Raw genomic sequence first — 72,089 nt, 5'->3', positions numbered from 1 at the left:
CATGACTTGTTATCATAATAATTATGTATAATTGTATAATATATATATACAGTATATTCTTGCTTCAAATTATGTCTGTGGAACATGGAAAGCAACACATTAACTTATTTCACACACAATCATTAAGAAGAATTTCTAAATTTTATGGACTGAACATATTCACAATAACTTGTTATATGGTGTTGTAGGAGAAACTCCCAGGCTTCAACAAATGTCAACTTTCCTGTTTGGGACATACACATACGACATGACATCCAATAAACTTAGATAATCAAAACTGATCAAAGGCAAACTAAATCAAGGAATACTAGCAGAAACATTCATGCGAGGAATCCATCTCTTACAATTATGGAGACTTTTTATTGATGCAATTTTTCACCCAACTGGTATGAAATAAATTTTATTATTATTATTATAATTATATTGTTGAGAATGCTTCCACAAGAACAATGCAACTTCTTTTTCCTGTAATATTGCAGGCAGAATTTTTTTATCTGGTCTAACAAAGCTAGAAAGATAGAAAGAAATCCAATTGCCGCCTTTGGCAAACAAATGATTTGATCGTACATGCTCTGGGACGATCGCAGACAATATTGTGTTGTGTAACACAGAACCAATAAACTCTTTCAAGTTTAACCAGAATTGTAAACGATTACATCAGTTGTAATGTACATTGCAGCCTATAGTTAGCACATGCATTGCACATTCCCAGCAATACCGCTTATTTACAATAAATTTTTTTTTTAGAAAATTGGTTAAGCGTATCAATCGGATAATCATATCACAACGTCTGACAAATAGGTGATAAGCTGAACGGATTTCGTCTGTACAGTGTACTGTAGTGACAAACTGAGATAACAAATAAAAGTGAAATGTTTCTTCCATTACAACTTTGGCTTCATGTACAGTACCAAAATTATTCCTATATAGCCTAAATTCAGACTTGCTTCATGGTTTGAGAAGTGCTGGTTTAAACTAACATTTTCACCATTCGCCCAGAATGACAAGCAACACAAACAATTAAATATGACATTAATCAAGCATTTGAGAAATTAAGTCACTTGGCAGCAGCTATTGTTAGGTAGGCTAAAAAGTAAGTAGTCCCTGAAGCACTAGTGGTGAAATCACTTAAATAAGCAATTTTCAGCACATTACACATTCACCTATGACATTTCATGATGGAACAGTTAAGGCTTTTTACCTGATGTAGTGCTTGTCATTTTGGGCGCAACATTTTTTTTACGATTCAATTTCTTTGCAGAATAGAAAAATAATAACACAATCTTATATTTGCTCACAACTATCAAAAAAATCACTAAAACTTTACATGGTGTTTGCTGGTTGACAAATTATGCATTGCTGGTTGACAGATTATGGAAGCATTCTCAACAATATAATTCTATTATTGAGCACAATATCTGTTTGACAAAACTCAAGAGCAAAAACTGGAGCTGGTATACAAGTCCCTCCCCCTTCCCTCCTTGGCAACTCATGACAAAGAGGAATTGACCAAAACATGTGGACTGAAGTGTGTGAACAGTAAAGCACCCTATATGTTTGGTCATGGGCTCCGTTAGAGGGGGGGCCGCGGGGGTGATTACCCCCCACCAATTGGAGTGGGGGGGGGTAACTAATGCAAAATTACCCCCCCATTAATGTAGAGATAAAAATTTAATTTTTAATATATTTTTTACTTTTGTGCTTTATTTTCTCGGTAACGGGGACATCACCGGATTAAAACTGGACTACTACTACTACTACTACATTTAATGCAGTCCACGACACACTTGTGCGAACATTTATTGAAAAACTGTGAATAATTGTCAATGGGAGATGAGGAAACTAAATTCAGTCAAGCGTATTCAATCACAGATTAATGTGATTTTTGCTGTTGCAGATCTTTACAAACTTTTGGAATATTTGCTTTCACAGAACTATAAGCAACTCGAAGTTGACTTTTCAATTGTTGGTCCGATAATTGGGCCTCTTTGCTTTCCTTTGCAATATTTCATTTTAAAGAAAAATTGCTCGCAGCAATGTGCTTCCAAAAAGCGAAATGGTTTTTAAGGCATGGTCGACAAGATTCTGATGCTTCCCCCTAACATAGTTTTTATGAAAGTTCACCAAATCGTTTTCAACAGTAGACTATCTATGTTGCACCAACAACTCCATCAAGTATCAACTGCGGTACTAAACAATGTCATTGCGAAATTATGTGACGCAGCATTCTTGTATCACAAAGCTCAATATTTTTGTACACAGCGTGCGAAAATTTGCATTGCTTTGATGTAAACTGCATCAAATAGTGATGGCTAGTATGAACTTTTAAGATTTTACTGAACACCACGCAGGCCGAGTGGAACAACCTGGCGGCCCGCAGGCCACTGGTTGCACATGTCTGGCCTAAACCCTAGATGCTGAAACTTTTTCTTCCATTGCGAATGTTATGGCACAGGTTATCGTTTTGTATTCATGCAATTGTAAATTAAGTTATAGAAAGCTTTGACGTTAACGCTTTTGATCTTTTAAATCTAACCATTTAGCGTCTGAAGTGCAAAATTTGGAGGACTTGAACCAAGAAAGAATACAGAGAGGGATTTTCGCGTACGTCCTCTCTTCCAGTCCAAATTGTCCAAAAACCCCAAAAAATGTGGCAAATATTAAAGAGCTTTTGCTCGCGATTTTAAATTTGTTGAAAAATTTTTTTGATTTTAAATTGTACTGAAAGGCAAACATTTTGCGCCCTCGGCGCGAAACATGCCGCCTAAGACGCTAGTAATACAAAGGAGGGTCTGGGAGCGACCTCCCAGAAGTATACGTGATGCAATAATCCAATAAGCCCCCTGTCTATGCCAAAACATCGTTCCCGCCCCTGCTTAAATTACCCCCCACTCTCAGGAAGTGTCCGGAGCCCCTGTGTTTGGTTGAGTCCTGTCTTTATCATAAGTTACCAAGGGGGGGGGGGGGGGGACTTGTATACCAGCTCCCAAAAACTTTGTTAAATAGCTCTAGTCACGACTGGGTTTATCAAACCTTTTTTACAACCAGTCAAGAATATTATTTACTTTAACTTATTAGCAGCAGGCCTTAGCGCAATTGTGCATTATGTCACTGTTGCAAACATTATCTTCAAGTAACTCAAAGGCAGCTTGGAAGCTATATTTCCTTTGTATGTTAATTACAGCCAATTTATCTGCTGTTCAATAAACTATTTTGTTACATCTGTCCCATAAGTTGTTTTAGTAAGTTTTAGTATTTAACGTGACTGGAGATCAAAATCAGTTGAACCCCTTTGGTCTACCTGAATATCTTTTTACCTGGGCCAAATTTATTTTTGCAATGAGGCTGAAATACGCGTGTATTATCTTTAAGCAATTAGTGTGACACCATTGATGGTTGGAGATAAAAAACATAAATAAATGAATTATTTACACAGAAGCATGCATATCGTTTCCACCAAAATGATTGTCAAGTAAAAGCTGATTTTTTAAAATAGGCAGTTCCAAAATGTGAAATAGGTTTTTAAAATTTCACAATTAAAAATATCATTTCATAACTAAAGACACTACATTGAAAACAAGCCTTTAATAATTTTCTAAAAACTTGCCTCTCTGGACTTACTTTGTAGACACTGTAGTAACCTCCAGAATGACTTTCTGAGGCTGCCAAGCGCCAAATCACAAAGGTAGTAGCTGAAGTTTTTGCACTAGTGGCGCTGTAAGTCATTGAAGGAAGCAGGTATAAAACATATGAAATTCAAGCATAAAAATGAGTTCCTCCACGGAAGGTCAAACACGTCCTCTGATAACTTTTTGGACTGCTCTCCATTCAGCGGCATCTAATGGATGGAATAGTTCCCCGGCAACAAGACTTCAACAATCGGAAACTTCACTCTGTCAATCTCTGTGACCAGGCCTGCGTCAGTGATTCAAAGCCTCTACAAGTATGCGAAACTGCCAGGATTAAGCTCTGCAAGAAGCTTTCCCAGTCCGAGGATAAAGATTCAATCAATCAACTTACTTAGGAAACTAACTTATTTCGAATGAGCAATTATTACGTAGGCTACCTGGTAAATAAAACAATAGACGAAATAAAAAAGTTTTCTCTCTCTTTCTGATGATTGTGAGTGTTAGTTGCGAGACCACACATGACTGCAGAAAGATGCCTTCATAGTCGCATAGATAGATGCAAAATTAATTTCCCTTTCCAACAACATAGATAGATGCAAATTTAAACCTGATTCTTGAGATTAAGTTTTCATATCAAGCCGTTAATTTTCAATGAAGGACATTTCTGTCTGATAACGGTAGCCAAACCGTGGCTTCGGACGCCACGGTTGGGCCACAACGCAGTTGAATGTCGCATAATGTTGATTTGCTGTTGAAAGTTTGCATGCATTGAATTGTATAGGCCTACAACCATCTCCAGGTGGCCATGATACAACTTTTCGAAAATTTTAAGAAAGTCAGACGAAAACCTGCAGCTTCAAGTTGCTATGAGCAACATTTTACTCAGAAATTCCTATGCTTTCCATCAGTTGACTTGAAAAACAAGTTTTTGTTTCTTTTTGGTGAACGCGTCTTAAACTCTTTTATACGACGCAAACGGATATTGTCAGAACAGCTATAACGTGCAACTATATTGTCTTTATACTTCTGAGTGATAGGTTAAACAAAATATACTGCTGAAGTCTGAAGAAGCTATCGTTGCGGCCTCGAAAGCTTGGTTACCGTACTAAATTACACAAATTGCCGAACTTGGCTGGTTGAATTTAATTAATCTATTAAATGTTTTGATTGCATTGTAGTCAATAGATCCTTGTAATTCTCCGTGACATCGAGTAACCGAAGTGAAATTGACAGACATGACCTTCCCGTTTGGTGTCTGTCTTTCATCATGTCCAGCGCAACGAGAAAGCCTTTTTCTGGATATCTACCCGATTGTGTAGAATGAGTTGGGTAATAATGTGATATCGTAAGCCTGATATAAAATTAAGGATTGACCTATATCCCCGGCCCTGTCGCTTGAAGACCTTAGTTGTTGTAGAGCGACAATAAATAAATATGAAATCATAACACTATTATTACTTACAGTAGCCTACTAGCTAGGGTACAAAGGTTGGTAAAAACTTCACACGATGGAGGGGTGTAAAGCAGTGGTTGCTAAAGTGGAAAAAAATACAATTTTTCGGGGGTTAACGAGGCACAATAACCAGGCTGATGATCATAATGAGGAACAGCATATGAACTATCACAGCGAAAAAAAACAACAAAAATGAGAACAGCACTAGCAAACAACGGCTGCCATTGATGACGGTCACCAGCTGGCCAATGTTTTTTGTGCAACTCAACAAAGGAAATCTAACTCTTCAACAGCACTATAATCTGGGACACACCTCTTCAGAATTTATTCGGAAGCTGAGACTGTGGAGCAGGAGGATCTCGAGAGAAGTTGTGGCGCTTTTCTACCTTGCGTCAGTTTGTCGACAAGAAAAGTCCAGCTTCTGGACAGGGGCGCCGAAACGATTTTTGACTGGGGGGGCAAGATTACCAAAATAGGGCACTTTTGTTTACCAAAAGGCCAATTTTTTTTCAAGTTTCAAGATAAGATATAGCGATAATGCTAATCTATCAGCTCACTATGTAGTGAGTAATGATAGCCTACAAGTGTCCGGTATACAAAGAAGGGCATCATGCTATGTTATAATGATGTAACCTACTGTCAAGCCTTAAAGCAACCTGCGGCCATGGCCGCTAAGTAATGCTTGAATGACCGCCGGTGCTACCTCCTCAATCGGCCAAGTTTGGTCGCCGGTCTCTTCTAGCCAATTATTTAATTTCGCAATAGAATGATCGTGGATTAACTGTCGAAAATATGTAGTATCAAAGAGTGACGCAAAATTACGTCAGCGCGTCATAATCGACACTGTTGCATTGTGCGGGAAGATTTTTGTTATTGATGGAAGATATCCATCTGCGATCACCAGCGCTGTAAGTCTTGTTTGTAATTCCCGACGTTTATTTTAACAAAGTTTTAATCCGAAGTGCTAATTTACATCGGCTGGTAATATTGTCGTTTTTATGTCGATTCGATGTTGTCGGACATTGAACCGTTGTTAAAAAGGAGAACTAAGTTAGTTGACATCCGAGGGGAAAACATTTTTTGGTCATATTTTGCAAAAATTATGCTTCTTTTTAGTAATGTCCTTCACATCATTGAAATACTTATTTTATTACCTTGCGGTCATCGTCAACTCATGTCGAAAGATGTTTTTCGTTGCTAAAAAGAAGTCTAGGGGAGTGGCGAACTTCTTTAAAATCAGCCACATTGGAGACACTCGTGCGAGTGTCGTTAGATGGTCCCGCAGTACTAGATTACAATCCCGATAAAGCAGTTATTGCGTGGTGTAACGATTTTATTGTAGGACGTCGCCCAGACCCAGACTTCAACAACGCTACAGTGATCATTTTAGCATTGTTGCAAGTTTAATTCTATTTACTTGTGCTATCGTTATTTTTATTTTGGCCTCCAAGCACGCAGATTTGGCCGCCGAGAAGGAGCTCCCAGTAAGCCACGATGGCTGCCGAAAAAAAAACAGTTTGAAGGCCTGTACTGTGTTGCAAAATTTTGTGCCGTAAATATTATTTTGAGGCAAAAATGAAAGATCATAATTAGGCTAAAAGGGAATAGCAGAAATTGTTATATTGCGAAATGTGCAGTAGCTTACATGACTTTAAAAGGGCACCATTGCCCCCCCTGCCCCTCCATCTGCAGAAAAATTGAAGGCAGGAGGGGCATTCGCCCCCCTGCTCCCGGCTTCCGGCGCCCCTGCTTCTGGATGACGCAAAATCGACTTGTTCATAATCTGACGTTACTTGCGGTACCAAGCTGTGTTTGTATTTTTTTTGGTAAATTACAAATGGTTCTTTGCTGTCACTTAGGGTTACTGCAAAATACGCCTTCTGTAACCTTAGTTCAAAGATGACACAAATGGATAGAATGACTTTTCTATTTGATTCCAATGTATAAAATTTGCAATTTTTTTTATTCATTTCACGACAAAGCCTCTTGATTCTCAAAAAAATAAATCGAAAATTGTATGGATAGCAGGGTGTTTTATATTTTCCCCATTTTTGATTTCAAAATACCTAGAGTATGATGTGGTAGGGAAAAACTCCATACTCAAAATTTTAGCTCATTGAGAAGTAATAAAGATGAGGCACGCTGCTGAAGCTTCAAATACAGGAATTTTAATGTATTTCGGAAACTACTTATATCATAGAGTGAGAAAATTGGTGAAAATACGAAACATCTAACGGACAGTCCAATAGTAGGTAACATAAACAAGGCAATAAATTATAAACACGCTAATTAAAAAGATTCTCTGGGAGTGCTGTCTGGTCAGGAGAGTCTGGTCACTGGTCTTCACACATCGATTTTTGAGCGCATAAGTAACAGTCGCTAAGACACTGTCAAGACAGTCTTTAGGGCGAAAAATGTCCCTTAATTCCATTGCAATCTGATGCAAAAGGTTTCTTTATACAATAGGCAATGAACAGAACTTAAACCGCACTACACAATCACTTTGATACACAAAAATCTACTTACCCACATCAGGAACATAATTGCTTTGCAATAAAGAAATAAAATCAAACATACATTTTCCTCGCCAACATTAAGAAAAACTTATCACAATCAATGAAGCACAAAACTCAGCGCCCTCACCAGGGTGTTGCAATGTTCACCAGTGCAGGTCTGTGGTACAAAATCAGCCCTATCGCGTGGACTATATGGTGCGCATACGCGACGAGAAAATTTAAAACAAAGGCATTAGAACCTCTGGATTTGTTCATAAAAAGACCAGTAGCAAACGTTCATGAAATGTGATGTTAAAGATAATATAACATTGTAAAATTTCAAAGTTCTAAAAAAAACATGGTTTAGCAGGATTGGTGGATTGCTGTGACAGTAGATAAAGTAGATGCTTTGATCTTAAACAATTTGAAAGAAGTGACAAGAAAACTAAACCTTTTGCAAAGCTCAATTACAAAATAAAGACTTTTTGTGTATTTGTGCCTAACGCCAAAACATTCTTTCCCCAAGGAGTCCAAAGATGACTTTCGTTGTCCTAGCTAGACAAAGCATCGATGCAAAAGTAAAAGTTATTCAGTTTTTAAACGCTTGGATACCAGTGATTGCTCGTCCCAGAATAAGCGCGTGTATGTCATGTGTCCCTGAACATAGAACAGATACAAATTAACGTCTCATCAAACATAATTAATTAATTATTGGAAAATGTAACTGCAAAAGCACAACTGAACGAAAAACAGCAAACAAGTTACAATGAAGCGTAGATAAATGTTGATGCAGTTTTACAGAGTTTAACTTTCAACACTTTGATGCAACCTTTTACATAACGACGTTACACCAATATCAGGCCTACGATTTGGCAGAACTTGAAACAGCGCATTTCTCTAAGTTGAAAAAATCGACCAACCTTCATAGGTGTTGACGGATTCGAGGTTCATCACGTGACGGATGATGTGGTATTCGTCACAAATCCCATTACCGCCCAATGTGTCGCGCATGTTGCGCGCTATTTCCAAAGCCTTGCCACACGAGTTTCGTTTAACAACCGAAATCATTTCTGGTGCTGCCCTGAAACGATCAAATGCAATGATTAATCTTATGGCATACCATGCAAGTGAGTGGCTGTCACAATCAATATGCGTAGCCCCGCGGCAGGCTGCATTATTGTCCGAGAATAGGTGAACTATTTTATTGTGTAATTCTTACTGAGTTGTTGTCGTCGAATTCTGTCCTAAAGTAACCTTTAATTACGTAATCTTTATTGTGAAACTTAACTCTAGAAGATTCTGCATTACGTGCGATTCTCGAATCGTTGACCAAAAGAATGAGTTCATGTGATGTAATATTAGTTACCCTAGTCTCTAGAAGCTTCTGGTTAAACAAACCTGTTATAAGTAGTTGCATGATTTGAGTATGATTAGTAGAGTTGTCAAGCTGTGTTTAGAGTCGTGTATTATGGGGATTAGAAGTTGTAACAAAGGGTATGTTGAAGACGATTGTAGAGTTCCAGCCGATATTGGAAGGATCGTGAAAGTGGAAGGTATTTCCAATTGTAAAGCAGCTGTTGCAAGTAGTAGTGTATATCTATTTTGAAATCGACGAAAACGTTTGCTGTTCAGAATTTGATTTCTTTACGTGCTGGAAGTGGTGCCCAAGTCGTCATTTCAAGAATTTCATTTATCATTTCACAAGTGAAACTATTCGACCATTTATCTGACTGTTTAACGTTTGATATCCCAATAAACTACTTCATCAATCTTTTTAAAGTCTCCGTACGTGTAACTAAGAAATAGAAAGAACTGGAATAGTGACAAAAAAGTGCAAAATTTTCTAGTAATATTCGTAGTGAATAACTAAAATACTGATTTTTCAGAGATTTGGTTCAGAAATATTCAGTTAGCACAAAGAAAAATGTTTGATTTAAAAAAAATTAACATATCTGAAGTTAAAAATTTAAGCGTTCAGCATTAGGCCTAAACTTTTTGGCATACAAAAACCCAGATAACAAAATCTACCAGTTTTGCGTCATTTCTACGTTAAAATGATGCAAAAAAAATTGCTGTTTGAAAAAACTAAAATCCTACTTCATTAAAAAATTAACATAAATCACCGGTGTTTGAGTTATGACCACTCACTTGCCCTCGTCAATCAGTCTTCCAACTCTGATGCATGCTTGCAATCCAACAGCTATTTCGGTCAACGCATCAGCAAACTTCTTTTGTATCAACTGGTTGCCAGCAAGTGGTGTCCCGAATTGTTGACGATCCAATGTATACTGCCGGGCAGCTGTGAGGCAATATTCGGCCGCTCCCAGAGCGCCCCAACTGATGCCGTACCTTGCGCTGTTTAGACAACCAAATGGCCCCTAAGCAAAGACCTAACATGAATATTTTTGGAGTTTGTGGTTCTAAATAATAAGTGAGTGTTTTAATTCTGACGCAATACAATAAAAGTATGTCGTGATCCAAAATCACAATACCGCAAACATAAATCATGTCTGTGTAAAAACGGTAATATCCACACCAACTTTACAGCAGTTTCAAGCAAAAATCAAAACGATTGAAAATCATACAAACATTTATATTGTGACGTTTGGCTTCGATCACCGCAAGCTCGCCCGAGAAACTAAATTAGTCTCAAGCTTGCCTTCAGATGATCTCACATTTTTTGTAAGTCACACGATTGATTTTTTGACTACGTGGAAAAAAATTCAAATAGTTTTAGTTTAGTTACAGAACGGTCGTTTCTTTTCCTTATCACCAGCAGTTGAGAAAAATGGAGAAATAAAACGAAGACGCGCACTATTGTTTCTTATTATTTGCATGGCGTAAAACCTAGACCTGAAAGAAAAGAAAGAGAACACGGCAGCGCGCACAATATTGATAGACAGATTTTCTATGCGAATGTAGATCACGTGCATGAAGTTTAACTGAAAAAATCAAATTCCATTTCAAACAAGTTCAATAGGAAAGAAAACAAAAGAAAGACGACTCAGCGACATTATCTTACTTGTAATCCTTCGACGTGAGGGAGCAGGTTCTCTGCGGGGACGGCAACATCTTCCATGACAATCTGACCAGTGATGGAAGCGCGGAGGGAAAATTTTCCCTCGATCTTCGGTGCGCTTAAACCAGGCATTCCTTTTTCCAGAATGAAACCTCGTATGCGTTCCTTCCCACCATCAGGACCAGAGGATTTTGCCCACACAATGAAAACATCGGCGATCGGGGAATTGGTTATCCTGTGATAAAAATAAGTTCCAACTTTCAATGCAAGTTACAATTATTATTTTTTTTATCACATCTTATCTAGTTGTTTATAATACACATCCAGTAATTCACTCTTGGTAAGGGAAAGACAATGATAAGCTAACTAAGATTTAAACTGTTATTTGAAATTGAAAGGTGGCATAATATGCCATTGGCAAAGTTCACAAATTGTGTAATTGATCAATCTCATATTAAGAAACCATAACTGGTTGGTAGTGAAAAAAGAAAAACTTATGTAACAAGTCCTTCGTCATATCACCATACCAGGATTTAGTTCCATTTAAAACATAGGTGTCGGTTTCTTTGTTGTACACGGCTCGGGTTTCCATTCCACCAGGGTCGCTGCCATGATTAGGCTCGGTCAATCCAAACGAGCCGACAAGTTCGCCTTTCGCTGTTTGTAAATAGACAATGATATTGAAGACGAGTGGTGCAAAGAAATTGTCAAAATTTTTCAAATTCGCTGCATTAGCAATGTGAAGTGAACAAGGATAAAATTTCCTTTATCCGCATGGGGACTGGAAAAAACGATATTGCTGAAATGAGATTAACAATAGAACCATTTGGTGCATAAAAGAAATGCAGAAAAAGAAGCTGCTTTAAAACCTGAAAAAAAAGATAATAAAATCGACTTGTACCGTGGTTTGCATTATTTTGTCATTATCTAATGATGTGTATTGTCACCATGTTCCAAACATAATCGTTCCAATATCACATACACAAACTAACCATCAATGGTTACATTAGGTTACATTTTCGCTAAATTCTGTCACGATCGTAAGAGGCCAAATCGTGGCTGCATTTACAAGTCATTGCATAAACACATGAGCCTCAAGTACATACTCGATGCATGTTAAAAAAGAAATGCTAGCCTATACTTCTGCATTGAGTGTGTGCTACTGTGCGTGTATGGTGTTATAGATGGTTGATCAAATTTCAACTCACAAATTACCGAGCTTTGGCAAATACTTTTCTTTTTGTTCTGTGGTTCCATATTCATTTATGGGATGCATGACCAAGGAAGACTGAACACTCATGCATGACCTGTAACTGCTGTCAACCCTTTCGCAATCTCTGCAGGTACACAAAGACAACAACCAATAAAACAAAATCACAGCATACAATTTGTTAAAAATGGTATTGCTTAAAACTTTTTCAATTGTGATATATATTATATAGCAGTACCTCGTAACAAAGATTCCTAGTTCACAATATAATAAAAATAAATATCACATTCACACCTTTTATTTGCGTTTATTGCGACAACATACAGTACACTGCCATCACAGATGCAATGCAACAGACAACAGGACACAGCAAAGGAACATAATAGTCTTTTGAGTCAGCAGCTCCCATTATTTTGGCATGCCATTAAGTGCCTTTGCGGAGACACAGCCGCGTGCTCTGGAGAGGTGTCGAACCCACGTCTTGTCGAACATCGCGCAGACGTTCTCACCATTTAGCTAAGCAGCCAACGACGTTTAAAGATGTCATTTGCAGGTTCTCTTACGACTAAAACGTCCAATGCGTGACTGGCAGGCAACAGCAGCACGCAAAGTTGTAGTGGCATATAAATAAGCATTTTTTTCAGTTGGCGTATGCGTTACTTGCACCGCCTTGTGATAGTTTTAGCTTATTTTACATCAGAAGAGTGCAACTATGGTTTTAATTTAGATGCATGATGAACAACCTCATTTAATTTTATGATTCATAATTTATTATTGTGGCAGCACACTACACAAGAAATGTAAGGTCACATGTAATTGTAAAGCAAGTCACCTTGCGATAAGTCCATATGCGACATACGAAGCACCTGCACATCCGTAACCTTTAATGGTTGCGCCAAGAACACCAAGCTCTCCCATTTCGTACATGATGTCACGATCAAATACTAGAATCAACAAGTCCATTGAAAAAAAAGAATATTATGGCTTGCACACATATATACTTAAAATCATGAATAAACTGCAATAATCTAGAATGATTTGTGATCAAAAGATTAAAAAGGAGCAAGAGAAGATAATTTAACTAGTATCACCATATCTTTTTAGCATTGTGCACGTTGATTAATTAAGCTTCACTTTAGAACAACACCTTAATTATTTTCCACTTTTAATTAAAGTTTAATAATTCCTGTTCCTTTTTACTTTTATAAATAAATTAAAATACATTTTGAAATTTTTTAAGAAGAACTGATACATTCTGACACTTGCTATAGATAACTAGATATAGTGAATTTGTGTGAAAAATTTGAGCACATCACCATGGTTGTATGCACCATTGTGTGAAGCAAATTACTTTTTAACTATATATAATTATATATACTAAGAAAATAGGCATGCAATCAAAATTATCACCTTTCGTATGTGACATCAAATTACGTTCTAATATGGTCATAACTACGTACCAACCTTCATTTCTATTTGCCATTAATATCCTGGGCATGAGCTTTTCTTGACAATAAGCATGAAATTGTTCTCGGATTAGTATTTCATCTGGAGTTAGCAATCCATACAGATTAAATGGATCGTGCCAGTCAAACTTTCCAGAAACAGTTGCCATTGATCGATGAGAAACTGATAGCATTAAAATATCATACTGTTTTATGATTAAATATACAGCTTATTTTAGAAAAAGTAAAAACAACAAAATCTTATGTAGTACGGTACTTAATAAAGTAAAAAGCATAAAATAATATTATTCTTTTTTCCTGTTAATTTTTATTGTCTCAAAGCAAAGTGAAGAAAACAACAAAACAGTAATTGCATTTTTTTTTCGTATTGTTGCAATATTATATAGTTATATATGGTTAGCGAATCGCAATTATTCGCTGTACTAGTAAGTAGCCTACTCAGCTTTGTGCTCATAGCCAGGAAGAACGCTCCCTTTTTCACAATATCAGGTCACCTGTTGGTTAGCCACTGCCTGGTGTCATCGCAAAATATGCATTGAATGCATCAGCTTGTTATAATATTTGTGGCTGCTTACATTGAAGCAGCATTTTGTATTGTTTAAAATTTTTATCAAGTACAAAACCAAAATGAAACTATGTTAAAAATGCATTGCTGTTAGAGAATAAAGATACTGAACAACTAAGTACGGTATGTAGGATTGTAGGCTATTGATCGACTGCTAGTTCAACTTATTTGATGTTGTTGTTGTTGAAATGCACATTGGCACATACACCAATATACAAAAATTTTAGTTTGAGGTATGATGATAGTAATAAAAGACCAACAGGCCAGCAACATCAGCTGACAGGTCGACAAAACATATATTCTACACACTTGGTTGAAATGTTAAGATATAAATAGGTGCAGAGACACTCACAAAACCCATCAACATTAAATACAACTATAGCGCTAAAAACATTAAAAGGCTAATCATAGTTTTTGCTTATGTAGAAAATAGTTTTCATTGAAAAAACGTTTGTACTTACCACAACTACCCTTTCCCAAAGTTGACCATGCTTTGTTGCTTCTGCATTTGCTTGAATGTGAGGATAGTCTACTCAGCATGGACTTTAACACAGTCATTTTCTTTGCAGGAGCCCTCTTAGTTATATACTATTACTGCACAATTTATATTCACCCACAAGATACTGGTTAACCAACCACAGTGAAGCAATTATATGGGGAGAAAAAACAACAACAAATGAGTATGCAAACATGCTTCAATGGACCTTTGCTGGCTGTTTGACTTTGGTAAGTTAAATTCACTATTATGGAACCAATCAAAACACACAAAATGATTATTTGTATCCTTCATAACATTAAATTTTGGGAAGAGGAACGAAGAAGCATCAAGATCAAGCCGCGCTGGTTCGACTCTCGGGGTGTGCGCTTGAGCAACGCACATTAAGGACTGCTCTCTATTCAGCGGCATCTAATGAATGGAATAATTCCCCGATAACAAGACTTCAACAATCGGAAACTTCACTCTGTGAATCTCGGTGACCGGGCCTGCGTCAGTGATTCAAAGCCTCTACAAGTATGCGAAACTGCCAGGATTAAGCCCTGCAAGAAGCTTTCCCAGTCCGAGGATAAAGATTCAATCAATCAATCATGCTTCAATGACATGATACTAAAGAATCAAATAACAAAAGAAGCTTTGTACAATATTTTCAAATTTAAATATAACTGTTTTGTAAAGAATTTGTAGAATAACCACTCCATTTTGTACAATGACTGATTTTATCTAATCAAAAACTAGATTTCTGTAGAAGTTGGAACCACAAGGTTTGGTTTAAACTTAAAGTTTTAATATTTTTTTTACTCCCACAGAAAAATTTCAAAAAATGTCATTCTGGTAACTTAGGCTATTTTTTGACAAAGTTTTACTTTGCCTTGGAGATCATGAAGTCTTTCAGACAAACCTCAAATTACTATCTGCAGTGTCTCTACTTTACCATATTGTAAGTAGCCTACAATAGGCACATTTTAATTCATACGGTATCGTACCGTATAAACCCTAACCCTATTATTAGTATTAACACAGGAATAGGTTAGCCTACCTAAGTTGATTGTTGACTAGCTGGGTGAGCAATGTGGTTAGTTTGAAAAATTCCATCTTCTCAGTTTTTGATGGGCACATAAATGCAAAAACGCAATGATAAAATTTAACTAAATAACAGATTTTCTCAAGATATTGCTATAATTTTGAAATGTAAGCTTACCAAGCAACCGTGAATTTCTTAACTTTAGTAGAAAGACGTTTCTTCAGTAATCAGTTTCACAGCTCTGCCAGGGCGGTGCCAGCAGCCCAGCACTAACTACTGGGGTTGGTGAATGCGAGTCTCCTACAACTTACCGGTACGTAGCAATTGCGAAGTCAGCACTTTGCAGTTAAGCAAGGAACAACTGAGACTGAGCTAACAGCTAAGTAGCTAACAAATTGCTGAAATTGGTAAATTTCTCGTTGCTGATTGGCCATTGCAGCGGCTCAAAAGTCTTCAATGTTTTCACTTTTTTATCAAATGGCAACTCTGCTAGTCTTATATAAACATATGGTGTTGCACAATAGTCGCTTGCTATTTTTATTTTACGTTATAGCGGAATTGCTTTGAACAGCTTAAATTTTAGACTCTATTCTTATGATGAGTTGATCAATTACAGTTGCACGATTTTTTGAAGTTTTGTTATTTGCAAAATTTGGAATTAATTTGACAAATAAACATTAATTACCTTTTGAAATAAAAAAATACCTGGCAACACTATTAGTTTTTGAACTGTGCTGTAGTTTGGTTTTGATTTTTATCCTCTGGCTGACAAAGCCTTTGATAGGTTATTCATGGTAGTTTCGTATACTTGTAGAAGCTTTTGACTGAATACAGAATAAAGTTTCCGATTGTTGAAATTTGGTTACCAGAAAATTGTTTCATGCACTAGGTGCCGCCAGGGCCTCCGAGAGAAATCAGCACTGGTCGGGAAACAACACGAAAATTGGGCCCCATAATATTTTTTAGCAAATATTGCATTGCATGTTCGTGTTAAGCTGAAATTAGCATACTTTCCTCAGCATGAAAAGAACTTCGTTCAATGTAAAAATTATCAATATATAATCACTGGGTTACATTTGCAGCAAAAATGCCATTGAGGCAAACTATTTTGTCTAGAAAGCTTTGTAAACACACAATAGGCCGACAGGCAACGAAAATAGTTCAACCAAGCATTTAATTCAGGAGTGTCCAAACTTTTCCCACGCGATGCAGATTTGATAATAAGTGTTCGCGGGCCAACAGCCACAATGATTTTTCTGAAAACTGCATGTTGAATTTACATGATTTTTGTGTGTCTGCAGGCCAAAAATAACACATCGTACAACCAGAGCCACTATATACATAGTCTGGAAAGTCATGTTTTGAGGTTGTTGTTTACAGCGCCACCTAGGAGAGCTATGGTTAAATCACAGAATCTGCTTGGAAGGTATGCAAATACAGGCATATTGTCTACTATCAACAGTGAAACTGTGGATGATATTGTGGTTGCAGACTTGTTTTAAACTATTGTAGAACGTTTAGGATGTTAGTTACAGTTATTATTTAGAAAAATTCGTTTGGTTTACTTTTCTGAGGTTTAGTTAAGCATGACTACAAGTAGTTAAAAGATGATGTGACTTTTCAAATTACTAAGGAATTGATTAGTTTATAGTTTGAAGTAGTGGTCTTTAAAGTTCATAAGTTTCAATGTACAAAGTATATACAGCAGCTTACTAATGGAAGGGTTTAATTAGTAAATATTTGTGGAACCTTTAAGCTGAAGTAGGCTTGAAATTAGTACCGTAATTGGCAGATGCTACTTAGCCAGCATCATTTCCAAAAACATTGATTGATCAACTAATTCAGTTGACAGTTATTTAAAAAAGGTCTATAAAGATACAACAAAAAGTTGATAGGTTTCAATCTGTGACACTCAAAATAGCCACTCCCAAAAATAATTTGTAAACAAAGAGCATTAGCAAGACAATTTTGAGTAGGCTACTGTATCGGTAACTATGCAGGTTCAGTAATTTAAAGCAACAATGTCACAAAGGTTACAAGTCCTGAGATTTAACTTAAAACTAGTTAGGCTGAGGGAAGATACAGCAGAATCCGATACCGTAACGTGTTCCATATTTGAAGAACCTGGTTTGCGACGTATATAGCATCTTAATTGATTACGTACAAACTGGAAATTTGATTGAATGGACCAGTTAAGGCAGTTATGCTGACAAAGGTTATGTTTTGTTTATTTCCTTTGTGTTGTAATTTCCTATTATCTTAAGCATGCCGTTCTTTGAAGATCAATTAGTCTACTTTGAGACTACTAGCAGACACTAATGCATTAACCGGTTAACCACTACCTTTGTTAGCAATTATCTTTTGTTGTTATTAGCATTACAGTTATAATCAAATGCTGTACTCTATGTAGGGTTGTGAATTATCTTAGTTATGATTATTTAGTTTGATAATGTCCCAAGTTACGCGTAAATGGAGTGGAATAAACTGCTGTTTACCACAATGTAACAACACTACAACTATGGGATTTTGTTACTTGTACAAAGTTCCAAGTGATGAAAAGAAAAGGTTTTCAGTTTCAACAGCACAGTGGGAAAAACAGTTTCATCAGGTAAGATCAGCACAATAAAATAGTATAATTTTATGCTGTATGTCATGATGGTTGACATTAGTAAAAATTAAGAGCTTATGCCTAGTGAATCACATATATATATATTATGTTTTTTTTTAAATTTAAGCAATAAGCATATGGTGCTCACTGCTACTTTACTCGTATATTGAGAAGATTCACTAATCTAGCATCCCTGTGTAGTGTGTATAGTTGATTAGTGATGAACACGTGTGCTAATTGTAACATACATTGCTAAATGTTATTTATGATAGGTCATTGATTTTCAGATTTAGTTGGGGATGTCAATAGAGAGAATATGCTACTAAGTAAAGCTTCAGATGCTCTTCTTGTATCGTCCTTACCAGCAATAATTCGAGAAACGTCTGCTACTGGCGCAGATTATGTACGGTACCATACTTGCAAGAATAAAGCAGGATCCTCTTGAACACTACTTCGGTCGACAGCATCAAAGAGTTGCATGTGATACCGCGCCTGCAGTTCGAATGTTTAGCAGTACCGCCAAAACTTTAGATATTGTAAAGCACTCTGCAGTGAAGGGATCTAATGTCTAGAGTGAACATTAGACTAACCACCCCGGCATACTGCGCTTTACTCGAGACTGCATAAAACAGTGATTGAAATTGGCACTTTGAGAATCTGTACCTACATTGAAGGAACTCCGTATCTACAATGCATGCTGTATATTCCGGTACAGTAAACCTCACATAAGTTATAACATACAGTATGGGTATATAAACGAGAATTTTAATCCGCATGGTTTCTTATACTTTTTAGTTCATTCGAATGAATGGGGATTATAAAAGTGGTTTACTGTACTTTCACTGCAACTACATCATTGCCGCATTGGCACCCTTCTGTGTACTTTTTACAGTATTTAAGTTACGGTATTAATAGAAAGCCTATTTTATTCTTTATTAAAGGAATGTGCTGTGAAATCAGCTTGAAAAGCATGCTACGATGTTTATTGTACAAATCAAAAACGGATAACAAAATACAACAGGAATCCCCCTTCAATGTTTGCTTTTAGAATTGTTTATACTTTTCGGAGTGCTAGGCCTACGAAGTGCACTGTTCGGCTTATGCGATTGTTTAGCTGTTTTGTTTCTACCATGTAAGAAGTCTTGTAGTGGTAAGTAAAAATATGACTCCTCATACGCATACAGCACTTTTTTTTATAAGTTTAGTTTTTTTTTTATTTCTGACCATCACAGTGAAAACAATACATGTCAACATAGCAAGGGTCTAGAAAAGTTCTTCAAAAGCGCCATCGTAGAGGTTCCAGTTAATGGATTGCTGTATACCTTCCACAGTCCAAGTCCGGCAATAAGCTTTCTTTACAATACTCATGATATGCATTAGGCAGATTAAGGTTGTTGATTTCATTGAGCAATATGTCAGTGTAATACGCCACTTTTCGAAGAAAATTCCCCTTTCATAGGCGAATTTCCACCATCCAAATCTTCATTCAACTGTAAAATACAAATAAATTCAGTAATGCACCATCTTCATCAAGTGCCATTAATCTCTCCGAACTAAGGTGACCATGTGATGCCATTGTTCTTTAGCATACCAGTAATGTAAAGTAAGTCACGTTCAATTGCTATATATAGTATGCAAAAAAATGGCACCAAAGAAGAACGTTCATTACTGGTACCTCAAAATGTAAATATAGCTCGGAATTATTGAATTAATGCACTTCTAAAGTAGCACCAGTATAATCGTGTATATTGCATATTATGCTTTTGAAAGCTAACTTTTTCGACCTGAAGGCCCTGAAGCAGTTAAGTATTTCATTGGTTAGATTTCCAAATTTCATATTGATAATGTTATTATTACAAATTATTTGCACCACACCAATAAGTCCATATTAATTACCATACATGCAAAAAGACAAAAAAAAAATACAAGAATAATCACAATATAATAGCCCGGTTAACAGACAATGCTGTTGCGGAGAATTGTTAACCAGTAAGCTTTAGGTTTAGATAGTAATAACTATATTTGATTGAATAGTATTTTGCATGTAAACAAGTCAAGCTCAACATACCTCATCGAAAAATATAAGATGTTCTTCACTCATGTCTTGAAGAGCTTCCAAGCATTGTGACAACATTTTAATGACTTTTAAGAATTGTATAATTGTAAACCTTTTTGTACACTTATTGCTGCATTGTAAGAAATATATAATATATATATTATATACTGTATTTATGAACATTCTCTATTTGTATTAAGCATATAATTGTTTTCATAAGCATAAATTGTTTTCAAAATCAGGAATGACAGGCCCACAAGTAACATGCTAAAATGTAACATATCCGAAATATTCAAATTGTCAAAATCAACAACTTGGCAGTTCATTTTAAATATGTGAATTAGTTAAGAAATTGGGATGCAACCTCATGCCAAGTTGTTGATTTTGACACGTTATGATAGCCTATAGGTATTTTGTAACATATGTCAAGCAGATCACAAGCAATTAGTAATGGTAGCCACTTCAACAAGAAAAACTTCAGCCATGCCACTGAAACCTCAAGCAGTCATAAGCTATGTTTTCTGTGATGTGAAAAAGGGCGAAAAGAAGATGATACAAAGCAAAGTAGTGGTTAACCGGTTACTGCATTAAACCAGTGTTTGCTAGTAGTCTCAAAGTAGACTGATGACCTACAAAAAAACGGCATGCTAATAAAAAATAGGAAATTACAACACAAAGGAAATAAACAAAACATAACCTTTGTCAGCATAACTGCCTTAACTGGTCCATTCAATCAAATTTCCAGTCTGTACATAACCAATTAATTTAAGATGCTATATATGTCGCAAACCAGGTTCCCCAAATATGGAACAAGTTACGGTAAGTATCTGATTCTGCTGTATCTTCCTTCAGCCTAACTAGTTTTAAGTTAAATCTCAGGACTTTTAATATTTGTGACATTGTTGCATTAAATTACTGAACCTACATACTTACCGGTACTCAAATTTGTCTTGCTAATGCTCTTTGTTTATAAATTATTTTTGGGAGTGGCTATTTTGAGTATCACAGATTGAAACCTATCACCGTTTTGTTGTATCACTAAATAAAACAACTTTATAGACCTTTTTAAAATAACTGTCAACTGAATTAATCGATCAATCAATATTTTTGGAAATGATGCTGGCTAAGTAGCATCTGCCAATTACGGTACTAATTTCAAGCCTACTTTAGCTTAAAGCTTCCACAAATATTTAGTAATTAATCCCTTCAATTAGTAAGCTGATGTATATACTTTGTACATTGAAACTTATTAACTTTAAAGACCACTACTTCAAACTATAAACTAATCAATTCCTTAGTAATTTGAAAAGTCACATCATCTTTTAACTACTTGTAGTCATGCTAACCTAAGCCTCAGAAAAGTAGACCAAACGAATTTTTCTAGATAATAACTGTAACTAACATCCTAAACATTCTGCAATAGTTAAAACAAGTCTGCAACCACAATATCATGCACAGTTTCACCGTTGATAGTAGACAATATGCCTGTATTTGCATACCTTCCAAGCAGATTCTGTGATTTAACCATAGCTCTCCTAGGTGGCGCTGTAAACAACAACCTCAGGCAGATTTGCCATTGACTTTCCAGACTATGTATATAGTGACTCTGGTACAACAACAGGTACGGGCCATACAAAACGTCTCGTGGATCGGAGTTGGCCCGCGCGCCGGACTTTGGACATCTCTGATTTAATTCAAACTTACTTTGGACATCCCTGATTTAATTCAACCTTTTCTGGACTTTTTGCAATGCAAAGCTACGGATCATAGCATCAAATGATAAAATTTTGCGACGTCTGAATTGATGCACAACATGTAGCCTATAGTTAGGCTTTTCAATCGGTTTTGAGTCATAGGCCAACTGGAACGCAAACAATTCTTTACAAATTTCAGTAATTGCTAAAACCACGTTCTCAAAGCACAGCCGTTGGAGGTAGCTACCGGAATACAAAACAAAATCATAACAAAACTATTTGGAAAAATCTTTCGAAAGTTGCAATCAATGATTCCTTGTGTAGAGATTATGGGGTGGTTCGTTCTAGTTTTCAGCTGAAGTTTGCTGTGTGACTTTCTGTCAAAAGTACCAACTCATCCAAAATGTCTTGAAAAATGTCATTGTTGTAGCCTACAAATGGTTTAAATTTGTCCCACATCCCCGCACCTGCACAACAGACATACGATGAAATTGTCATGGAACTTCAAACTCATCGTCGATATGTTTAAGTTTGTTCATACATTTGTCAATTCCAACAACTATCGAATCCTTTGCAATGTACGATAGAATACATTTCCTTCGAATGATTCAGCTAGTTAAGTGGAGTTATAAAAGCGTTCTATCCTCAGGAAAACAAAGTCATTTTTTTTTAAATTTACAATTGTCACTGCAACTTTAGCTTGCGAGTAGTAGCCTACTCTTCTCAGCTTTCTCTTACTTAGATTACATCTTCCTTTAATTGCATTAAATTCATCAGTGAATCTTGTTTAGGACCGTAATCCACATAATACAAAGCAGTCACAAATTTAAAACTGCTAGTTGTAGGCTACTTTAGCATTGACTCAGCTTCCGATCAAGCTCTTGTTGGTTCCAACTTGATGCATTTAAGAAACGTCTTTAGAGCTTCAATTGCAGAAGGGTGATGTAAAGCATTGGGTTTGACTGCACCACGCCTTGATTACCCTCTCGAAGTCAATTTTCTTTGCAAGATGATAGGACAGCTTTCTTTAGATTTTTTAAAATTTTTCCTCTGACTGGGCTATAACTTTAAAGATGCCCCAAGCTTACAGATAATCAATTACACCAAAAATGATAAGACATTTGAACAACGCTGTCTGTAGGCAACATTAGGCTATGAATTCCAACTAGATTCAAGCAACAACATCCATAAACAAAAAACTCAAATAAAGAAAAAAACTCACTACCTTCCAAAATCACATCATGAGAAGCATGACCAACAAAAGGCTACTTGACCACACGAAAACAGAAGATCTTTTAACTATGACAAAATTACATCCAATTGCAGCAATAAGTTAATAAAATCAAAAGTTTTAAAACTGTTTGGCCACACTAAAAGATCACAATTCGGAATCAGCAAAGTTTGCACAGAAGGCAAAGTAGAAGGAAAAAGAAAACGGGGCAGACAACCAAAACGATGGCAAGACAACATCCAATCATGGACCGGACTCAACTTGGCGACACTGGGCGAGCTGGCTTAAAATCGCCACTCTTGGAAGCAAATAACTCATGTTGATGCGCAATCTGCTGCAGGCGGACATAATGACTGATGATGATCCATAAACAAAAAATATACAGGATTTACTTTCTTTAATCGTGCTTGGAATGATACCTTTAACTTTCCCAGATAACTTATGTTGGATACAACATCCTATGCCTGGCCAACGCAGATTTTGAAGTTAAGGTTCAATTGTCAAGCAAAAATAGTTCCCGCTTAGCTAAAACAGCGCCAATTTTCAAGTTGAAACTATCAATACAATCGAAACCGTTCAGTGATACAGAAATCATTTTAGCTTCAGATTTTACGTTTTGAAGCTGTTCAACATCGCCTACCTTAACACGAAAATGATTTGTTTTTGATGAGAAGCATCGAGAGTGACATTTACAATGAATGAGAAATACTTGGAACTACGCACTTCATTTAAGAATTTGTTGATTATTTAGTTGGTACATTTTTACTTTAGTACTAAAAATGGGCCCCCCTCAAAAGTGCAAAAACAAAAAACTACTCGTTTTTCCTTTACAATGTTTTGCTAGGGGGGAAACTGGCCCGACTTCCCTCCCCTCTCGGAGCCACTGGGTGCCGCTAAATGGAAAGCGGTCCTGAAATGCGTTGCACAAGCGCACACCCCAAGAGTCGAACCAGCTGTTCCAGACGGTTGTTCGCCTGGTCAAACGTCATGTAGAAACCGTTCGGGTCTACTGAATATTACGTCATGGAAATTCCTAAAACATGAGCCAAAATTGCACCATCGTCCGTAAGACCTGTGTCAAACCGGTTTAAACCTGTTTCAGTTTGAAACCTGTTTGGACATGAAATGTTGCGTCGCGCTACTGCTGGCGTGCCTTTGAGTTATCACAAATTTTTCTGATTCATTCTCGAAGTTGTTTGTTGGAAGTCGGTCGCACATTTAACTGGTTTATTTGGTGCTTGCTAGCTGGACAAATTCTCCGTCTTTTATCCAAGTAATCTGTATCGTAGTGACAGTTTTAGAGGTGTATCGCGTTGCACCCCATTTCGATAGCTGCGGGCTAATTTTACAGAAATACACTGTTTGAAAAGAAGTTCAAGTGTGTGTTTCTTCGGTCATTATATACAGACGAACGGATTCGGGAACTTTATGTTAAAATTTTCCCACGAAGAGATTAGGCTATGGTTTACCGCTGTGACCATAAAAAATAAAAGACGAGTTCTTGTCAGTTGGTAGGTCAAGAAGAAATTAAAGCAAAAATAAAAGACGAGTTCTTGTTAGCTGGTGGGCCAAGAAGCACTTGAAGGCATAAAAATAAACGACGTGTTTGTTGTCAGCTAGTGCAGAAGAACTAATTGGAAGTACAAGAAATAATAAAAGAAGATTTGTTGGTTGGTAGTCTACACTCTTACAGAAGCAAAGAAAAGTAAAGACATTTCTTCTCAGTTTGGTACTGAAGAAAAATAACTTTGACATTCATTGGCAAGAAAGAAGATTAAAGACAATCCATCTGTGCTTGTAGATTCAAGTGGAAGAATCCAAGCAAGTTTGTGGACTTTAGGACTTCATACTCGTACAGCTACGGTATCGTGCATTTAAATTCTTTTTTGTATTTTTACTGTCTTTGCAGTTAAGTTTTTTATAACTACTGTAGCCTAATAAATTTGTGTGTTTGTGTAACTTAATTTTTTTAATTGTTAAATTTAGCCCCAACATTTAATATGTCTACACTCGGTGGCGACAAGGACTCGACCGCCGTAGACTCGACTGAGTTTAAGCCTGATGATGTTCTTTGCGGTCGGGCAGGCCATTCTGGGGAGGGACCCATTAACGATGAGGCTAAGTCAGTTCGAGAGGCCCGGCATCTTAGACGGGATATTTTGACTCAAATTGGGAAACTTTCTGTAGCCCTAGGTTCTTTGAGTGATAAGCAGGAACTGTTAATTTTTAGATCTAAGTTATCTACTTTAGAAGAGGAATTACGGCATTTCCATGCTCTTTTGACTAAAATCTTTAACTCTGCGATCTTGGCAGAACTTCGTGATAGGGTAGACCCCGAATTTAACTCGTTAAAAAATAACTTTGAACAAAAAGAAAGTGAGTTCTCAGATATGTTGGATGCTGACATACATCCTGAGGATAGCGCATCAAATGTAAGCACTAGGATGTCTATGACTTCGTCTCGGATAGTGGCACAAATTAACCTGCAGCTAAGACGAGAGGAGCTCCAGATACAAGCTGAGGCCGAAGCGAGAGCTGCTGAGGCTGCCGCGAGAGCTGAGGCCATTCGAGCTGAGGCCATTCGAGCTGAGGCTGCCGCGAGAGCTGCTGAGGCCATTCGAGCTGAGGCTGCCGCGAGAGCTGAGGCCGAAGCGAGAGCTGCTGAGGCCATTCGAGCTGAGGCTGCCGCGAGAGCTGAGGCCGAAGCGAGAGCAGCTGAGGCCGCCGCGAGAGCCGAAGCGAGAGCTGCTGAGTTCGCACTCAAAGACGCTCAGTTGAGGGCTGAACAACGTAAAGAGGTAGTTTTAGCTGAATGTCGATCAGAGGTGGGCTCTCGGCGTAGCTCTAAGAAGGGCTCTTCTAGGCATTCCAGAAATGAACATCAATCGCAGTTTAATTTACATAACCTTTTCCAAACGCCCGTTCAACCTGTGAGTGGACCAGGGCAATCCACACGTTTTCCAGCTGTTTCAGGAGGTCTCGGGGCCGCGGCTAAGGGTCTTCCGAATGCTGTAGAGCCAAGGTCTGCGAATTACAACCGAACTCCTCCCCCAGAGCGTACAGGTCACGGGGCCGCCATTAGTAGTAATGCTTTGCCCCCTTCACAGTTTTCTGCGCCGCTAGGTTTTGATCGCCCAGCTACACGTAATTTGGGTGGTTGTGAGAGGCGTATCGCGTCTCCTGATTTTAACGTGTGTGAGGATCGTGATCGGGCTGTGCACGTGACTGAGCCCACTCAGCCCCTTAAGGGATATAGCTTGTCTTCTCCCGCTAAATCGAGTTCTCAACAGCAGGATTGCTTTTTTGAATACCAAAATAGTAGGACGTTTTTCGATAAGGCGGCCTTGATTGGTTACGATGGGAATAATATGCCATTTATCTTCTTTAAAAATCGTGTTACGGCCTTAATGGCAGCTTCGCCCTTTAAGGGGACTCGTTTAACTTTGTTACAAGCAGCTTGTGTTAGGACAGCTGCGCAAACGATTGCTAATTTGGTTTCTGACACCCCTGGCTTGTCAGAGGAAGACAGGATAGAAATGTCGTTAGCTCGCTTGTCCCAGCGTTTTGGGGTTCGTGGAGGTCTTTTTGCAGAACCGGAAATTAGAAAGTATCGCTATGGTAGCAAATTGACTTCGACCTCTTTCAGTGATCTGAAAGAGTTTAAAGATGAATTATCGCAGTGTTTGCTTTACGCGCAAGCTTATGGTCAGCGTGACAAATTGGAAGGACGTTTTGTTTTGGATTTGGCTAAGCGACTCCCGTTTGACGCTAAGCAGCGTTATCTTGACTTTTTAGGTGATCAGTATGGTGGCACTGATGAGCCTACTTTTCAGAGTTTGTTCGATTTTGTTGTACGAGAGGAAACGCGTAAGTCGACTGATTTTAGCATTATGCTAATGGGCGATTCTGGTGAGTCGCAGCATTTTAAAAAGTTTGGCAAAGGAAAATTGCCTTCATGTCCGGTTAGGCAGACGTCCGTAAAACCCCACGATGATGTGATGTCAGGAAGTTCGCAGTACTCGACTGTTGTTGGCGCACCGCGCGGTGGTGAAGCCAGACGTAAAAACCTACCGGCATGCATTTGTTGTTCGTCACGTGGTCAAGTTGAATATCATTTTTTGTCTAATTGTAAAGAATTTTTGCGCTTGACACCTAAAGATCGGAGAGATGTCATTGGGAAAGCTGGCAAATGCTTGAATTGTTTGCGCCAGCATATGGTTAGGGATTGCGTTCATGCAAATAACTGTCGTAAGTGTGGGCCTAACAACGATAGGAAACACTATTTTCTTCTGCATGATTTTTATGTGACGTCACGTGATTCTCTGGATTCTGTTGGGAAAGATGATGCTCGTGCCAGAGTTCCTGTGCGTAATGTTAAGATTGGAAATGTTAAAGCAGCCTTTAACCGCGTTACTGCTGCTCGTGTTTTGAATCCAATGACTGGCAAATCGAAGTTGGTGTATTGTCAGCATGATCCTGGTTCGCAGTTGACGTTTGTTTCGAGTGACTTGGTGTGCGAACTTGATCTTAAACCGTACGATAAAGCGTCGTTTAAAATGAATACCCTGGCTGGTCAGAAAGCTACTTGTGCTGACCTTGTCAAACTCAACATCCAGTCGTTAGAGACAGATGAACTGTTTTGTGATTTAACTTCGGTGGTTAACCCAGCTTGGGCTGATGATGTTAAAACTTTACCGCATAAACAAGATTTAAATGGTTTCCGTCATTTTCATGACGTGAATATGTTTCATTTGAATGATTGTAGTACTGTAGATGTACTGATTGGCAACGACAACGCTTATTTGATGTGGGCAAAAGAAGAACGTGTTGGTGAAAATCGTAGTGAACCGCATGCTTTACTCACTCCTCTCGGTTGGTTGGCTTGTGGTGGTAAGTCACCCTTAGAGGAAAGCGTTGCTAACGTGTGCAGAGTGCAGACGTCTTCAGAGTCGGATGTCATCTCTGGCTTTCAGCGTAAAATTGAGTCTCGTGATATGGAAATAGCAGACCTGAATAAAGTCATTCAGGATTTGACGTTGCAAAATGAAACCTGTGAATTGTCTCGCAATGATAAGTTGGCTAGAGAACTTGTTGAACCGAATATTGAGTTGAAAGATGGTCGATTTGAGATACCTGTTCCGTTGAAGGAAGATATTGATCTACCTAACAATTTTGTGTTGGCGTCAGATAGAGTTGCTGCTTTAAGGAAGAAAGCTTTAAAACAACCTGAACTTCGTGATTTCCTTACTGACACCATGAAAGATCTTAAATCAAATGGCTATATTGAGCGTACTGGTGAAGCAGGAAATGTCAAGGGATTTGAATGGTATTTACCGTACTTTGTTACGTCACAATTAAAAAAGCGCATTGTTTACGATGGCAAGTCTGAATTCCGAGGAACTTGTGTTAATGATGTAATGTTTTCGGGTCCTGACTTGTTAAACCCTCTGGTAGATGTCTTGGCTAGATTTCGGCTTGGTAGATTTGGTCTCATGGCTGATGTGACTAAATGCTTCTTTCAAATAAAGTTACCTGAGTCGCAAAGGGATTTGTTGCGTATATTGGGAATTTATACCTCCGTATGCTCCGGCGCAAGGTGGCGCCTGGGAGGCAATGGTTAAACAATTTAAAATCGCATTTTTTCACATTTTGGACTCTTCAAGTCGTAAGCCCAATTTTATTGAACTGCTTACGTACACCAGTAGTGCCGTTCGGATCGTGAACGAACGCCCTTTGGTACCTTTGAGTGACGACCCTAGGGATTTTACTGTCATCACCCCTGCCTCACTTTTGACCCCATACTTAGACCCATACTGTGCTGTTGGGCAACCACATGATCGTGACCAATTAAGAAGGGATTATCGGTTCAATTTGTCACTTTCTCAGCAGTTTTGGAGTAAATGGATCGATTTTTACTTGCCAGGTCTTCAGGGCCGGAAAAAATGGCTAAAAATGGCCGAGAATTTGGAGCCTGGTCAACTTGTAGTGGTAGGTTCTCTCCAGGACATTGGTAAACGTGGGAAGTATCAACTTGGGAGGGTGCATGAGGTAGTTCCACAAATTAGGAAAGGGAAGCCTGTGGTTCGTAGAGCTAAAGTTGCCGTCTGCAACTATGATGAGAGTACGGGGAAAGTAAAAGTAGACTATGGGTTGAGGGATATTTCGTGCCTCGCCCCCGTAAAGAACACCTAAGTGTTAGGGTTTGAGCCTGGTTTTGTCTGCGGTGGCCGACACTTGTCTGAGCCCAGAACAGTCGGTTATTATCGCAATCATTGTATATAGCATCATTTTTTGCGTGTACCTACTACCTATGGTACCAATTTCATGTATCGTCGTGTTTTTATTGCTGTTCATTCTTTGCATGCCCTTTGTATTTGCGTATTAACTTAAACGTGAGTGATTCAAACAATTTGTGTATCATGTGTTTTTATTCATTGGCTCACAATTGTCGTCAATTCTTTTTTAGTTATGCCATGTCAGACTGTCATAACTAGGGGCCGCTATGTTCCAGACGGTTGTTCGCCTGGTCAAACGTCATGTAGAAACCGTTCGGGTCTACTGAATATTACGTCATGAAAATTCCTAAAACATGAGCCAAAATTGCACCATCGTCCGTAAGACCTGTCAAACCTGTTGAAACCGGTTTAAACATGAAATGTTGCGTCGCCTTTGAGTTATCACAAATTTTTCTGATTCATTCTCGAAGTTGTTTGTTGGAAGTCGGTCGCACATTTAACTGGTTTATTTGGTGCTTGCTAGCTGGACAAATTCTCCGTCTTTTATCCAAGTAATCTGTATCGTAGTGACAGTTTTGAGGTGTAAGGCGTTGCACCAGTCATTTCGATAGCCGCGGGCTAATTTTACAGAAATACACTGTTTGAAAAGAAGTTCAAGTGTGTGTTTCTTCGGTCATTATATACAGACGAACGGATTCGGGAACTTTATGTTAAAATTTTCCCACGAAGAGATTATGGTTTACCGCTGTGACCAAACTCAGACACTACATCCTTCATCGGCACTACCAAAGAATCTCTACCTCTCATTAGCGATACCAAAAACACTCCATCCCTCATTGACGCTATAAAAGATGATTTAACTCTTATTAGAAATACCAAACACACGCTGCTATATCATCATGCTTCTTATGCTCTTACATGCGCAGGAAATTAGTTTAAAAAACAAAGCTTTTTTAACTATTTTATCTTGATAATGAGCTGCCATATTATGTATTTGTTCTGCAATATATAGGCTACTTAACATCGTTGCTGCGAACATTTTATTTCTGTATGAAATCTGTAAATAGTCCTTGTTTTGATAGTCCGTTACGTAATTTCAATATGTGTGTGTAACTGTGTATATTAGTTTGTTTTTGTGATGTTGGGTTCAGTCGTGTTCTCATTGCTTTAAGAATTGGCGCTCCAGTTGTTCCAGGAACGAGGAGGCGACTGATTCTTAACTAATTCATCAACTTATTTTAAAGTATCAGGTTTGGTGGCCGTGCTTAACTATATTTATTGATGCGTATACCGCAATATTAGATCCTTTCATGCACGTCTTAAACCATTAAGGTTTTGCCACCTTTTCCTTTTGTTAGTTTTGTTACTGTATTTCTTTTTCACAATATCATTTTTTTTTGCATTCTGACAAAGAAAAATAAATTGAATTGAATTGAATTAAAGTGATATCCATGCAGAAGTCCAAATCAAGTAGTGAAAAAAAGCTCAAATTCAAGTTGATCCAAATCCGAGTTAAATGTTTGGGTGGCAGCTGACTTTGGTGACCTTTTGGTCTTTCGCTGCCATCCTGGTTGTGCAAATTATTTGTGTTTATTGTGTTTTTGCTTTTTGTGTCTTTCTTTTTCGCCAACAAAACAAAAAATAAACTGAACTGAACAATCGCTAAATTTAAATCCAGCAGTTCAATATATTTTGTTCTGTTAGCAAACAAAACAAAATATACAAAAACACAAATAATTTGCACAACAAGGATAGTAGCGAAAGACCAAGATGTCACCATAGTCAGCTTCCACCCAAACATCTGAACAAAACACCAAAAAGTCTAAATCAATGTTCATTTCGCCAGACACGACCTTGTTTCTTACCTTTGATTTAAAAATGATGGAAACTCTGCTGTTGCAAATGCCGCCTTTTAGGTGTGCGCTGCCGGCAGCGCTTCCACTTTGGTGGTAATTACCACAATTGTGGAATTTTCATCATGCTTGTGGAAAAATTGTGGTAATGAAAAATTAAATTTGTGGTAAAAATGTGGTAATATGGAAATTTTGTGTGGAAATGTTGCCAAAATGTGGAAATTATAAATTTTGAAAATTTGAAATAAAATGCTATCAATAAATAAGAGCATTTGAACTGTTGTCTTCCAAAATCGAACAGATACCGGTATGCAAAAAACTACTTATAATAGTATGCGACTAGCATGTTCCGCTGTTTTTAGTTTGATTTTGGAATGCGTCCTGACTTTTGACTTTAAACATAGGGTGACCATGTGATCATATTCATAGTCAAGATGTCTGTCAGATTCTAGCTGCGGTGTCAAGTACAGTACTTTGCTTTCTTATTTCCGACGTTTTAATGACTGTTAATAAACTGAGTAGTTGTTTTAGACCTTATTTTAAACCATATAGTGCTGTGTGTCACAATCAATATGCAAGACGTCGCGTCGGGCTGCTTTGCGTCTTGACAGAATGTGCTGTTTTCATTATGGAATTTTGAGCGATATGTTATTATCGGTTATGACCTGAAGTAACCTTGGATTGCAAATCTGTATTATGTAACGCATTTCCAGAATCGTCTGTAAGCATGCAAATCTGGAATGTTCTGTTGTTTTTCATAATTTCTGAGCGTCGTTTGTCATGATGTCATAAGGGTGTTTACCAGTAGATGTCCGATTGCGAAATATTTATTATGTAAGAATCTTCTACTCCTACGTGACATTCTTTATACTTCTTTGGGCTTCTGTTTGTTTACATTAATGCAACTTGACAGAACAATGTGACATTACGTAACCTTCTCAAACTTACTAGACCGAAACAACCTTCTATAAATAGTGGTGTAATTTGTGTAATCTTTTTATTATTATGGGAGTTGTATTATGATGAGTTGGTTATGAGAAATCATTGCTGTAATAGTAGCAGTTGGTAATAGAAGCAAAGATTATTGTTGATCAAAAGTTGAAGTATTGCATACGAGTAAAGCAAGTTGATGCTAATATAATTTCTGATTGAAATTAGAATCGTATGAGAAGCTGCGAGTGGATTACGTTAAACTTGATCAATAGTCGCAAGCATTGGAATCTGTTTTTGTTTACTGTTACTTTGATTAATTGTTGGAAGTGGTGAGCCATTCGTTGGAGTCCTTCAAGCGTTTTTATATATCATCTCACCAGTAGAACTATCCGTGAATTTAATTGACTGCTTTTCGGTTATAACCCATTAAACTACGTCATTGAATCTTTCCAAGTCTTTTTTCTGGTAAGAGATAGAAAGAAATCGTGACACTGTGGTTCCCAACCTTTTTGTTGTCACGGACCCCTTTAGACAAATTATTAATTCTGCGGACCCCTACCTAAATTTTACCTGAAACTCAATTAACATACTATTGATTATTGTAATTATTATGCTACTCAACTACTGTAGCCTAACTGTGTCATGTTGCATTGCCGCTATGACTCCTGCGGCAAATATCAAGTTAAACAGTTACTAAACAGTTAAATAAGAAAATGAATGAGTTACTGTATTCAAGAAATGTCAGCAGTATTTGAATATTAAGGTGACCCAAAGTGCCATGCCGAAACGTTTTCAACATAAACAAATTTAATGAGAGAAATGAAAGTAAAAAGATCGCTTTTTTTTTCCAAAATTCATCAAGGTAATCTCGGACCCCCAAATGCTTTCTCACAGACCCCCAAGGGGTCCGCGGACCCATGCTGGGAACCACTGATATAGTGTAAATATAGCCAAATAATGGCATTGCCAAATAAGGAATTCTGTCCTAATCTGAGAAAAGTTAAAAGCAGTTAAAAACAAAAACTTGCATTTTGGAATTTTTTTTAGTTCTGGGTAAAGATAAAAACTCTAACCTTATTCCTAAGTCTAACCCTTACCTTAACCCTTACTAACCTTAATCCTAACTCTGGCAACACCTGATAGTAACTATGGCAACAAGTGGGTAAAAATAGCCACTTTGTTAATGTAAAAGTAAGTCGAAATACGGTTAAAATCGGGTAGAAAATCACAATAAAAAATGTGGTAATCTGAGGACAAATGTGGTAATACAAGTGGTAATCTAGCTTTGTAAGAGTGGAAGCACTGGCTGCCGGGCTCTTTGATGATGTAAACCTGCTTGCTATGCGTTTTTTTCAAACATTATGCATTTTCCAAAGGCATTCTTATTTAGATAATTTCTATAGATTGCTGAATGTATACCATTATATTCAGATTTGGGTCAAATGAGTTTTCAAGGTATTGGGAACGTCCACAAGTCACTTTTATGCGAAATGATTTGATCTTTAAACAAGTTTATACTGCAGGTCTAACCTGCACAAATAATTTTATTCTCTTACTTAGATAGTTGTAATTTGCATGTAAGTCCTAATTTATGATTTGAATAAATGCTTCATTTGTGTTGAACTAATCTAGGATACATTTCCACAAACCAACAATTCTCCACTTTGTTGGTATTATATATCTAGTAAAAATAGTAAACTTAGTGAAAATTTTGCCAACGTGACATGCTTTTGACAGTTCAAGTACGCTATTGGTCAAATTGTAGGCTATGTCATATATAGACTACCGTAGCATATGTACAGAAAAAGTTTTGAAACAGAAATGCAACTTGAATAATTATTTTATTTTTTTAGCATGTTTTTGGTTCAGTTTTTTGTATTGTAACAATGGATTGTATCTCTGATGATATTTTGCAGCAAATTGATGCTGTAGTGCACCAAACCAATGATCATGAAAATGTTTTAACTGCTAACATATGCAGGGTGGATAAATGGATGAATGAGTGGCTAACGAAGTTTAGTGAGCTATCCAACATTGGTTGGATATAGAACACTTGTAGTAGAGAGTCAACTTAGTTGAAACATATTGAGTTATATGATTTGCTGTTGTGTGGGTTTATTTGCTTATAGTTTGACATCTCGAATAACCCTTTCAATAGACCCTTTAAATTGGTAAATTTCAAAAAGGTAATGTCATAATTGCTAGGAGTTGTGTTCATTGTTCTGCGTTGTAGTCTCCATTCTTTACATGCATCTAGTATAGGCGACACATTATATAACTATTTTCCTGTTATTAACAAAGACCATTGATTTCAAGTTCATGTTGTAAATAAAAACATAATAGTTTATTTTTATTTTTTTAACTTAAAATCATGTTTGGTCTTGATTGTCACTTTCTGGATGTTGACAAGTGAAATCAGCCTACTTCAAATTTTTGTTAGTTAATTTGGGCTGTTGGTCAGTTTCTGAGAACAGCATGTTTTTAAACTTGAATATTTGGTCTTTAAATGTGCACTTGTGCAGAATCAACTGTACCAAATTTCACTTAGAGAAGTGTCCACTTGCTAAAATGTTACTACCTGTAATCTATTCTATCCAGTTGGTGCTTTAGAAAAAAGAGCTGCTTTGAAGAGCATTAATTGTTAAAGCACACACCTTTACAGTTGAACTGTTGAGCTTGCAATTTCTTTGCTCATAAAATCTGAGACTTATCAAACAAGTTATCAGAGAATTTTTTTTATCACACTATTGCATAATGGTTTTGGGATGGTGCAACTGAACTGTTCTGAATCAGTTGAATTTGTTCTATTTGTAATCAAGGCATTATTTGACTGTTGCAACGTTTTTGATTTGGAAGCACGTTTCTTTCCGTGCAATAAACTGATACTTGCAGAAAACCAAGGTATCATTCTCAAGGTCATCCCCACTACCGAGCTGGTACTTGGGATGTTCCTTTAGCATTTACAGTTAGATGTGGGTGGATGTTCAGACAATTCAATGTCTGCTACACTTGCATTGCTTGGTCACCGAAAAAATAAATGAACTTAGAGGCCTGCAATAAACTACGTCACCAATCTTTCTAAAGTCTTTTTATGTGTAAGAACTAAAAAGAATTTTGTGACATTTGTAAATTACAGAAATCATATCCTTTACCACTGAAAAGTCTTTGCTTTTGCAGTGCAATTTAAAACTAGATTTTTTAAGTTTATGTGCTGGGATTGCAATAAATGCCAAAATTGACTGTTCATAGCACCATCATTTTTTAATTTTAGTTGTAAAATTTGTTTCATTTGCTTTAAGTCTGAAACTGATAAAACATTGAATTTTTATTTGGTATAGAAAGAAGATCAACAAGCAGTAGCGGCGCCACGGGGGGGACTGGGGTGGACATGTCTACCCCACTTCTATTTATGGTCAATTTTGTAATTCGTCGAGATCCGATGAGAAAACTTGGGGGGTGTATGCAGGGGGTTAGGGGGGCCTAGTGACTGCGTCATAAATTAATTTCAACTTCTTACATATGCATTACTGTTGCAGCATTGACATACGAAGAAATAAAGAATCTTCATGGTTATCGCTCTATTGTATTGATTGATTGTAGTCTAATTTACCATTTTGAGGTGATGGCTTTTATCACAGCTGAGACACAAGCTTTGTAAGACCTAATAGGCAAAGGTTTTGATGGGGCCACCAACATGTCAGGCAAGGATGAAGGTGCACAGCAACACCTAATTGCAGCGGGTGCCAAACCGTCGGTATATTTTCATTGTTTTGCACACCGACTAAATCTTGCGCTTGGGCACAGTGTTGAAAACGTAGCGACAGTCAAAACAATTGGTAACATCTACAACTTTATGGACTGTTCTCCCAAGATACATTTTTTTGCATAAAGAGCGTTTTAAAAAGGATGGAATCACGTCTGGAAAAATTGCATTGCACTCGTTATCTGATAGGCTACTAGATGGTCTTATTGGTCTGCACGTTCAGATGATCTGGATGTTGTTATTAATGTAGCCTATATCCAGCACTGCTGTCAATGTTCCAACAAATGTCAAACGAAGGTAATGGTGTATCTACTGGATGTTTGTTCCGCAATGATCAAGCAAACTGAATTTGTTACTGCTAGTCTAATTCTTCATAAATGCTTTTCGTTAAGTAAACAGGCTTCAGATTATTTAAAAAGTGAAGAAATGGATCTCACCACTGGGGTTGCTGCTATCAACGACTTGACAAGAGCATGTGACTCACTGCGTTCAGAGGAAGATTTTACCAAATTGGTTTTCAACACATCGCTGTTTGCGGATAAAAATCAAATTACCAGTGAAACCACTACGCCGGCTAAGCGATGCCGCTACCCACCAAGCCATTTCCGAGATGGTCAGATATTATTGATAGGTTGCAACAGTCTTCCGCGGAGTGAATCTGAATCCATTACAGAATAGTTAAGACGAGATTTTTCTTTATCCTTTGACAGAATGCTGAATGAACTTAAAAAGCGTTAGGCTACTCGGATCAAACATGTGAATTAATGTCAAATGCAGCTGCATTTTATTACACGCACATGTCTCCATCAAATTTGCGTAAAGTTGAATATTTAGTCAAATTCAATAATTTCCATGAAAATCAGGTTGGGCAGCAATTAGGATCTTCTTTTTTGGGGTCAGCTAATTGTCACAAGTGGAAACTAGAAATTGAAAAGAACCAAAGTGGACCGTGTGGTTGTGTCTGCCTTCACTTTTGAAATTGTGTGGACAAAACGATCTTAAATCATTTGTACAGCGATTTGTTTCAAATTATTGCTACTGTTGCTACTTTGCCCATGACTGTGGCATCTTGTGAACGTATCCACAGCAAAATAAGACAATAAACTATTATCTGCGACCTGCCATCATTACAAAGACTTGAACATCTGGTACAGATCAGCAGTAAGCGAGACATTGCCGACAACACTGGTCCTCAAAAATGGTGAAAGCTTTTCAACTGACCTGCGAGCGCAAAATAAAACTTTAGTGCAGTGATTCTTAACCAGTAATGTACGCGCATACAAAAAATATTGACGCCGTCAGCGTTAACACAAACGTTTGAAAAACCATGCGCTGTATGCGTCAACGTAACTTGTAAAAAAAGTTGGCGGCGTCAGCGCATACATTAGCGTAAACTAATTTTGTTTGCTAGGTGCCAAACATTCACACGGTATAAACCACTCGAAACAAACAAGTTTTAAGAAACACAAGCATCTGACAGTGTTCATCAGGCATTTTGCTGTGTTTTGGTTCCAATATGTCTTTGCCCATTGAAAACGTTCTTTCAACTGCAGCGCTGGAAGGTATTGGCGTGTTGTAGTGAAAAAAAGACATTAAAAAGTAGCCTATGCGTTGACGCTATGCGCTAAAAAACCGCGTAAACTTTACGGCGTAGCCTCAAGCGCAAACTATCCAAAAAAATGTGGCCGCAAGCGTTAGCGTAAACAAAAAGTCTACTCCGCATACTTGCGGCGTATAAGTAGGCTACATCTCTGTTCTTAACCTATGGCAATGGGTATTATTAGGTACCGGTAATAGCCAGGTTTTTTAAAATTCTGTTTAAGGGGCCACCCAATAAATTTTTATGAGGCCGCCTATCATTGCAGCAGCTCCATGACATAAAATAACGACAAGCTTGCTAACATAAAGATCGTAGTTGGCAATTCTATGGACCGCAGAGGAAATGCATGGGAGCGTTTGGCCCCATTCTATTCTTTTGTTCATATTACCTCGAAATATTTTTGTCCACCTCACTCATTTTTGGCTGGCGCCGCCCCTGTCAACAAGTATAACTTGCGTAGGCTACTCAATAATTCACTACTGTTGATGTTGGTTTAGTTGAGCACTGCTTGCAATGACTATTAAAGGTGAAAATACACTGTTTGGAAAGGATCCTAAGGTATTTATTTATCGATGTGAAAGCAATCCTAGTAAGCTACTTTTACAGTAGCGGTACACTGCCATTATTTGTGATGTCAATTTTTGATCTGTTTTATTGGTGGATATATTAAATAGCCTATAAAGAACAAAACTTAAGGTTGCATTGGTGTAAGATGTTATTTACTATAACGTTCAATCTTCACCTCCATGGAAATAGGAATCAGTGACTACATAACTCAACAGGTTATAAACAGTCGAAATCTGTAAGTTCTCCATTTTTCAAAGTACTTGAAAACTCTATTCATCACTGGGGAGATTGTGAAATTTATTGGAATGAAGTGAACAAACTATAAGTTTGTATTAATTTCGTTTCCCAAGAAATGATTCCCAAGAATCCCAAGTTTAAACTAGTATCGATAATGATGACCATAAATATCATTAACATATCTAATCACCATATTTGATATGCTCAATGTTTCAGATTGAAGTAACCAAAAGAGTGGACACAGTTAACTGTGACATATTAGGAGAAGTGCTCTGCTATTTTCAACAAAAAATTTCAAACATTTTACTACCTTACCTAACAAACAGAATAAAATGTACACCATGAATACTTAGGTAATCTTTTTTCTTCTAAAATGTGGTATTCCACATCATTCAAAACCTTGCTCTTTCTCCTGCATGTGTGGGCCAATAACAATGGTTTTTATTTGCTTTAGGAAGAAGAAGAAGAGGAGCTGCAGGTATCTATGTCCCTAAACTACAATTGCTATGGTATTATGTTAGCTTACACTTTTACAATTGTACATTTGGGTGTGCATGATGTTATTGTGTCAAATATTATATATAATAAATATATAACGCATACTCAAATGCAACTATAGAAGAGTGGTGACATAGCTAATCATATTTTTCCTAAACATGCTTCAAATCTGGACTCAACAAGTGTTTTGTCACAAAAGTAGCAATAAGGTAATGTCTTGGATTAGCGGCTGTTGAACATTTTTACTGAGTTTCAAGAATATCACGGGAATGACAAAAACTAGCCAAAATAGTTTATATTGTTATTTTTACTAGATACGTATTTTTTTATATCAGATGTCTGCTTGATATGATATATAAACAAGAGAGTTACGGTACTTATAAAATACGTTCTTGCATTTCAGTATTCTTGACGCAATGCAGGACCAATTACTATATCAATGCGTTCATGCAAAAAAAAGTAATTTGCAAATTCTAACCTGAAGCTATAGCCTTACTTTCAATTTTGCTAAGTTAGATGAGAACCATTGCTACAAATTAATTGCTGGTAATTATTACTGGTGTTGCTATAGTATATATTATATATAGTACATAACTTACTGTAGGATCCACTGGATGAAGTGAAAGAGAACTGCAATAACTCTTCAAAATGCGCAAACTATCGTGAAGAACTTGATGCATGCACGGATCGTGTCACCAGTAGAAGTCAAACCGACGAGCATTGCACACAAGAATTGTTTGATTTTCTTCATTGCACTGACAAATGCGTAAGTTCTTATTGGGCTGATGTACATTAAAAATAGGCTTACCTTTTTTTTCGGATTAGAATATTCTATGTAGTTTTTAGGCAGCAGGTGGTGTAGGCTATTGATAAAGTAGAAGATGCTCGACCATGTGTCATCATTATCCAAATTCAGTTTTGTCCCCAGTTGTGGGGGTATCCGATTCTTTCATAATAGCGATTGTCTTCACTCCTTTTCTCTATCTCATTCTGCTCATTGTAGCTTCTTCTACCCGACCTTGGCTGCTTCATTCTTCACTGTTTATTTAAGTACGTTCCCGTTTTCTCCCCTCGTTCACCTTTAAAGTCGATGGCTTTTGAAGAAAACTTCCTCCTTGTCCTTAAGGCATGCCTATCTTATCTTCCTTCGTTTACTCTTACAAGTTGGTTTACAATCTCCCTCATCTCGAGCATGTCTATCAGTTCTGCATTATTTTTCCATCCTCGTTTTTATTTCACGCATTGCCCGTTCACTCTCTTTTGTATCCGTGTTCCTTACGGTGCAATATTGCAGACCGCACATAACTTTGATAGACTTATATTTTTAATGAATTTCTTTATTCATATAACGCATTTCCACATTTCCAGAGCTTGCCCAACGCAGTCTTATCCTTCATTTGTCACAGCTGCTTTGCATCCAACGCTTTCATATATCTGTTCAGTGTTCACCCAAATGACAGAAGCCTGTCAAGCATCAATACTTCAATTCCGTGACAGAAATCCTTATCACGATTCTCATCTAAATAGTACCCTCCTTTATCACATTTCCCACAAACAAAACACTTGGCAAGCTTGCTGTAGCTTCGTGGGCTGCAACACGTGTTGCTGAATTTTTGTTGGCGAATGCAAGACTTCTTGGTTGTCAACCATCAGTAACCATCTTAATTTTTTCTTTGTCTTGCAGACACGCTATACTTATACGAAATCTTTCGCTCGCTGCGAATAACTGTTAACGAATAACTCCCTTATATCATAGCCTAAGTATGATTACCTCATTAAATCGAGAGTGAAATTACGTCTCAAAGTGGAAAAAAATTCATAAAACAAACAAAATGCTCTGGAAAATAAAAAAAAAGTGTCGATAGCCTATAGGCAAACTCGAGTGTGCGGGAGAGGGTGACTATAGTCCTTACTCTCGTTGGTCGACGTTGCCTTACATGCTAGGGTGGGAGTTCCCGATGTTGGGTTGCTCAGTATAGTCGACCCTTGTGTTCTGTCAGAAACAACTTAGGTTTGTGGTACCGAAATTGAGCAAAATCCCGAAAGCGATTAAGCTGTTTCTTGTCACAAGTGTACCTTAAAATAGGAATGTCGCCGGAACCAACGAAAAAGTGTCGATGTAGGCGAACTGTGGATATAAACGCATGCTACTGTATTTGACTTGTAGCCTGTTGCTGAAAGGCCAAGCACTTTTCTGTTTTCTCTTGAACTAAGCTCTATGCTTTGCTGCATTTTTATAGCCATCCAATAGTAGGTGAAGTGTGATACCCATGGAACAGTTTTTGTTAAGTGATAGTTTTTCACGCGGAAAAAAAGTTAATTCAGTTAATTAAAGTCCCTGCTGCGAACGACGTAGCAAAATAAAGGGAAGACATTTTGCAAGCAGCAGCGCTAACTGGATTAAAAGACTGACCGTTCGTGGTGAAGGTGATGGCTTAAAGTGACGTTATAAACGAACAAAAGACGTCTTGGGACCAATAAAGGGTGCTGTTACATGCGAATTGACGTTATAGGCGATGCTGTTGTAGCCGAACTACAATGTACGTAAAAGATAGGAATTCTGCCGGGACCGAGCGAAATGTGACGTAATAGATGAATTGACGTTACAGTAGAATTCGCCTATAACGGCACCTCTAGGGGATTTGCTAAAACTGACGTTATAGCCGAATTGACGTTATAGACGAACTACCGCAAACTATTCCACAACTGTCTTTTGATTAAAGAAAGAGGTGTATAATCCAATCAGGTTTACTGTGTACCACCAAACTGACAAAAGGCACGCAGAAAATACAGTAAACAAAGAAATTGTTTAAAAAAAATAACCTACAGCGAAAGGTAACCTACAGGAAATTTGCGCAATACAGCTCGTGACATACAGTAGTAGAAAAGTTCATTGTTTATTAGCAAAAAAGGCATTGATCTTGAGCTGTTTCGGTTTTGACACGGATTTGACACAGCTGTGGAGCTGCTTTTTACACGTGATAGTTTTTCACGCGGGGAAAAAAAGTTAATTAGTTTATACAGTACTGCACGTAGGCTACATTGTACAACTGTTGCTTTAAGTAGTTTAAAAGTCAGCTGTAGAGCTGCTTTTTGCACGTGATAGTTTTTCACGCGGAAAAAAAGTTAATTCGTTTAAAGTCCCTGCTGAGAACGACGTAGCGAAATAAAGGGAAGACATTTTGCAAGCAGCAGCGCTAACTGGACTAAAAGATTGACCGTTCGTGGTGAAGGTGATGGCTTAAAGTGACGTTATAAACGAACAAAAGACGTCTGGGGACCAATAAAGGGTGCTGTTACATGCGAATTGACGTTATAAGCGATGCTGTTGTAGCCGAACTACAATGTATGTAAAAGATAGGAATTCTGCCGGGACCGAGCGAAATGTGACGTAATAGGCGAATTGACGTTATAAACGAAGCCGTTATAGGCGAATTCTACTGTATAAACGAAGTCGTTATAGGCGAATTCTACTGTATTTTTTATTTTAATAGTGTATAACAATAAAATTTAAACACTCTTGCAAAACATGCACTTTAGCATTTAAAATTTCTGTATTATTCGCAAAACACGTTTAGCAAACAAAACAGGAAAACCACATGCCAAGTGTTATTTTTGAGAATTTTAAATGAAAATAAAAGAAACACAAAAAACAACTAACGCACAATGCAGACTTAGGCTCATTCATGGCCACTTGGAGTTCAGGTAGCCATGGCTCATTGTATTCGAAAAACATCAGTTATAGTTTTCTGCAGTTCAGAAGATATACCTTTTTTGATTCATTTGGCTCAAAAGTAGGTATAACCTAAAAGACAAGGGTCCGATAAAACGCTTTGCACTAGTCTGTTCTACTGGTCCCATATAGACAATAAATGAAAAAAAAAATCTGATTGGGATGCCCTTCCGGATACAATGCGGTCAACTGCTTTATGCTATTCGGCTGCAGAATATGTTTGCCCAGTTTGGGAACGCTCGGCACATGCCCAAAAAATCGATGCCGTATGGAACCAAAGCTGCCCTTTGATTACAGTCTGCCTCAAACCAACATCACGTCACTACACATTCTGTCTATAATTGCTCCTCCCTGGACCCAGCATCAGAAGAAGCGTGACCATCAGAAAAGAAAGACCTTGTCAGGACATGAATTTCTGACACTATATGGCCAAAACCCTAGCACGCAGGCGATTGAAGTCAAGAAAAAGTTTTCTTGCTTCAGTTGTTCCACTAGATCAGTGGTTCTTAACCTATTTTCTTTCGTGGCCCATTTTTCTCTGCATAAAAATTCTATGGCCCATTAAGTTTTTATAAGTAAAAACTACAAAATAGGTTTATAAACAAAAAGCAGCAGAACATACTTCAAAAAAGATTATTTATTCAACTGACCAGTAGTGAGATGCTTGCGCTTGAACATTATTAGCCAACATGTCAATTTTTGGAAGGTTTGAAGATAGCGCACAACGCATACCACCTTCCACTTCCAGTTGGAATGTTGTTGGAATCTCCCTGTTGAATTCAAGCGCTGACGCTTCACACTATCTTCTTTTCGTCTTTATCATTATCACGCATCTTTATTAATTTGGAGGAAATTTTTCCAGGTGAAATTACAGTTTTGATGGCCTCAATGAATAATGACTGAGAACGTTATAACAGAATACACATTGTCCTTTTTCTTCTTTGTTATCAAAAATTGATGTAAATCCATATGTACTGAATGTAATTTTCATAAAACTTAAAGCCTCAAGTATTGTCAATTCCTCCACAAAATAAAATGCTGCACGTACTAAAAAGCGGATCTGCAAAAATTCAAGTAGGCTACCGCTTTTAAAGTGCCCCTGACGGGTTGGACCCAAGTATAGTACCGGTAACTTAAGCATAAAGCGCAGAATTATGCTTAGCGAAGTTTTTAATCTTAACCTCGAAGCTCGACTGGTTAGGGCAAAATTTACACAAAACGACAGTTCCGCAGCGCCACCACAGGCGAAACTCCATATTTCACTGCTCTGGGACGACTTTGGTGGTGTTACGTCATCGTGGGTGGGCGTCGTTAGCGACGAATAAAACTAATGCTTTCTAGATGTAATTGGTGGATCACAGTTTGGTCAGAGTTGGTACAAGCGGTTGCTTTTTTCGAAGATTTATTGTTTTTTGCAGTTTAATAAAACTGTACTGGATATGTTCCTACAATTTACAAAACCTAAAATATACTTGAAGTGAAAAATGAAGAAATCGTACGAATCATCATTCATATTTAATTCATCATCATTCATCACTATTCATAAATAAATAAAAGTTCTTTCTCTCTCATAATGTGCCTTCAGTTGGCCATTGAAATCCGGTGTAACGGCCATCTGGACTTGAAAATTGTTTCGGATTCGCCAAACGATGCATGACGGCAGCACAATCCGATTGTTGCTTCCGAGAGCACCACCTTGTAGTATCCACTCCAATACATATGCCTGTAAGCGACTAATTACCGATACTGCCTGCAAGGAAATAAAATCACTTCGTTTAGTGTGCATTCTTTAGCGTTGAGGGTATTTTTAGCCTAATGTAGCATCCTTACTCTTTTGATAGGTCTCTGTTTTCTCCTTTCGGTTTATTGCTTTTTCTCCAGTTCTTCCTGCTTCTCATAAAAAAAGTCCTCAGAACTGCAGGATGTAAGTGTGCCTAAAAATTGGTCAAATTGGGAACACAGCTAGATGCGTCTTCAAAAGTTCTTTCGTCTGTGGCACTTCATGGCAATATACACATTCATTGGGGTGGGACATAGACTCGTACTTGTGGCAAACGCACCACCTACAGTTCCCAGCACGCCACTCATTGCTGAGAAGATCCAAGTCGGGTTGGTGGTGTTAACAAAATCATCTCCATTAAAGTGAAGAGAGCATATACGACTAGTTTTGTATGGTCCATCCCACTTTCGAACGCTTGAAGAAAACTTTGACTATTTTCTTCTCAGCACCTTGTTTTGTTTGAAAGCATGAAAAGATAGCACACGTCTTTGTCACTGACTCTGTCACATAAACAGCAATTTTCAGGCATTACCTCAACCATAAATTAAGGGTACTGTCTGTGAGATACTGCTGTTACACTGCAAATGGCTATAACCAGATTAGGACAAATAAAAAATTATCCAAATTGTAGTCCTACAAGAGTTTAGAAAAACTGCAATTTCAATTGAATTGAGATGCTGTTTGATGAAAATAAACTCAATCTATTTGATCTAAACCTGATAGTAATAATAAGTTGACTTTTTCATTTCGGTAATTTTCATTTTGCACATGCTTTAGACCAATAGAGCCCCACACATTGACGTTTTGGAGCAGTCGTACCATACCTTACCAACTCACCACAGAGAAAGAATGTATCCTCTCACCCATGGTGACGTCACAGCGAGGTTGCCGTTTTTATTTTCGCAATTGAATAAGTGCCAGATTTGCCGAAAGTGAACGAAAGTTTGCAAGCGTGTAACTTAGTAGCCTGTTGATATTTTATACGATTTGTTGGTCAGCGAAGTTTGTTAGTGTCATCTCTTTGGTATCTTAGGTAAATTTAGCAAATTTATTTTTCTGTCAGAGGCACTTTAAAGATGGCTTAATTGTAACCACAAACTAGTTTATTACATCAAAAAGTGTTGTAAAAACTGAGTTGATGTAAAACTTTGGGTTGCAATAAAAAGAATGATGATTGCCACTTTGTAGCTGAAAACAGCAACATCATTCATTGCTACTAAACAAACACACAGCTGTCAAAAATGAAACAAAATGTTTCAATAAATCTTTCAATTTTTTAAATAAGTCTGTGGCCCACCTCAAAATGCTTCTATGGCCCACCAGTGAGCCATGGCCCACTGGTTGAGAACCGCTGCACTAGATCAAGAGATCGCCGCCAACTGTGGAAGGAAGAGCTGGCTGACACCGGCCAATATGGAGCTTTCTCTCACAGAAGGCCTTCTGAAAAGCATGAACCCTGGAAGTATTGGCGATGCCTCAACCGTTTAAGAACTGGTATTGGAAGATGTAGGACGTTGATGCGACACTGGGAGTATTCTTTGGGAAGCACAAGTTGTAAATGTGAACGATGCAACATCTCGAATGCCCTGTCCTAAAAGCAAGATGCTCTGCACAGGATTTAGCTGAGTTCAACGATAGCGCAAGAGCTTTCGTGATGCTCTGGGCTACGGCCGTGTATGACACGAAGAAGAATGAAAAAAAGGACATTTTGACTTGTGTTTGCTCAGCTTGGTTAATGAGTAGGCTAAACCTATCTTCACCTTCAAGCTTAATACCTATATTTGTCAATGCGCCACTACTTACGCAGGGGCGCCGGAAGCGGGGGGGCAGGGGGGGGGCGGATGCCCCCCCTGCCCTCAATTTTTCTGCAGATGGAGGGGCAGGGGGGCAATGGTGCCCTTTTAAAGTCATGTAAGCTACTGCACATTTTGCAATATAACAATTTCTGCTATTTGCTCTTAGCCTAATTATAATCTTTCATTTTTGCCTCAAAAAAATATTTACGACACAAAATTTTGCAACACAGTAGCCTACAGGCCTTAAAACTCGTTTTTTTTTCGGAAGCCATCGTGGCCTACCGGGAGCTCCTTCTCGGCGGCCAAATCTGCGTGCTTGGAGGCCAAAATACAAAATAAAAATAACGATAGCACAAGTAAATCGAATTAAACTTGCAACAATGTTAAAATGATCTCTTAGCTTTGTTGAAATCTGGGTCTGGGCGACGTCCTACAATAGAATCGTTGCATCATGCAATAAAGTTTGCCACTTCCCTAGAATGCTTTTTAGCAACGAAAAACAACGTTCGATATGTGTTGACGATGACGGCAAGGTAATAAAATAAGTATTTCAATGATGTGAAGGACATTACTAAAAGAAGCATAATTTTTGCAAAATAAGATCAAAAAATGTTTTCTCCTCGGAGGTCAACTAACCTAGTTCTCCTTTTTAACAACGATTCAATGTCCGACAACATCGAATCGACATAAAAACGACAATATTGCCAGCCGACATAAATTAGCACTTCGGATTAAGACTTTGTTAAAATAAACGTCAGGAATTACAAACAAGACTTACACTGCTGGTGATCGCAGATGGATACATTCCTTCCATCAATAACAAATATGCCCGCACAATGCAACAGTGGCGATTATGACGCGCTGACCTAATTTTGCGTCACTCTTTGATACTACATATTTTCGACAGTTAATCCACGATCATTCTATTGCGAAATTAAATAATTGGCTAGAAGAGACCGGCGGCCAAACTTGGCCGATTGAGGAGGTAGCACCGGCGGTCATTCAAACACTACTTAGCGGCTATGGTCGCAGGCTGCTTTAAGGCTTGACAGTAGGTTACATCATTATAACATAGCATGATGCCCTTCTTTGTATACCGGACACTTGTAAGCTATCATTACTCAATACATAGTGAGCTGATACATTAGCATTATCGCTATATCTTATCTTAAAACTTGAAAAAAAATTGGCCTTTTAGTAAACAAAAGTGCCCTTTTTTCGTAATCTTGCCCCCCCACTCAAAAATCGTTCCGGAGCCCCTGTACTTACGAGTAGGCCTATAGTTAACTCGGACAAAAGAAAATTCCTTACATAAGCCTACAGGGAGCAAAACAGAATGTTTTCATCTATGAAATCACACAAATGCTATTTCACTGTCAAAAAAGAGAGAAATCTTCACTATTCTGGTTTTGATTTGAAATACAGTAGAACTCGGTTAATCCGGATTCGATTTGACCGGCGATTCCATCCGGATTAGGCGAAGATCCGGATTAACCGATGACGGTTCTATCAAGCCTGACGTTACCTAGATAGAAGGGAATCGGTAAAAATCACCGAAATTGAATGCATTAGTGTGGTCATCTGCCAATTCCGAGACGCGCGATCACCATATTAGCGATAGAATTCTTTTGTAATGCAGTAGCCTATGCATGTAAAACGATTGTATTTGTAGACTCTGCGTCTAACGCAAGAACACACTGGCAAAAGTTATATCTTCAGACATGCGTGTAGGAATAATCTGTAGTCACTCAAAACTTTTGAAAACAGTTACGGAAGACGAGTTTCTTTGGAAAACTTACAAAAAATCAAACAAAGTCTTCTATTGGAAAAACATCACCGACATCTTTTCAAGTTACAGTACGAGTTTGGGCATTTGTGCAGGAATTTTGCGTTAGGAGGGATTACTGTTCATGAAAAGAAGAAATCCGCAATAATTTATTGCGTCACATTAACGGAACAATAGATAAGAAATTTCTCGCAATAAGCCACGTTACGTTTTAGCATAAAATGGCAAAACTGTCTGGAAAATCCGGATAAAGCGATAGAAAAAGCGCAACTTTTGTCCGGAATAGACGAAGATCCGGATTAAATAATCCGGATAATCCGAAGCCGTTTCTTAAGAAAAAGATTACAAATCATTTGTACTTCCAGTTTCATCCGGATTAGGCGAAGATCCGGATTAACCGAATCCGGATTAACCGAGTTCTACTGTAGTTATAGAATTGGTGTTTTCCATTCGAAAAAACAAATCTTTACATTTTACAGAACCCTAAATAATCTGATGTTCCATTGGTCCCACATCTCTCCTAGCTATTCATTAAAACTGATTGAGGGTGAAGCACCTTCACCAAAATTGCATCATGCTGTTTATTTCAGATTGCAGACAAGCTATTTCAACATTTGCAGTGACGTCATTCTGAAGCCATGCAATTGATTTGGTATCTACTGTGGTTATTTATTGAAAATAAGTTTTGCTATTAAACTATAATTGAATTTATTTTGTCTGCCTTATTTGTCCAATTGCACAATGTAGGCCATTATAGACCATGTAGCCTATGCAGTGGCGTAGCCAGGAATTCTGAAAGTTTTTTGACGATTTCAACGTGTTCGCCTAAGACGATACCCAGCGGTGGGGGGGCCTCCCCCAGAAAATTTTGAAAAAACACTGAGTTTGGTGCATACTAAAAGCATTTTCAACAAAAATGTGGGTACGGTATGAATATTCCTGTAAAATGGCGCTGTCCGGTCCGATTTAATAGCAAAAGGATAAGATCATGTTTTCTTCGGCATTTTTCGGAAACAAAGCTAAGTTTCTATGTTTTCTTGTTGCTAATTCCTGGCTAAGATGTTTGGTATTAGCAAAACTCGCTCTTTTAATGCAGTTTCGTTTAAAATTAGGCAAACTTTGTTTTAGATACATAAGGAAACTGAAAGCATTATTCTCAATATCATGACGTCACACGCGTGCCAAAGGGGGTTAAAACCTCCAAACCCCCCCCTGAATCTTTATCCTCGGACTGGGAAGCTTCTTGCAAAGCTTAATCCTGGCAGATTCGCATAGTTGTAGAGGCTTTGAATCACTGACGCAGGCCCGGCCACCGAGATTGACAAAGTGAAGTTTCCGATTGTTGAAGTCTTGTTGCCGGGGACCTATTCCATCCATTAGATGCCGCTGAATGGAGAGCAGTCCTTAATGTGTGTTGCTCAAGTGCACACCCCGAGAGTCGAACCAGCGCCGCTTGATCTTGAAGCTTCTTCGTTTCAGAAGTGACGCGCTAACCAATTGAGTTATCGGGGCGGACCCTTGGCTACTCCACTGAGCCTATCCCTGTTGAATGCATAGGTTTAGCAATAGTCTATGTTTCTGTGCGGAAAGAGGAGATTGACAAGCTTGTAACTTTGTATGTCAAATTTACCGCAGTCGCATTGAGCGGTGTCACACCATAGAACCTTTTTACTCTCGCATTAAGTTTGAGTGTGCGTTTTACAATTTGAGCACCAAGTGAGAAAGGTTAGGAAATGATGAAATATCACATGACGCCCTTACCAGATCGTTCATTAAAAGCCCTATCCACATGATTTTAGGTTAAGTGAATTTTGTAGGCCTAACCCTAATTGCCACAATCAGAAAGAAGACCTCGCCTATAGCTATCTGAGTAGTAGTCTATACAAATTACCGATAGGGAACGTTCAAATATTACGTAACGCTTTTTTTTCCGAATTTTTGACCCCCCCTCCCCCATGTAACGCTTTTTCACTACGAATTCAGCACAAAAAACTACCATTCCGTACTCGAAAGCGTTACGTAACGTTTTGCTTGAACCCCCTCCCCCCCGATGTGACGCTAACGTAACGCTTTGCATAAACCCCCCCTCCCCCTCGAAGGCGTTACGTAATATTTGAACGTTCCCATACAGATGTGTTCGCGACGCTACCAATCGATAAAAGTAGCGCGCGCGCTACGGCTACTTCTTCCGCTACGTTTATCTTAAACTAACACAGGAAGCTCTTTGTGACGTCAAAATGACCTCGAAAACGAACAATATCATTCGTTTACTGCCATTTGTACGTCATTAAAGAATACACGTTCTTGGTGAAATTTGTTGCGCGTCTTTTAAAAATACGAGCACGTCTTTTTCAACGGAGAAAAATGTCTCCACCGCAGATGTTGTATTTCAATCGGCACAAGGTAAGCTAATAAGGATTGCTTGCTTCTGCTTGAAAAAAAGACCTCCAAAATTGACTTCTTTCCGTAGCGACGTTTCATCCGATGGCACCAACACTTCAAAAAACTCATCCTCGAAGTCGTGACTGGTGTTAGTATCACTCTTATCGGGATCAACGTGGCTTGATGTTTCTTGCAATAGCCGAATGATTCTGCTTTGATTTTTTCACGCATTGTTTCATCTCTGGGTATACCTAATTAACAATCATCACAAGTCACAACGGTAAGCTCTGCAAACACTAGGCTATTTACTAGTATATAGGGGGGTGCATGTTTGGAATAAAAGAAATTTTTGTGATAGATCAATGTGATTAAACGTTTAATCGAAATTAGGCTTAAATACAATTTTGGTAAAGAGGTCACTTTCTTCAACCACAGACATAGGGAACGTTCAAATATTACGTAACGCTTTTTTTCCGAATTTTTGACCCCCCCCCCCCCCCCCCCATGTAACGCTTTTTCACTACGAATTCAGCACAAAAAACTACCATTCCGTACTCGAAAGCGTTACGTAACGTTTTGTATGAACCCCCGATGTGACGCTAACGTAAGGGAACGTTCAAATATTACGTAACGCCTTCGAGGGGGAGGGGGGGTTTATGCAAAGCGTTACGTTAGCGTCACATCGGGGGGGAGGGGGTTCAAGCAAAACGTTACGTAACGCTTTCGAGTACGGAATGGTAGTTTTTTGTGCTAAATTTGTAGTGAAAAAGCGTTACATGGGGGAGGGGGAGATTGAAAAAAGCGTTACGTTGGCGTTACATGGGGGAGGGGGGGTCAAAAATTCGAAAAAAAAGCGTTACGTAATATTTGAACGTTCCCTAACGCTTTGTATAAACCCCCCCCTCCTCCTCGAAGGCGTTACGTAATATTTGAACGTTCCCATATACAACCAAGCAACCACACGGCGTGTGGTGTGGTTGGTTTAAATGCAGTGTGGTTGCTTGGTTGTATATGTCATTAGGCTTAAACGTTGATAAAGCGGAGAAGTTTCCCTTTCACTATTTTCTAGATTGAAATGTTAACTAGGCTGGTTACAATAGAATAATGTTGGATACACAAGTGCAGAAATCACAATAGTTAAAAATAACTTACAAGAAGTTTTTAAGGTGAAATGAAAAATTTCTGTTACGGAACATCGTTTTCCACAAACCAGCTTCTGTGGTTGATTTAAGCAGTTGAAAAGCAAAATGAAGACTCAACAACCAAGCTGTATCCCTGCACCCGTTCCATTGAACCATCTCTGAAGACAGGCGTGACTGCACCTTAATGGTCTCCCACGGGCTTTTGCACTCAACCACGCACAAGCAGAAGAAAACCGATGCTGACATATCGATCAATTCCAAAAAATCAGACAATTCAATTCCAAAAACTCAGTTTTAATTTATTAATAAATGTGAAGGATAAGGCTGTTCAAAGCAATTAGACTACAGTCGGAAAAATACAGCCCTCGACAAAATAAGTTACTTTTAGGTAAAACCATCAGTTTACGTTGTTAAGTGCAGTGTTTTTAAACATTTTAATTTTTTTTTTCAAGTTGTAATCTCTTCAGCAGCGGTTCTCAACCTTTTTGGGCTTACGGCCTCTTTCAGAAGATAAAAACATTTTGTGGTATCTCGTGGCAGACCAACAATCTTCCATTGCGCATGCAGAGTGGTTGTTCGACTAAACCGTTTCATATCAAACACTTTAAAAATGATATTCATTGTTTCTCTGCTGACTTTCCGCTTAATGCAGTGTGGAGAAAAGTATGCAAGTTCGCTTGTTGTGCCCTTGGGAAAGGCAATTAATAGCCTAATAACACCTTCGGAAATCAAAGCCATAATAATAACACTTCAATTTACTTCAACATCGCATACGGTATGACAGTAACTGTTTCTAATGATGCAACAAAAACAATCGTACATGAACATTTTTATCCGCAACAATGATCCTAGCTAACAATTTGAAGACATATAAAAAGAAATATGAGAAATAGCTCGAGGCACCCCAGAGTATTGTAAATGGCACCCAGGTTAGGAACTACAACTCTACGGGGTCAATAAGTCTAAATTTAACAATATCATTACATTGATAAATCGGGGTCCAATGTCCAAATTGTCCATACTGCGTCTCGGTCGCAAGCCACGGTCTCGGTGCATTGAAAATTCACCCAAACAGCAAATCATTCGTTTTTTACATTGGTTCAACGCCTTCAAACTTTAGATCAACGTAAAAAATCTGATATTGCTGGGTGGGATACAGCATACACACAGTCTTCGAAATTAGCGTCGGCATTTGCCGACGCAGATGCATGAATGGCGCATTAGAGTCGGCAATAAAAATGTCGAGGCCACACGAGCGGTTGTAAGGTTAGAGTTAGACATTCTTCCCAATCGTTATGCCACAGCCATAGATTTGATCCTTATTCAACACCCTGATGGAGCTCTGCGAAAGAAGCGTGTGGATGGGTATCAAAGCACGAAGCCGCAAAACGTGGACGCTTCATTGCGAACGGCGAAGACTGTAGATTTACAGCTAAGCGATGAGCCTCTTGATGTTTCTGATTCCAGTGATGACACGACAAGCTCATCCTCCGATACAGCATCTGTTGATTCCGATTCTGACAGCTAGTTCTTTATCAAACAGACTTTGTGTTGCTCGCAGTATCCCAATTGTGCCGAAATTATGTTAGCGTAAACGTAAATCGAGGCAATCTTTTCGCAGGGAGCTATTAATTTGTTACCGGTACCTGGTTGAGCAATTAACGTTATTTTATGATAACTCAACGTCGCTAGATGTCGAATTAATGTAAAACAAACGTAAATTTCTTATTGGGCATTGTTGTTACACAATATAACCCGCCGGGAAAATTTAATCGATTTGTGCTGACTCGAACGTTGAATCAACCCAAAATTACCTTTCTTTCCCACCCATGAGTTATGTAACGTGAATTGCCGTAACAGCGTGCGTAATCGCGTTGCTCGCTTTATCGCTACTTTTGGTATTACAGTATTACATCACAACAAATCAAACAGTGCGGTCGTGATAGACTACTCTAGTATATTTTTCTCTTCTCGTTTTACATGTTTTGGTACAATTTTTTTGTAATAAACCTTCACAGCAATTGCCGAGGCAATTTCAACTTTTGCCGTTTGGCCTCGGCAACGTTTTTGCCGAAGTAAAAATATGCTAATTTCGAAGACTGTTCACAGGTACAGTAATAAGTTTTCCCACACACCTATTCGAATTATAATACAGTTCAGGGCATAAAATGTATTTACTATATTAGTATTGCAAGAACATTTTAATATGACAAAAAACAACACACCTAAAGCTATTAATAAATAACAATTCCTAATAAAAAATAAGACTCATATTTATTGGCTAAAAAGAGAAAACCAGCATTATACAATAATAAAAATGTAATTATGATTGTCTGTACACTGACAATCATGATCTCATCAATCTTACATTCAGAACAACTGATAATTTGGGAATCTCCCTTATTCGAGATAACATGTTGAATAGATTTTTCATGATATGTCACTCTTTGGATCTCGTTGATTAATGGAACAAACTTACTAAACAATTTGAGGACAAAACCGGTAGATGATCATTTGTAGCAAAGAATATAAAGTGCATTATATCAAGTTCATGCATTCATGTGCTATAGTTTACTCCACGTATTTAAGTGGTTGTCTTCATGTTTACTGACAGGAATATTCTTGTAGTTTTTTTTAATTTTGTTGATTGTTTCTTCTGATACTTGTGAGGTCGCTTTAATTTCTTCAAATACAGAATTTTTTTTAGTTGATGGGCGATTTCTGGCCATACCAGGTTTTACTGATACAGCATCAGATAATGTACTGTTCGTGGCAGTATTATTTTTGTTTACATTCTTGGTATGGGCAGTTCTAATTTGATGTGAGTCAACAAAGTCACTGGAAATGTACTGTTTCCATTGATTGTGAGAACGAGGCCTATTTATCTGATTCATTTTATGCTCATTGCGTACAATGTATATTATCATTCCAGTGGCCGCAAACAGTGCAAAAATATCCCGAAAGGTAAAATCAGACCAACTTGCATCAACACCACTGTCCGGTTGTTGCCCTGTATTATACTTTTGATAGTCTTGTTCATGGTCACGATTTTTCTTGTACGCTCTCCATTCAACAAAGTCATGATGAGAACGATCCATGGATTTCAAGTAAATATCATACTGCTGTCTTGTTTCTTCAACCTTTAAAACTTCGTATGCTTTTTGAACTTTCATAAATTCTTCTTGTAAGTCACTTTTTCCCCTGCTTTTGCCTTGTAACATATCTGGATGAAGTTTTTTACATTTCACATAATAGTTCTTCTTCAGAGTTTCATTATCTGCATTTTTAGATACTTCAAGAATTTCATAATATGTAGAATACAGCTTAATCCGAAAGCGCTGAATTTTCGTCATAAATATGATACTTCTTAAATTCATAGCCATCCTTGATGCACCAGTTGAGCTTCCAGTTGATGAGAAAATGAATCATTCCAAAACAAAAAAAATGTGTTATTGCATAAGACAATCGACTTGTTAGTCAAACAAAACAATTCATCTTACAATGTTTTAACAGCTAACCATAATACTTCAAAATTTATTTGATCTAAATTGTATGTTGTAAAAACAACAATGAAGTGAAACTGCACATAAAAGCATAAGTAGGAACACAACAGTGATCAAACCAATTGAAGTTCAATTAAAATTTCTTATGCAGTAATGTTTGAAGACTTCTTTTTGACCATAAAGACATATACCCTATTTGGTCAAACTAATATTAATCTTGAAGATCGTGATCTTTCAGATCACTTTTATTTTGGTGATCTTGATCTAAGATTACTTTTTTTATGTGATCTGGAAAAACAATACGATTTAAACTAAACCACAGCTATAGTTCTCAAATGCCGAAGAAAGTGATTAAACATGACGATCGACGTTAAAACTGGTGTGTCTGCCGAGATAGCTGCTCAGACCAGACACGTTTGTCTGTCGTCAACAAAAAACAATTTCGAGGCCTAGTATTCCCAGGGAATATCAAGTCTTTTCGGCAGCGTTATTTATAATCACTCACTGGGAACGACGTGGGCATTGACGCTCGAGCTGAAATCCAACAGCCGCCGCATATGAAGCTTTTTATGGCGGCGTAAATAATTACGCGTGCCAATGTATGAGGGGACGACATCGTCGCCACCCAGCCTACCTTGTAACTTATGCATGTTATCTCTCTAACGTAAAAAAATTTAACACCATGCTGCAGTGAACATGCAAAACTAATGAATAGAATTAAAAAAAAACTAGGACACTACCGGTAACTAAAGTTGATTCAACTTTGTTGTGACCTGTCCACAATCTCAGTGTTGCCACAAACACAATGGTTCGAAACTTCCTTAATCCTTCGTGTTTGGAAATGTTGCCACAAGCTGATTTAAAATTTATGTTTTTGATTGCTTTGATCTTTATCCTCGAACTGGGAAAGCTTCTTTGAGAGCATAGTTTTGGCACTTTCGCATACTTTTAGACAAATGTAGAGACTTTTTGTGTAGCCTACTGATATTACTGTACAGAGATGTACGTATACGCCGCAAATTCTACGCCGCATACTTGCGCGTAGACTTTTTGCTTGCGCTAACGCTTGCGGCCACATTTTTTTGGATAGTTTGCGTTTGAGGCTATGCGGTAAAGTTTTCGCGGTTTTTTAGCGCTTAGCGTCAACACATACTTTTTAATGTATTTTTTCGCTACAACACTCCAATACCTTCCAGCGCTGCAGTTGAAAGAATGTTTTCAATGGGCAAAGCCATATTGGAACCAAAACACAGCAAAATATCAGATGAACACTTTCAGATACTTGTGTTTCTTCGTGGATATTCAAAATAGAACTTGCTTGTTTCGAGTGGTTTATACCGTGTGAATGTTTGGCACCTAGCAAACAAAATTAGTTTACGCTAGTGTATGCGCTGACGCCGCCAACTTTTTTTACAAGTTACTTTGACGTATACGGCGTATGGTTTTTCGAACGTTTGCGTTTACGCTGACGGCGTCAACATTTTTTATATGCGCGTACATCACTGTTACAGTAGCCTGCCAACACCAGTGTTTAATTACACTGTTAGCAATAGGCATTCCAGTAGTCACTGCCTAATTGATGCATACCAATATTGCTTTAGTACAATAACAAAAAATGTTGGTATTGTTTTGTGTGTCTTTTTACCTAGTCACATTGATATTACATAGCTGTTTACTTTTGCGTGTGTAGGCTATCACTGTTGATACCTCTGTTAATCTTAATATTGTTATTAGCCTATCTTTATTAGTTGTTTACTGTACGTGATTGAAAGATGAATAAGCACTCTGCTTTACAACATCTCATATATTATTATTATTATTATTTTCCCGCTACCAAAATTGACAGACTTAAGTTTCTCATAGTTGTTGATGTGTTGTTGCCGGGGATTAGCCTATTCCATTCACTGAATGAAGAGCAGTCCTAAATGCGTTGCTCAAGCACATAGCCTACCCCGAGAGTCGAACCAGCGCCACTTGATCAACTACAATGTTTGTTAAAAAAAAAATGTTTCAAAATTTCGACATATTTTATTTCAAGCAAAATTCCTTGTCTTAATTTCGTTTCGAAATATTTTCTGAGCGAAGAATTTCCTTTTGTTTCATTTCGATATCCAAGCCATATCGTTTCGTTCTGCGTTCGAAACAAAGTATGGGAATTTAAAAAGTGCCAAAAACTCACACTTCAAAGTTCAAAGTAAATTCGCATCATGTTTTTAAAGGCTTGATTATAATAACTAAGTGAGAATATTTTTCAACATTGAGTGAGGCTGTTAATTAACCAATAGGCTAACCAGGCAGTTAATAGTTAAATAAAATTCTTAATGCCAACACTTTTGTTTACAAAAAATAATGTTTAAAATTTGCTGTTGACATCTCAAGCAATAGTCTGTTAGCTGTAAAATATTTCCTTTCGAAATTACGAGATATTTCGTTTTGCCCTAAAACTATTTTTCTTAATTTCGTTTCCTTTCGGAGCAAAGACCTATAAGAAGAATTTCATTTTGTTTCGACTTGACAAAGTTAGTTTCGAACAGCCCGGTGTCTCGCCTCATCGGTGTCTCCAATGTGTATCTTCGATAAGGATAAAATGTAAGCTATGTGTTTGATATAGCTTACTATTTTTGTTTCGGACTTTCGCCAAATATACTAGGCCTACTGTGTAGGGCGTAGGCTACCGGTGTGAAGCCACGCTGAAATAAGCTTGATTATTTTTTATGATTATTATTACCGTTAGCGGTTTGATTTTTAAAGCTTATGCTGCCACATAATGTTCTTGTTTCTCAAACTGTTATATTGTTTACGTTTTCACACAAATAGAATGATGCAAGAACGATGTAACCTAGTGTTCTGTATTTAAATAACTGAAATGAAACTATGCTACTCACGAAGATACTTATTTCACTGTGAATGTTGTCGATTTCTCGAACAACCATGTGGGCAACAGTTGCGTTGGTTAAATGCAAAATCAAAAATTGAATTATTTCAGTTTAAGAAACGTAATTAAACGGCAACTTTTGCTCAAGTTATTTCACAATTTATTTTATGTCTTAAAACCGTGTTAGAAAGCTAATGATGAAATTGGAATGGAATGAAGAAAGACCGTCTCCCATCATTTAAATCTTCTATCCCAAAATATGCTTTCCATTCTCTGACTGGGACTCGGGTAGCCTTTGTCCTTTTTTTTGGGTCAGGTTTTAACCTTTTTGGGTGTGTTCTTTTGAGGCATAGCCTACGTGATAGGAATACTGGTAGCCTACGTAATAAGTTAGCTTCAGACAGCTGCGTAGATGTGTTGTGTAGGCCCAATAGCCACAGACAGCTGTGAAGATGCTGCGCCAACTAGCAATATTTACTGTCTGAGCTTTTAAGTCAATGGGAAGAAAAAAAATTAAAGTAGGCTACTAATTGCCGTCAAGTTATATGACGTAGGTTAGCCTACAGTAGGATCAACAATAAAAAAATTAATGCTATCATTTTTCTTATGTTATGTTGCGCATTGTTTCAGAGAAACAATGGATCACGCGTCATTGAAGCGGCCACAAAACAATGGCCTGCCTGTAATTATCTAACAGGTAGCCAATCCAATGTAGAAATGAATACCGCGAGCGATCTCGTTTTTGAGAAGTAAACTTTAAATAATTGTTTATGATTTTTAAAGCAACTACCGGTACCTTGATTGGTTGCAGTTTGGATTACTTTAATGTTCCTGTTTTAGACCTTCCCTTCCCATTTACTTTTACATCTCTGCTACAATAGATTTACTAACATAGCCGAGAGAGATGGGAGTGAAAGGGAAGTTGCTAAGCTACAAAAAAACATCGCGAATTTGGGCAAAACGTTCAGTTATTCAGACAAAATTTTTTCGCACCCAAAAGTGTTTTATTTTCCTACGACAATTATTGTCTACTAGACAAATTTTATGACGTTTGATTGCCATGGAGCTACTGTTTTTGTTGTGATGGCATGCTCGAAACTCACGGGATTGTTTTCTTGCTATAATGCGCTTCCGACACCCCAAAGGGTACCATATTATGATGTTTGAACAGCCCTTCAAAATGGCCAAAAGTCATCACATGTTACCCCGTAGCAATAACATCTGTAGACGTTGAATTGATGTAAAAAGAAATTATTTGTTAGTTGAGATATGTTCATGTTTCTTTGCAACGGTAGAACCATTTACGCGTGTGTATTTCACCACTGGACAGTTATTAAATCAGTGTATACTGTATACACTAGGAAGAAATTAGGTTAGCTTTTACACGCTAAAGAAACTTCGCCATTTGCAATCCACTCCACCGGTTTGCCCATAGCTATACGGCGTGACAAAACGTTTTTGTAACCTCGGTAGAAAATCGTATTCCGCTAAAACGCTGTTGTTTTAATGAAGCTTGACAACTGTGATAGTCCCGGATGGAATTTCATAAGTATCAGAAATAACTGCAGTTTTGTTGAGGGATAAAAATAGAAGCAAAAAAATTTATTATTGAACTGAAAGTCTGTTTTTGGTCAACTGTTAAAAGAACAACTGACTCTGATGAACTTGCAACTTTGTTTTGAAAGGTCAACTTTTGAAGAAAAGAGCATATCTCTCCGCCTTGTACAATATTTTTCTTTTGTCTCGAAAGTGTTCGACTACAGACCAAAAGCTCAAACGTTGCCGGAGGCTTTTCTTTTTTGTTGTGCGATTGAATGACCATTCCCCGAGAAAGGTCACGCGATACGGTGTATTGTGATTACAGTTTTCGTCGTCGCAACCAGAGGTTAAGCATACCAACAAAAGTGGCTCTACGAGCTGCGACATGAAGCAAGCACCAAATATAATATCCAAAAGGTCACTGGGCAAGTGCCGTAGCAAAATACACGGCATTAGCTTTACTTCTTAGGGAATGTACTTCGCTGGTAAGTAGGATAATACGTTGAAAAGTTACGAGTCAAATTAATCTTTTATACAGCGCTACAAGAATCATTACCGTATGTAATACCCAAACGTCGAAAACTATTTACTGATTTCATTAAGTTTTGTCTGTTTTTGAAAATAAAGCCCAATCTGGTCCAACATACTGTATACAGCGCGTCTTGTTTCCTTCGTATACACCACAGAACTACAGCACTTTGCATTTACACTTGTAGTACCATATTAAATTTCTACTTACAAAAAATTTCAATTTTCCAATGTCAGTTTGCAAAGCTGCATACTGTAGTTTGTTTTCACAAAATAATAAACGGTAAGCTTAAAAGAATGTAACTGGATAGGCTACTGTGTGCGGTGTCCGACGTTTTCTTCGTAAACAGTTCTTCGTAAAGCAATTCTTCGTAAGCAATTTTTCGTAAAACAATTCTTCGTAAAGTTAATTTTTTGTAAAACAATTCTTCCCAAAGCATTTATTCGTGCATGCAATGGAGATTTGATGTATACGAAGAAATGCTTTACGAAAAATTCTTTTACGGATTTCATTTCACCAACAACTGTTTACGAACAATTGTTTTACGAAGAATTGCTTACGAAGAATTGCTTTACGAAGAATTGTTTACGAAGAATTCGCCTATAACCACTGTGTGCGATGCATGGTCATTTCACTATCAAAACACCAACACTTCACAAGAAGATATCCATGGCGAAGATAATGTTAAGATAGACAATGTTGGTTTGAATACCTTGAAGAGAAAACGGAAAAAGCGCTGCGTTTGACACTGGGCTGTAAAAGGTTTCTGACAGTCGTATTTACATTCAATCGAGATAAAAGCTTAACCGCCGGATCAATAACGAGACATCAAAAGTTGTCAATTTTACGTTGTCGCAAAGAAACTTGCTTTCGTTGGGTAGCGTATCTGACAGCTATACGACAATCCTCAGCCATTCAAAGTTGCCTGTTTTGGCATCGTAACGACATCACAAGACGTTAAAAAGATATAAAAAATGGAAAGTTTTGCTGATTTGGGTCAACGTCGATTTTTACGTCACATGTAACGAGACGTTCCTTGTGAAGGTGCAAACACAACATCAAGCATTTACCTTGCTTATTAAATCAAATTGCCACGCAATCGAGCTAATTAAAGTCTAAGCTTATCTCGTCAGCGGGCGTGGCAAAGCAATCGGGATCTTTCTTAAAGAAAGAGAAAAAAAGCACAATACGTGCTTACATCTCAAGTAAGCTATAATAGCTAGAAGTGGCCAAGAATAACCTTCTTGTTGGTGAAACTGAATGGTTGTTTGTGACGGTATTTCTACCAAACGTCCGTAGACGTTGAATCAATGTAAAAATGGAGGATTTTATCGTCGAGGAACCTTCTTGTTGGTGAAACTGAATGATAGTTTGTGACGGAATTTCTACCATAGCAGTAGATTAGTAGAATGAAGTGATCGCTGCTTTACTTTTGGACGAAAATGCTTCTTTTGTCAACCAGCGGAAAGTAACTGTGCTGTTCATAAAAGATGCTTGAGTGCCAGTAAAGTTATGAGACACCAAACAACACATTGTTCTGCTTACCAATGAAACATTTTTTTTATTTGAGAGAACGAGTTAAAATGGGCTCACAAGACAACAATAAAAAGTTCATTCAAGTTTTTATACAGCTGGTGAAAGTTAAACCAGAATACGTTTGCTTCTTGCTGTCAATCTTACACAGAATGGGAAATCATATAAAGATACAGCACTAACAAATCACCGTGCAAGCCAACACACGGTTGGCACTGTAGAAAAAAGTAACGCATTTCATAGTTTAACTTGAGCCCGGTATAAAAAGTCTTCAACGCAGGTTAAAAGAAAACGTAAAACAGCCATGAACACGACGAACCCAACACACACCCTAAACCAGCAACAAATCGGCCCGTTTTACATTGATTTAACGTCTGCAGATGTCACTCAATGTAAACATGGACTAATCTGCTAGCTGTGACAAGAGCAGACGCCGTAGCATGCAACAATGCTTTTAATTATGCATTGTCACGTCATGTGGGGAAAGTAACCTAACCACAATCCTGTTGTAAGGGGTTTACAACCAATATACGCGCTGCAATGCTTCGGGCATGCAGGCATAGCCAAGCTTTAGCATAACAAAAAGGCTGTTTAGAGAACGTTGTTTATCAGAAAAAACTATTACTTTAGGCACTCAATGCCGGTATTTAAGCAATTTACATATGAAAGAACTTTCCTAATGACACGACTTCAAATGTTGCAATCATAGACTGACATATCACACAAGGGAGTTAATATAGATACTGCTATCAAGTGTCGAGACGATACAAAGAAAGCCTGCGGTATGCCAGTGAAAACTTATTGATGACGTTCTAAGTCAAGTGACAGAATAAAAAACCTCACGCCTAAGCAAAGGCACAGGGTCATTCACTTTCAAACCAGTACCGTTGCAATAGCACTGTGCTATGATCAAATGGAAGGTTTAGGACAACCGAAGGAAAATTTAAAGCTTGATGCTATGACGCGAATACGGAATATACAAGCTATATTTCTCTTGAAACATATGCAGGCACAAGATAGCTTTGTGACGTAGAACCATATATCCAATACATATGAAAAGTAAATATATCATTCAGCTTCACATGACAACTGTTGGAAAAAATACTGTATGTCAACAGACATTTATGAACATCACAAATCAACAATTCGTGCTGAGCCCAAAAGTAGCAGCTCATAAAATCATCCAATCGTTTTGTATTCTCATACAAAACAGTTGAAAGCCTTACAAACAGCATTAACAATTTACGTGATAGATTGTCTTGTGGTTACAGGTCATTGTTTTTATTATTTCCGTAAATAACCTACTTAATAACCAGTAGGTTTGGATCGGCCTTTCTCCTGGTGTGCGACTTGGTGGTGGTGCGAGCCATGCTGGGTCGTGTGTTTGGTTGCGCCCGTGGGTGTCACAGTGGATGAAGTGGCAGCTGCAGCAGCTTTCTGCTTCAGCATTGTCCAGTCGAAGATATAGTCGTACTGATGGTTCAAAGTGCGGAACAAAATTCGGAACAGCTGCAACCAGAAACGTTAAAATATGTTAAACATGATCCTATTCAGTGTGAAAATTAAACGAGGCAGCTCACTGGGCATTTCATTCAATAAAAAAATAATCCGCATTGATGAATGTGATGGTCACTGGCAACACCTTCTTATGGTTTAGCTTATCTTACCCAAAGAAGAATTAGAAAACTTGAAAGTGAGGAAGCAAGAATATTGCTTGTTGTTTAAATGGCGTTTACATTGATATACACTCATTAATCGTTATTCACTCAACTCTTGTAGGCTTGATAAAAACAACTTGCAAGTGCTTTTTATGTACCGTATACAAATGCTTATGACTTATCTTGGACATCATAGAGTGATTCATAAGAAAAAAAACAGGACATAAATTAAAGAAACTGTAACAGCCTGAGAGACTACAAAATACTTTGAGTTTGAAAAATAAGAATATAAACAAAATAATGAAATACAACCTATCATCTGAACCAGTGGTTCTTAAACTGGGGGGCGCGCCCCCCTTGGGGGGCGTGTGAGGCTCACAAGGGGGGCGCAAGAAATTGAAAAACTCTGCATGAATTATGACTAAACATGTCTTCACAACTACGCTGGACAGTCGGTTGTTGAAGATGAAACTTTGTTTTACAGCAGTAACAGTGTTTGTAGAGTGTGTTGTTGTCACATCTCGCATTCTTTGTGATGTTTTAGACGTTGCTAAATATTTCTGCGACGCCTTAACTCTCGTAACATAACGGTTTTCTGACACAGCAGCCTCGAGCTCTAATTGTAATAACAATGGCAACGACTGACTGACAACTGACAGCGGCTAGAAGTGCAGCAGTATCCCCAACTCTACGACACTAGGCTACCATGGGTAAACTTTTTTTTAAATTTTAGCATTGATTTAAATAGGTTTATTGTTAATTAATCAATTCTATTGACATAAAATGAGTGGAAAAAAGAGAAAGTATGACGAAGATTGTCTGAATTTTGACTTTATAGATGCCATAGTAAATGACCAAGTTGTACTACAATGCGTCATATGTTTTCAAAATCTGAGCAACGACGCTTTGAGACCAACTCGTTCGCAGCGTCATCTTGAAAAAAAAACACCTTGATCATCAAAATAAACTTTCAGCTTTTTTCCAATGCAAGAACGACTCTTTTAAAACATAAAGATTGCAAGTAGTGAGTGCTTTCGTCAATCGTCGTCCGCGGAAGTTGTAGAAGCGTCTTTCGGAATTGCTCACATGATAGCTCGGGAGAAGAAACCGCACAGACAATTTACAAGAGGAATTCTTGGAGCTAAAATGAAGTTCTACTGAATAGGGAAGACTTTGAAGCAATGCCACTAACTGAGTTCTGGGTGAAATATGTACAAACATTTACAAGAGTGTGGGTGCTGTGGCTATACGCACACTTCTTCCATTTTCATCCACTTACTTGTGCGGAAATGTTTTTTGTACTCCTGTCAACATAAAGACAAAATCTAGACACAAACTTGACTGTGAAGCCGATCTGAGATGTGCCTTATCTGCTACTAATCATCAAATTAAACAATTGGTAACCAAAAAACAGTTACATCGTAATTTGCATTAATGCAACTTACCAGGAAACGAATTGCTGTTCTGCGTAATTTGTTTGATTTTGAAACAAGGTGGGGCGCGAATTTTGTTAAAATTGTAAAAGGGAGGCGTGTCACAAAAAGTTTAAGAACCACAAACTTCGTTGCCACACAACCGAATTATTCAGTGTTTGTTCTCAACATGACATGTGTTTTCATACTACTAATACGGGTGATATTTCTTTGTCAGCAATAGTTTACAGCTAAACGTTCAATGCAAATGAAAAAAAACCCACAAAAAACATGGTTAAAAATAAAGATTCCAGTCAAAACCTCACACAACCAACAGCGGCTTACAAACTTTTCAATCTGGTTTACTGAAGCAGTATATATTTACAATTTACATATATATGCAAATTAACTTGAGCAAGAAAGGTATGTTGATGGTAAATATTCACAACAATCTGCGTATGAAGAGTTTGAAAAACAGCTAACTGTGGTAAATGTCCAACATATATCAACCTGGGCACATCTGTCTAATTTTATTCATAAAGCAATGTAAAGTGAAAATTTAAGCAAAATAAAACAGCCTCGATTGTTGTTTTAACAATGAATTGCAATGCAATCTTAAAATGAGGGAATGCTGACTGTGATGGAACCTTGACAGCTTGTAACATGCTTTCAACTGTACTAAACCAACCAAGTAGTTGGTCCAATGAATCAGTGTCATCAAGCCTCAGTTTGTTTGGTCCAACAAATCATTCACTGGGCAGTGAATGATTTGTTGGACCAAACAAACTGAGGCTTGATGACACCCTTCATTACTATTGTTACAAGTAGTTTAGCAATGTCGCATATATGTTGATTTAATATTGTAAACTGACTTATGAGGAAGGTTGCAATTTGTTATGTTTTGCATTGTACAGTAAACTACTACAGTAACTGTTCAACAAACTTTCATTTTGAATGAGAGTTTTTACAGATATTTTGTAAATAGTTAAACCATTTTTTTTAGCTTGTGGCTCCATCACTTTCACTCAAAGGTATACAACGTTAAATAATACAAACCTGACGGAGATACATATAGTCAGGTGCCTCTTCGAATCTCAGGCCACGACAATAGTTCAAGTACATTGCAAATTCTGCAGGAAAACCTTTGCAAAGAACCTTAAAAGGTAGAATAACATAAGGTTATTAAAACATAACACAATTAAGTTTGAAGAAAAATATATTATACCTTACATTTCACAAAAAAATTGCTCTACAAAATAGTAGGTCTACCAGCACTTTTTAACATTAAGAATCATGGTTTATAAAACATGGCACAAGAACCACAAAGCATCTACTTTTCTATACCGGTATATAAGATACTGTATGGGCTAATGTTAAATGTTCCTTAGAAAAAATTATTATTTACGCATTTTATGAAAGTAAAGATATACAGTGGAACCCTAGTTGGTGACGATCTCCATGACCAAACCGCTTCGTTAATTGTTATCACAACCATTTTTTCAAGGTCCCAAGATTTTTCTATGGAAAGGTATTACATTTTGTTTCAATAACGTGACCACCCCAGTTTTTAGACAGCAATCGCTAAATACTTCATCAAAAAATGAAAATTTATTTCTACCAAAGCGACAATTTGTGATCAATAATTTACATGATTCCCGCAATAAAAGATTATGTGAGCTCGCACACACACAAATGTAGAGAATACAACTACCGGTACACAACAAATGGCGGTGTGAAGTACAGAACAGTGTAATCTGTCTTGTGTTTTTGCCACAAATTTGTGCTCGTTTATTACAGGTTTGCAATTGCTTGTTTTCTTCTCGTTTTCAAACTAATTGTTGTGTGTCAATATGTCACAACAATAAGAAAATGCTTCTAAAATTGCCACATAAAGATTTTTGCTTGAAGGCCAATGGGGTAGAAGAATTGTAATTGGGGCAGTTTTGACACATTGAAGAACACCTTCTTTTTAAAGGTCGATTTGTAACTTACCGTAAAACTACCATTTTCTATTAGGTTGTATATTTTGGATATGTTTTTCAAAAAACAACATGGCAATACAGAACTACATCTATGTAAGTTATTGTTTGTACTTAAGGGTCAATGCTTAACTGCTATGAATGCACTGTTAACATAAGCATAAATGTTAGTGCAACCGCATGATGAGATTCCATAGTATATGATATGTTACATAGCTAACTTTATTGAAAATAAATATCACTGTAAGCAATATTCTGTGGTTTTACAACATGTGCTTAAGTAAGTACTGTACCTCTACTGGTGTAGACATTTTCTTTTCACTGATTCTTTCGTACTTTTGTTTTTTGGTGGCAGCTTTCAAGCCTTGCCATGGCAATGACATCCGGTTGAAATACATAAGTACATAGCCCAATGACTCCATATCATCACGACGGCTTTGTTCAATACCTAGATGAGCATTTATTGACGCATATCTGGCAGTGCCTGTCAAGTTCTTGTCTTCGCGATAAGGTATGTGTTGTCGGGTGCGGCTATCTCTGTATTTTTTAGCAAGCCCAAAATCAATCAGAAACAACTTGTTGCAGTGACGTCCAATGCCCATGAGAAAGTTGTCTGGTTTAATATCTCTATGGATAAAGTTTTTGTTGTGGACATATTCAATACGACTTATCATTTGATCCGCAAGCATAAGAACAGTTTTCATGGTAAATCGACGAGAGCAGAAGTTGAAGAGATCTTCTAAGCTTGGCCCAAGCAAATCCATCACCAAGACATTATAATCTCGTTCTTGTCCATACCAACGGATATGGGGAATTCCAACTCCAGCTTGAAGAATCTTGTACACCTTGCTTTCATACAGAAGCTGAGGGTGTCGAGCTTTTTGAGATTCCAGTTTTACAGCAACTTCTTCTCCATTGGCTATGTTAATGCCAAGATAGATATCACCAAAGGATCCACTTCCTATTTTTCTTACCAGGCGATATTTTCCTCCCACAATAAACTCACTAGGTTTTGAACCGCTAGAGCTTGCCATTGCTTTTAGACAATTCTACGGTATAAATCTAAAATTGAACTGGTGTATTTTTTCACGTTGCAAAGTTCCACAAAGATCTATGACAAACAGCAAGTTGCATCAATGCTTATTGAGTACAACAAGCAATATAAGACTAACTTGCACAAGACAGTTATTTTTGCTATTCTTTATAATATATATTTCACCCCACCAACTGTTTGCACAACAACATACAGTTATAAACAGTTTGCATCACCTGCACCAATTAAATGAAAAGGGTTAAAAATTTTTACAATGCATAGCAATCTATCCAGTCTTCGAAATTAGCCTCGGCAATTGCCGAGGCAGATGCATGAATGGCACATTAGCCTCGGCAATAAAAATGCCGAGGCCACACGAGCGCTTGCAAGAACCACAAGATTACAAAAATAACCCTAATTTTCTTAGACCACACCAGACTAGGAGGTTGATTCAATCTTACTATTGCTTGATGTTTTTATTTGGGTTACTTTCTACTTCGCCGCCGCTTAGACATGTGCCCAGCTGGGAGAATTGAATCTTTTATAGAAATATCACCCTATTTGCATTGATTCAACGCCAGTAGACGTCAAATTATTGTAAGCATTCACTCCTTATCGTGCTTCGCCTTCCGTTATCTGTCCGGCTGTATCAGAAACGATCGCGCCGTTTTCACAACAAACCACACAACATCAACAGTCGTCGAATACATGTAAGTAATAGGTTAACCTTTAGGGTGAGCTTTGTTAATTGCGGTTTGTGATAGATGTCTGGTTGCATAACAACAACAGGTGCAATTTTATGCGCTGACAATGCTCATGTGAACTATAAAAAAAGTTTGCAACCTTATAAATACTGGCTTAATTGTTACGCAAAAGTTATTCTTTCATCGAATGCTTGTTCTTTACCAGTGTCATTGCCAATATAAATTATGGTAAAAGGAAGATACAGTTAAAAAGTGGAATTTACCTGCTATAGGTTATGAAACAAAGAGGACAGAAGGAAAAGTTAGTGTATTATTTTGCAAAATTTGTAAAGAATTTTATGACGGAAACAAATCGGAATTAGAAAAGCTACGGGGCCCAGTTAAAAAAGTAGTACAAAATTGGATAAATGGTACTTCGGCAGTAAAGAAAAGTAATGCTTCCGATCATGTGACATCGCGTGTTCATGAACGGGCAGTTTTGCGTCTTCAAGCGTCTTAAGAAATGACGTCGTCGTCATTTCTTATTGGGCATTGTTGTTGCGCAATACAACCGGTCATCATCATAATCCATCGTCGGTTTGTTCCCCACTAGTGGGGGTGGCCGATTGTTTCCGTGCAGCAATTGTCTTAATCCCTTTTCTCCATTTCACCCTGTCCCTTGCATCTTCCTCCTTCAGTCCGACTTTTTTAAACTCATCCTTCACTTGTTGTTTCCACGTTCTTCTTGGACGACCGCGTTTCCTCTTCCCATCCACCTTTAGATCTAGTGCCTTTCTAAGAAAACTTCCTTCCTCCCTCCTTATCACATGTCCATACCATCTTACTCCATTTGCCCTTGCCAGTTGGTCTATGGTCTCTCTCATCTCTAGCATATCCAACAATTCTTCAGTCCTTTTTTCCCTTCTCGTTTTCACCCCACACATTGCTCTCACCATTGACCTTTCCGTTCTTCTCAGGATTGCCAGTTCACTCTCTCTCAATACCCATGTCTCGCTACCATATAGCATTGCAGGCCGCACACAGCTCCGATATACTTTTCCTTTCATCCTTAGTGAAAATTTTCTGCCATGCAACATTTCCCCACATTCCCTGAACTTTGCCCAGCCCAATCTTGCCCTTGTTGTCACCGCTGCTTCACATCCACCACTTCCATTTATCCGATCACCCAGATAACAGAAGTCTGTCACTGTTTCGATGCCATGGAAGAACTCATCATCATGGCCTTCCACTTCATTCCTTCCTTTACTGCATTTCCCACAAACAAAACACTTCGCCAATCTTGTTGCGGCTCTCTTGACATTAGCACATCTTGCATGTACCCACTTTCCACATTCCTTGCATTGCATTGAATTTCTCATCACTCTCTTGCCACATATTCCACAGGGATCTACTTTGCTCTCAACAACTGTTCCTTCTGCTCCACTCACCATCACTTTTGTTTTTTCAAGATTCACCTTCATACCCTTGGTTTCAAATGCTTCTTTCTATTCCCTCCATTCTCCATACTATTACTTGTCAAGACCAGGTCGTCTGCATACAAAATTTCACTCAATAAGCCCTCCCTCACTCCTTCAGTTACAACGTCAACCACAATAGCAAATATCAGAGGTGACAAAACTGATCCCTGGTGTACACCAACCCATTTTTACAGTAGCTTTTGCTGCATTTAAATAATATTTTGGAGCATAGATTTTCCAGCCGGATGCCCTTCCTGACGCTAACCACAGTTATTGGCGGTGGGCCTAGCCTTTACTTAAAAAAGTATTTCCTGCAAGGCAGCAGGATTTCTAACAAGTTTTAGCCAACCAGTCGAGGTTGTTGCCCATGAGGTGGGACGTGGACCCACTTGTTAGTTTGGTGTGTGATCAAGACCAGTGTTCCCAGAGACCCATGGTGTAACAATCCATGGCGACTGCCCAGGGTTCAAAGGTGTTACTTGTACCACACACCTACCTCGTCGGGAAAATTAAATTGATTTGTGCTGACTCGAACGTTGAATCAACCCAAAATTAACATACTTCCCCCCCCCCCCCCCCCCCCCGTGAGTTATTTAACATGATTATCGTAACAGCGTGCGTATCGCGTTGCTCGCTTTATCGTTACTTTTGGTAAGACTACTGATACTCTATTATATTTTTCGCTTCTCGTTTTACATGTTGTGGTAGCCTACAATTTTTTCATAATAAACGTTCACAGCAATTGCCGAGGCAATTTCAACTTTTGCCGTTTAGCCTCGGCAACGTTTTTGCCGAAGTAAAAATATGCTAATTTCGAAGACTGTCTATCTGCATTTTAACAGAAAGTTTTTCCTAAAACCTGTTTCTTTATTATGTAGAATTCAAATTTGGCTTCAGAAATTGCCAAGATAAATGCTAAAGTAATTGAACAAAACAATGAAGTAGGCCGGCAATAAAGCTTTGATGCAAATTCAAACACACACTTAACAAACATAAACCATCCGCTAGCAATTGGTTAATTCTAAGGCAAAACAGTGTGTTCAATAGTTTGTGTGCATGAGCAAAGTAAAAACCATAGCTCGAAACAGAAGCGATTGATATCCAAAGAATTAGAAAAGTGCTTCCTTGAAAGAAAAGATTAAATCATTGAATATAAACAAAGCTAGGTTAATAAAATGTGTAATTAATGCAAATCTCAGTTTAACACTGAACGAAGATATTTTTTGACAAATAACTTGATGATTTGAAACAGGAGCAGCATATCCAACAATTTTTTTTTAATGCTTCCAGCTGTCGGTTGTATCACACTTTTAATTGTACTGCGTAGATCAACATTGCTTTATTCTACATTTTCTAAATCAAGATTGTTTTTCCTATGCTTTTTGAACTGTTGGATCTAGTAAAAAAGAAACTGGCCATGTTGCATGATGTTAAAGAAGTTGCATAGGATCTGCTCTGCACAAGTGGTTTCTGGCTCAATCAGTCAAATTTTGTTTGAGTGTAATTTTTCCAAAGGTCTAGTTTCGTGAGAATAGTTGACTATGTGCATTATGGTACCTTTTCACGCAAACAAGTACTACGTTTTGCATCTGTGCAAACTAATTTGTCCATGAAAAGATCAAATAAAAATAGAATACCGGTAGCACCTAAGTCATCTAACATGGCTTCAGCCTTTTTTTCAATGTTGTTGGGAAAAATGAAGAGTTGGGCAGTGCCCAAGTCATTGATTGAAATTCCTACAATTTTTCTAAATTTTGTAAGGAAGAGTTTGGAACCTTTGATTTGTTTAACCTGGGTATATTGATGGTTTGTGGTGGGTAGGTAGCTCATAACAAATAAGTGATTAATTTCTAACAAATTCTGACTTCAATCAGCAATTTTGATTTGTGTTGGTAGCGGCATCCGCATGCATCAGGCCAAAACAGGTCATTTATATTTACACTTGTGAAATAAACAACAATTATGCTGCTTAAAGTGAAACTCAATCAATTATATAGATTATATGTATACAACAGTGGGGTACGGTATGGTGTGCATTTTTTTGGGTGTTCACGTTTTTCAGCAGGCTTTAAACACAAATTAGGTTTACAGTTTGCTCAATTGCTGTTCAGATTATATGAAAATAAATTGATGTGATATGATACAAAAAGTGATGGCACAAATCAAGCATGTTTGAAAATTTAAAAAAAGAGAATAGCCTACTTAAAAAATGATTACCGTACAGTACACCATTGACCACTGCTATACAATGTTTTGGTTTACGCTACACTACCGTTACAACTGTGCCATGTAAATACGAGTAGCTTTCGAAATTCTAAAAGCAATTTTAGACTCCATTGAAACAATTCTGTGAAAGTTAGAAAAGGAAATGTAGGCTACAACATATGGTAAGCTACTTAGACGAGATCATATGTATTTTAATTTTTTTGCGTTTACTTGATTTGAAATATCAGTAGTGTATAGATCTTTCATTGTCAATTGCCTGATCATCAATATAACTGTCAGCACAAATCAATTAATTCGTCAGCAGACGGCATGCAACCGATAGTCTTTCAACCTCACAAACAATCAGCTGGGAGCTTGACAAAGACCATCAATTTTTCTGATAGCGATTA

General features: G+C 37.8%; 4 protein-coding genes across 5 annotated transcripts; 1 reads left to right on the top strand and 3 right to left on the bottom strand.

Annotated features, from left to right (window-relative positions):
• Positions 1-6,999: 6,999 nt before the first annotated feature.
• Positions 7,000-14,456, bottom strand: LOC145781870 (glutaryl-CoA dehydrogenase, mitochondrial-like). The gene is made up of 9 exons (XM_082593551.1): positions 14,299-14,456; positions 13,271-13,435; positions 12,639-12,750; positions 11,812-11,933; positions 11,124-11,253; positions 10,600-10,831; positions 9,726-9,955; positions 8,498-8,658; positions 7,000-8,234 (listed from the first exon to the last, which is right to left on the bottom strand). Exons 1-9 carry the CDS (start codon positions 14,393-14,395, stop codon positions 8,167-8,169), a joined length of 1,317 nt encoding a protein of 438 aa, XP_082449677.1. The 5' UTR covers positions 14,396-14,456; the 3' UTR covers positions 7,000-8,166.
• A 20,848-nt stretch (positions 14,457-35,304) lies between these two features.
• Positions 35,305-48,439, top strand: LOC145782364 (cytochrome b-c1 complex subunit 6, mitochondrial-like). Of its 2 annotated transcripts, XM_082594150.1 has the most exons (5): positions 35,305-35,322; positions 37,778-37,889; positions 38,590-38,613; positions 39,238-39,399; positions 48,319-48,439. In XM_082594150.1, the coding sequence occupies exons 2-5, from the start codon at positions 37,845-37,847 to the stop codon at positions 48,349-48,351; spliced, it is 264 nt and encodes an 87-aa protein (XP_082450276.1). In that variant the 5' UTR covers positions 35,305-35,322; positions 37,778-37,844; the 3' UTR covers positions 48,352-48,439. The 2 variants fall into 2 exon arrangements, with proteins under 2 accessions (XP_082450276.1, XP_082450275.1); XM_082594149.1 differs by lacking the exon at positions 35,305-35,322 and having other exon boundaries at positions 37,751-37,889.
• A 5,009-nt stretch (positions 48,440-53,448) lies between these two features.
• LOC145781672 (uncharacterized) lies at positions 53,449-54,635 on the bottom strand. Its single transcript, XM_082593347.1, has one exon. It carries the CDS (start codon positions 54,633-54,635, stop codon positions 53,817-53,819), a length of 819 nt encoding a protein of 272 aa, XP_082449473.1. The 3' UTR covers positions 53,449-53,816.
• Positions 54,636-61,214: 6,579 nt separating this feature from the next.
• On the bottom strand, positions 61,215-67,545 carry LOC145781828 (casein kinase I-like). The gene is made up of 3 exons (XM_082593506.1): positions 66,574-67,545; positions 65,358-65,456; positions 61,215-62,740 (listed from the first exon to the last, which is right to left on the bottom strand). The coding sequence occupies exons 1-3, from the start codon at positions 67,312-67,314 to the stop codon at positions 62,537-62,539; spliced, it is 1,044 nt and encodes a 347-aa protein (XP_082449632.1). The 5' UTR covers positions 67,315-67,545; the 3' UTR covers positions 61,215-62,536.
• Positions 67,546-72,089: the final 4,544 nt, after the last annotated feature.

Source organism: Aplidium turbinatum, chromosome 13 (assembly GCF_918807975.1).
Source record: "Aplidium turbinatum chromosome 13, kaAplTurb1.1, whole genome shotgun sequence".
Classification (NCBI taxonomy): Eukaryota; Metazoa; Chordata; class Ascidiacea; order Aplousobranchia; family Polyclinidae; genus Aplidium; species Aplidium turbinatum.
The sequence above is the reverse complement of the archived record's forward strand: the minus strand, read 5'-3'. Positions and strand labels throughout refer to the sequence as shown.

Coding starts and splice junctions, on each gene's coding strand:
- LOC145781870 (XM_082593551.1), bottom strand. CDS start 14,395: ATGACTGTGTTAAAGTCCATGCTGAGTAGACTATCCTCACATTCAAGC. Junction 13,436..14,298: donor TTTGGGAAAGGGTAGTTGTG/GTAAGTACAAAC, acceptor TAATGCTATCAG/TTTCTCATCGATCAATGGCA. Junction 8,235..8,497: donor ATCCGTCAACACCTATGAAG/GTTGGTCGATTT, acceptor TTCTATGTTCAG/GGACACATGACATACACGCG.
- LOC145782364 (XM_082594150.1), top strand. CDS start 37,845: ATGACTATTAAAGGTGAAAATACACTGTTTGGAAAGGATCCTAAG. Junction 37,890..38,589: donor TGTTTGGAAAGGATCCTAAG/GTATTTATTTAT, acceptor TATTTGCTTTAG/GAAGAAGAAGAAGAGGAGCT. Junction 38,614..39,237: donor AAGAAGAAGAGGAGCTGCAG/GTATCTATGTCC, acceptor AACTTACTGTAG/GATCCACTGGATGAAGTGAA.
- LOC145781828 (XM_082593506.1), bottom strand. CDS start 67,314: ATGGCAAGCTCTAGCGGTTCAAAACCTAGTGAGTTTATTGTGGGAGGA. Junction 65,457..66,573: donor AAATGTCTACACCAGTAGAG/GTACAGTACTTA, acceptor CTACCTTTTAAG/GTTCTTTGCAAAGGTTTTCC. Junction 62,741..65,357: donor ACTATATGTATCTCCGTCAG/GTTTGTATTATT, acceptor TTCTGGTTGCAG/CTGTTCCGAATTTTGTTCCG.
- LOC145781672 (XM_082593347.1), bottom strand. CDS start 54,635: ATGGCTATGAATTTAAGAAGTATCATATTTATGACGAAAATTCAGCGC.